General features: G+C 41.5%; 1 protein-coding gene across 1 annotated transcript; it reads left to right on the top strand.

The window, feature by feature from the left end:
* Nucleotides 1-45,684: 45,684 nt before the first annotated feature.
* Nucleotides 45,685-68,697, top strand: LOC114234195 (fibrous sheath-interacting protein 2-like). Its single transcript, XM_054726124.1, has 8 exons — nt 45,685-45,957; nt 46,194-46,307; nt 50,511-50,672; nt 51,775-51,864; nt 54,510-54,649; nt 56,093-56,234; nt 56,861-56,971; nt 68,532-68,697. Exons 1-8 carry the CDS (start codon nt 45,823-45,825, stop codon nt 68,676-68,678), a joined length of 1,041 nt encoding a protein of 346 aa, XP_054582099.1. The 5' UTR covers nt 45,685-45,822; the 3' UTR covers nt 68,679-68,697.
* The last annotated feature ends 3,392 nt before the right edge of the window (nt 68,698-72,089 follow it).

Raw genomic sequence — 72,089 nt, 5'->3', positions numbered from 1 at the left:
TTGACAGGACAAGTCAAAAAGTGAAAAAAAAATTGTGCCAAAAATATAGATATCCATGGATATTCTATCAAACGCAACATGTATGGCCCATCCAGCATGGCTCAGAGATTGAGTGCTGACCTGTGAACCAAAAGTTCAAGGTTGGATTCTCTGTCAGGGCACATTCTTGGCGTGCAGGCTCAATCCCCAGTAGGAGGCAGACAGTAGGTAGCCGACCCATTATTCCCTCTTATCATGGATGTTTCTATCTCTCTCTTCATCTCCCTTCCTCTGAAAACAATAAAAATATATTTTTAAAAACTCAACATGTTTGAAAAAGTACTGGTCTTTCCTCTTGAACTGTTGCTCTTTCCTATTCGCCTGACAAAGTCCTATTCTTCATGTGCAATCTAAATGCCAGTGCACTACCTGGAAACCTATGAGTCACCTCTCCCTGATAACTCCTTACTTGAAATCATCAACACAATCATATGAACTAGACCTCTCTACTCCCTCTGCTTTTATTTTGCTATTGTCAAATGTCCTAGTCAAACATGAGCTCTTAATAGGTGGCTCTCACATGGGGGAGATACCAACATTATTGTTCCTTCTGAAATTATTAAGATTTTGAAAGCAAAACAAATAAAAAAGACCTAGACCTAGAAAAACTCCAACATTTTAAATGGAATAATTGAGCTTCCTGACTCATTTCAGCATGGATGTGTAGACACTTCATAATGGACTGATGCTATTCCAAGGAGACAAGAGTTTGGCGTCTCCCAGTTTCTTTGCATGGTTTCCTTCTACCCATCCTCCACATGAGGGGTCAGCAAAATAGGGCTCACACACCAAATACAAGCTGCCATTGTTTTTGCAAATAAAGTCTCACTGGAACACAGCTGTGCCTATTCATTTGCAGATTCTCTAGGACGGCCATCACTCTACAATGGCAGACTTGAGTACATATGGGAGACCACATGGACTAAAATCAGGCCCTTTACAAGGAAAAGTTTGCTTTCCCTGCTTCATACCACAACCAGAGGGCCCTATAAAATGCAATCTTGTTACTCTTCTGCTCAAAACTCCAATGCATCCCTGGAGTAAGTATTTCTTGCTCCCTACTTCAGTCTTCATTCTTACTGGAGAATGACATCTCTATTTGGACATTTACTATCCTGATCCACAAAGAAGGTGGTATCTCTCCAGTTCCCAAAAGGGAAATGATTATACTAAGCTCATCATAGTACCTAGTTTACCAATAACTGGTTTAGGAATGAGCATGTGATGTAACTCAGGCCTATAAAACTTTAGAGGGAGTCAACTGCAAATCTCTCCTTTTTCTCCCTATTTAAAAGAAACACATAATCCAGTCCAGTGTGGCTCTGTGGATTGAGAGTTGTCCCCTGCACCACGAGGTCATTGGTTCAATTCCTGGTCACGGCACAGTCCCAGGTTGCAGGCTGGATCCCCAACAGGGGCAGCAGAAAGCATCCTATCTACATGATCTTTCTCTCTCATTGATGTTTCTATCTTACTCTCCCTTTCCCTTCCTCTCTCTCTAAAAATAAATAAAAACATATATGTTTTTAAAAATTACAGGAAACACATAGGTCAACATCACTGATCAGGAATATACAAATAAAAGCCATAATGAAATATCAGCTCACTCCTCTCAGAATGGCTGTCACCAAAATATAAATGGAAAACTAGTGTTGGCGAGGATACGGAGAAAAGAGAAAGCCTCGTGCACTGCTCCTGTGATTGTAAATTGGTACAGTCATGGTGGAAATTAGCATGGAGCTATCTCAAAAAAATTGGAAATACAACTGCCATTCTACATCTGGGTGTTCATTGTACTGAAACATAAACATGAATTTGAAAAGTTATCTGCACCCCTAATGATAACTCTAGCATTATTTACTATAGACAGGATATAGGAGTCCTGCCATAGATAAACAGATAAAGAAGATGTGGCATGTATATGTATATGTACAGAAAGAAATATTAATCAGACATAAGTAAGAATGGAGTCTTGCCATTTATGGCAACAATGATAGACCAAGAAGGTGTTATGCTAAGTTAAATCAGATTGAGAAAGTCAAATACCATATTATCTCACTCACATGTGCAATCTAAAACATCAGAAATAGACCCCGTAGCTATGGAGAATAAACTGATGTTTGCCAGAGGGCAGTGAGTTGAGGATTTGGATGAAATGGAAAATATGAATAAGAAATGCAACCTTCCAGTTATAAAATATGTAAGCCACAGGGATCTAGTGCACAGCACAGTGAACATGTCCAAGTTGCAATAACTTAGCACAGTATGACGGTTACTAGGCTTATCATTGTGAACACATCATCAAAAATGTAAAAGTCAAATTACTCTGTCTTATATCTGAATGTAATATAGTGTGTGCCAACTATATTTTAACAAAAAAGGTATAAAAGAAAAAAATCTAGTCCTTTCTGTGGTACTAAAGACTTTCATAAGCCTGCCTTAGCTACATATTCACCTCATTCCCAACCAATCCCATAACCCACATTGGGCCCTATCAAAAGAGTACTACTCATAAATCCCTCAAAGCTCACTTGTACACCTTAGCCCTGGCTCTGCTATTCCTGCTGTCAAACATGCAATCTCTATAAATGTTCCTTCTGTCAAACATCATCTGCCTCTTTACCTGGCAAACTTATTTGTGGTCTGCATTCTTACTTTAAAATACACCCAGCAATGCAGAATGGTACAGCCACTGTGGAGAACAGTATGGAGTTTCCTCAAAAAACTAAAAATGGAACTCCCATTTGATCCAGTGATCCCACTTCTAGGAATATATTCCAAGGAACTAGGAACACCAATTAGAAAGGATATATGCACCCCTATGTTCATAGCAGCACAATTTACCGTAGCTAAGATTTGGAAACAGCCTAAGTGCCCAACAACAGATGAGTGGATTAAAAACCTGTGGTACATCTACACAATGGAATACTACACTGCTGTAAAAAGAAGGAATTCCTACCATTTGCAACAGCATGGGTGGAACTGGAGACCATTATGCTAAGCGAAATAAGCCAGTCAGAGAAAGATAAATATCACATGATCTCACTCATTTATGGAATATAATGAACATAAACTGATGAACAAAAACAGATCCAGAGATAGAGAAACATAGATCAGACCATGAAACCTCAGAGAGAAGGTAGGGGATGGTGGGGGTAAGGGGGAGAGAACAACCAAAGTGCTTATATGTGTGCATATAAACCTAGGCAATGGACACAGACTCCAGGGGGTGAGGGCATGAGTGGGGGGCTGGTGGAGGGTAATGAGGGGATACGGACACATATGTAATACCTTAATAAATAAAGAAAAAACCTACCTTTTCATTTATTTTTTGACAGTTTTCAAAGAATTCATTAGAAACAGGAGGAGAGACAGGCAATATTGGTTCCAAATATTTATGCATTCATTGGGTGATTCTCATATGTGCCCTGACCAGTCATTGAAACCACAAGTTTGGCATATCAGGGACAATGCTTTAAGCAACTGAACCCCCTGGCCCAGGCCTCACCCACATTTTCAAAACTCTAATTGTCTTCATGGACTTAAAGAGGCTGGCACATCCTTCACGCCAGTACAAAGGAATAAACAAGGATAATTATAACCTAGTGTGCTCTGGCACCTAGCAGCACTGAATAAAGTAAGTAAATATTAGAAATGACAATGATACTAATAAGCTCTTAAAGGGGAAGGACTGTGTTGTTAAAATGTTCCCATTCTGCAACATCAGAATAATACTTAGCACCTAAAAGACACCTGGGAGTTAAGTAGCAGACCATGAAGTGGGCAAATGATTGACTTATTTTTGACATTTTCTTTGAAAATTCTGTTAAAAACCCCCCACAGAAACCAACCAGGTACAGCTCTCTCATATTATGCACACCTTCAAGGTCAAAGTGCTATTCCATCCTTGTATTTCCTATAACTTGCAAACCAGCCTGCACAAGTCTTCTGATAAAGGTCAACTAAGTTCAAGTTGTCCTCATACAGTTCCGATTGCACAACGAACTAGGTGCCACATCTGGGTAGCACACTGGCATTTTTGTTATTGTGAAACACCCTTGTACTTTTATTATCATTTCCAAGTCCCAAGTTGGGCTCTTTGAATATTATTATGATTACCTTCAGACCAATGGCAGCAGAGCATCATATTCTAAAGAAATTACAGTGTCCTGACAATTATGAAGTCAACATATTTCATTCTGTTTTTACTTCTGAGCAATGAAGTTGATAATAGTGAGACCTTCTTGATATAATATGTCAAACCTCTTATGCTTCTCAGCAGTCATTGCCTTCCTGACTTCAGTACTATGGGTAGAAATCTTTAAGAGACAATCTCATTGAGATTGTTGCACACTGGCAAAGTGTTGTAGCTCTTATGGTTTGCCATTTGTTTGTGGTACCAGGAAGGTATTGTTGAGTTCCTAGTTTTAGTTACTTTTGTAGTGAGACAAATCACTATGTAATCCCAACTATTCATTTACTAAGTGTAATTCGTTAGACATAACAACTAAAACTAAGATCCATTTTTAGAACAAGTCCAATTTGTTATCTTATGAATATAGTTGAAACATACAACATCCTAAATTAACATATTTTTTTTCTTATTTACATAAGGATATCATATGAGGTACTGGGACTAAATAAATGAACGTCTTTTCAAATAATATTGCCCCAGATTTTAAATTACCTATGATTAACATTTTTAATCATACTGAATGCTATTCTATTAGGAAAGAGATTAAGAAAACATACATGCAACTTACACATTGTAGGTATTTTTTCACTACTCTTGCATTACCAAAACTGTAAAAGAAGTTCATTTACAGTAGGTGCATCAAGAGTAATTCACTATCAGAAGTCTTACCAAGATTGCTATTTTCAGATTTTGGGGATTTCTTTCCTTCTTTATATTTGGAAGTTAGTTGTTGCTTGCTGTGTACAAAAAAAATGATGATAAATAATATGAATATAAAAATATTCTCCAAGTATAGTAAATTCTAAGAATACTTCAGATAATATCAGAGCTAATATTAAAACTTTAATTATACCAAACACTTCAAATTTGTAAGTTCTACAAACTTTATGAAGCATGAAAATGTCTTGAACTCATACATCCTAATTCTATAACCCACAGCCATTAGTTCTCAAACGAGTCATTTTTCTTTGGCTCAAGGTCCTCCGCTACAAAATAAGAATCTTACTACCTTATTGAAGAAGGTTGTTAGGAGGATAGAATGACATAATATAGCAAAATGATATGGTCAGAAAAATAGTGAAGCAAAGAAAAAAAATCTAGTTATGAACTTTATTTGTTGAAACTATTTTCGAATCCCAAATCAACCCCAGTGTGGGCTATTCATGGTTTCTAACATTCAAATGTTGCAGTTTTCAGAAGATGTTATGAATTCTGGTTGTCACATGTCCTCACATGGTGGTCTGTATCTCAGGGCATCTCAGAAGCTATGTAACTGGCAGCTGAGTGTTTGTACAAACACGTCGCCTCCTGCAGTCAGACAGCACCATGCTCTCTGTATTTCTGCAACGAATCACCAGCAGCAGAAAGGAAACTAACAGAAGTCAGGACAACTGTTCCTTCTCTACCTGCTGGCACTGTGAGCCAGCACATCTTTATGAGAATGACACTTGCTCTCCCTCTCCACCCGTACTGGCTTGGAAGATGCAATCCTACTGGTCACTCATGGATACTGATGAGTCATGGTTGGGCCCTTAGCAATTTTAAGGACCAATAACTTACTTTGGATTCAGAGCTTTCTGTAGACTGGCTTCCATGTGAGGCATAATTTAAATTTTGAAACCTGAGGTAAAGTTTCCTTGTTATGGAAAAGAGATCACTTGAGGGGCCAACCTCAATTATGGAACCTCAGGCAAGCTGGTGCTTACTAGTCTGGAAAGGCCTTATGGGACCCTAAACAAAGATGCTCCAAGGGATAGAGTGACCTTGGAGTACAGATCTGGTTACGAAGGAGCAAGGACAATCTGGTCTTCTCCTGCAGCATTATTTGAACCTCTGGCAGCTAAGGATGGTTCCAACTAACACCCACTTCTTCTATCCGAAGCTCTTCCTGTTTCACTGTCCCCAGATTTAATAAATGTACTCTCCAAATAAATTTTAAAAAGAACAAAATATTGTACCTCTGATCGTCTTTTGCACCTCTGCTTACTAATAATTCCACCATTTTCTCATTGTTTGCAAGTTTAGCAAGTGCAAGTGGTGTGAGGTCACTCTGTAAAGCAGCAAAAACAATTTCTAATTTAAGAAATTACATATATCCAAATTGGATATTAAAAATTATGAAAGATACTCTGAACTTACACATATAATATAGAAAATAAATAAAAAGCAGCCCCGCCCTGACCAGTTTTGCTCAATGGATAGAGCGTCGGCCTGCGGACTAAAGGGTCCCAGGTTCGATTCCGGTCAAGGGCATGTACCTTGGTTGCAGGAACATCCCCAGTAGGGGGTGTTCAGGAGGCAGCTGATTGATGTTTCTCTCTCATTGATGTTACTAGCTCTCTATCTCTCTCCCTTCCTCTCTGTAAAAAATCAATTATATATATATATATATATTTTTATTTATTTATTTATTTTTTTAAGTAGCACCTTTTGCCCTGGCTAGTGTTATGCAAAGGCTGGAGTGTCAGTTCTTTGTAGAATAGACATGTAATACATGTGAAGAAATCATGAGACCTCACCAGCTACCTGGCAGGTTTAGAGGAGAACCAGGGAGACAGAGACTGGCAGCTCTGCTACCACCTGAAACCAACAGAACTGACTAAGCTTCAGGTTGTGTAAGACAGAGATGGATTTCACAGAATCGTGATGGAGATGTGAGGCTTAGGGGACATAAAAGGACTACCCTTGGTGTGCATGTGTGTTTCTTACAAAGGCACTAAGTCCAAGAATACTTGACAGTTGTAAACACCTGATTCAAACACACCTGTTTATACTACCTGTCCTGCTGCACCACACAGCAACCATTGGGAGGCTGTCTTTAAAAAAAAACATTTTTTTCAATCCTCACAAGAGGATACTTTTCCCATTGATTTTCAGAGAGAGTGGAAAAGAGAAAGGAGGAGGGGAGAAAGAGAGCAAGAGAATCATCAGTATGAGAGAGAGAAATATCTATTAGTTGCCTCCCGTATGAGTCCTGACTGGGGTAGGTCAAAGCTCTAACCACTGAAAGGCACAGGCCAGGGCCTTGGCCACTCTCTTGATGATCAAGTTTTATCTTCAGCTTGGGCCACAAAAGGACTAGTTACTGTGTAGAGAAGGTAAAAATGTGCTCAGTATTGGCAGAGATTTACATATTCAAGGTTATGTAAAATCACCAGTAACTAACAGCCAGGTATGAAACAGTGCACATGGTGGGCACCCAAGTAACTGCACTGGGCCTGGATATGCTGCCCTTTGCAAATGGGAAAGTAAGAACATTTCTTCAGGAATCCTTTGGTAACTTGTCCACTCCTTCCTGTGACCAAAAATTGGGCTGGAAATTCACATGGGAAAGTAGGCAACGGAAGTATCTGATCTGCAACTGTGACTTGGCCTCTGGCTTTGGCTGGCCAACTAGTCTCTTGACCAGAAAGAACCTAAGAATAAAGGGCATGTTGAAACTGCTGAAACCTGTCCTTCCTAACAGTTATTATCACAGCACTTAAACTGAGCTAGAACCAAAGACCAGTGTTTTACTTTTGAAGGTTTACATAGAAAGGCTTTTAATATATGCTGAAATCAACATTTTCCCAACTAACTGGAAACGAATTGTTTTGGGAGCCATTGTTCTTGCTTTCAAGTATTGGTATGATCTGGATATATCAAATTCAATATTCTGTCAAATCCACAAGGGCATTATAGTCAAGGACTTGTAAGTTGGCAAGGTTTTAGTGAACTTTCTAACCATTTTCCATTAGTTTATTTGCCCCCATAAAGTTTACAGATTAAGAAATGTTTTTAAAGTTTAAATTGTGCAGAGAACTGAACTATGCATAAAATTACATACATTTTGCCCTAGCTAGTTTGGTTTAGTGCAGTGATTCTCAACCTTTCTAATGCTGCAACCCTTCAATATAGTTCCTCATGTTGTGTGACCCCAACCATAAAATTATTTTCGTTGCTATTTTATAACTGTAATTTTGCTACTGTTAATGAATTGTAATGTAAATATCTGTGTTTTCCGATGGTCTTAGGCTCTACAGCAGTGGTTCTCAACCTGTGGGTCCTGACCCACAGGTTGAGAACCACTAGCAGGGTTGCCTAAGACCAATTTTATGGTTGGGGGTCACCACAACATGAGGAACTGTATTAAAGGGTCACGGCATTAGAAAGGTTGAGAACCACTGGTTTAGTGGATAGAATGGCCCAGGGTTCGATTCCAGAGAAGGGCACATACCTTGGTTGTAGGTTCTATCCTAGTCTAGGCATGATAGGGAGAGAGAGAGAGGCAAACAATTGTTGTGTCTCTCTAATATCGATGTTTCTCTCTCTCACTCGCTCTCTCTCCCCCCCTCTCCTTTCCTCCCCCCTTTCCCTCCCTCCCTCTTCCTTCCTACTCTAAAAATCAGTAGTAAAATATCCTTAGGTGAAGATTAACAAAAAAAATTACATATATTTTTCTATTCACATTTGGTATAACAATTCATATTCTTCCTCATTAGTAGGTTTCCATGTGTTATTATTGTAATAGTCTATGTGATACTTTGAAATGTATTTCTCTGGTGGTTATTGGCAAACAATGTACAAGTTCACATGCACAAACAACTATCTATACTAATAAAATTCTAGGTGGTCCTTGTGCCCCTGCACATGATGTCGTCACAAGATGGCCTCCACAACACAAAATGGCTGCCACAACACAAGATGGCCATCTCAAGATGGCCACCACAAGATGGCTGTGTGCACAGCAGCGGTGGGGCCAGTGGCCATTCCAAGCAGTGAGGCCTGGGGGTCCCACAACTCCGCACAGCATGGAGGAGGCCGGTCCTGGCGTCTCTGTCACCTCACACAGAGGAGGTGGGTCCCAGTAGAGGAGGCGGGTCGCAGCAGGGGAGGGCAGTTATGGGTGATTGCGCCAGCAGGGGAGGGCAGTTGGGAGCAATCAGGCCAGCAGAGGAGGGCATCTGAGGGTGATCAGGCCTGCAGGGGAGCAGTTAGGCATCAATCAGGCCAGCAGGGGAGTGGTCAGGGGGTAATTAGACTGGCAGGCAGAAGTGGATAGGGGCAATCAGGCAGGCAGGCAGGCGAGCAGTTAGGAGCCAGCAGTCCCAGATTGAGAGGGGGATGTCTGACTGTGGGATCAGGCCTAAACCGGCAGTCAGACATCCCCCAAAGGGTCTGAGATTGGAGAGGGTGCATGCTGGGCTGAGGTACACACCCCCTCCCATGCACCAATTTTGTGCACCGGGCCTCTAGTCTGTATATATAAAAGGCTAATATGCAAAATGTCCCCTTGGGAGTTTGACCGGGAGAATGGGAGTTTGATTGCTCACTATGATGTGTGCTTATCCACCAGGGGGTCTCGTGGAATGAAGAAAGGTCCTGGTCAGCAGCTGGAAGGCCCTGATCAGCCCTCATCGCAGGCCAGGTCTAAGGACCCTGCCAGTGCAGAATTTCATGTGCTGGGTCTCTAGTCTATATATATAAAAGCCTAAGTGAGTGAACGACTGGTTGACCCATTGCTATGACATGCTCTGACCACCAGGGGGAATATGCACAACACAGGAGCTGCCCCCTGGTGGTTAGTGCACTCGCACAGCAGGAGCACTGCTCAACTGACTGATGGGCAACACCATTTTCCAACCATGTCAATAGCTTGGACAAGTAACCTCTCTAACCATCTAGAGTAAGAAAAGATTTCTTTAGAAGTAGGCACAATATTTTAACAAACACTTTGCAAAAAAATCATGGATAAGCACAGGATAAGATGCTCAGCAAGTAAGTAGATTAACAATGATGGCAAACCTCCTCAATGATATACAACTACACAATTAAAAGTGAACTGCTGATACATACCACAACTTGGGTGAAGCTAAAAATAATTGTCCTCTGTGAAATGAAATAGACATAAAACTGTATATTACATGATTCCACTTATATAGAATTCCAGAATATTGAAACATACAGTGATAAGGGGCAGATCACCGATTGTCTGCAGCCAGGGCCAGATAAAGGGATGGGCTACAAAGGGGCATAAGGAATCCCTATAGGCATGTTGGATGTGGTCTTTTTCTTAATTGTGGTGATAATTCCACAGGTATATTATGGCTCAGGATTCATAGAATCCTATACATTAAGTGGATTATTTGTACAAATTATAACACAAGAATTAAATATAAAAAGGGTTTTGAACATGATTGTGCATTGTGCTACAATTTTAAATAGAAAAAATTAAAACATTCTTAATTTTCAATACTATTTTAAAGTAATCCAGTTGCCTACAATAATTCCACTAAAACCAGAACTTGTTCCTAATGTTCAAAGAAGCATCATCATAACTAAAGTTTATTAGACTGCCAAAATGTCTTGTCCCAAGATATCAGAATGTGTCTCTATGTTTTTAGAATTTGGTTTTGAAAATGTTTAGTATAATTGCATCAATATTCCTTTTTTATTATTAATATTGACCATCTACTGCTCTCCATTCCTTCTATTATAAAGTGCAAATACATGGTTTTTGGTGAATTCATATCTAAGCATTATAATCTGGTGAATAGTAACACAGGGTTGGGAAACATATATACCTGGATGCATAGTCACTCTCTATCACTGACTAGCTATTTTCACCTGGGACAAGTTATTATTCTCACTGTAAAATGCAATACCAAGAATTCTTATTTAAGAGAGATGTTGTGGAGAATTATTGAGACATGTAAATGATGCGCACTAATGGACTTACTACTTTCAATTATTACCAATTACAGCTCTTGTTTACCAATTTCATTTTGTAGATGAGGAAGTTGATATCTAGAAAAGTTAATAGATGGATCCAAGGTAATAGATTATTCAGTTTAAAGCCCATATCACACCTATTTATTCTAAATACAGTTAGTTTACTGTACAACATGTTGACAGACTTTATTGGAATTTACTATTCTGTCAATTTCATTTCTAAAACTAATTAAGATGTATAATCCATGGTTATTTTTCATTCAGATCAAATGTACTCAGCTCCGTTATTTAGAACAATGCCTTAATGTTTTTCTGCAGGCCAGGAATGCACCACTGTTGAGTCTTTTGCAGACTGATATTCTAGACTCTATAAAAACATGAGAAGGTGAAATCTTACCTACCTCCACTGTACACTCAGAAACCCTTTGTGCCCTGTTGTGAACAAGATGTTTCCAGGTAATAATTTGGGAAAATTTACAGGACTCACCCTGTTTGTTTTCTTAAAGTGTCATAGACTTATACTGCATTTGTCCAATATCTGAAAACAATTATTTCATATATTTTTGTTTGCCTTTAGATACTGTTTTTGTGCAAGGAGAGAGGGTTAATCCAGTTCATTATTTTGTTGTGGCTAGAAAGGGAAACTACTGTTTTATTTTTACTCTGATTATTTTTAAATTATTTTACTAGGAAACCATTAGGTACTTTTAGTTGGAAACTTTGTCCCAGGTATGTTAAAATATTTGATAGGGAGAAACCAAGATGTCGGCATAGGTAAACACCTAAACTGCTGCCTCACACAACAATTTCAAAACTACAACTAAAAGACAAAATGGACATCATCCAGAACCACAGGAAGGCTGGCTAAGTGGAAATTCTACAACTAGAAGGAAAGAGAAAAGCACACTGAGGCTCACAGGAGCTGCGGAAGGCAGAGGTATGGAGGCGTGCGTGGAGAGGGCTGGCAACTGAGTACACAACTGGCTTTCTCAATCGGGAGGGAGACAAAAGCTCCCGACTGCTCTGCACTCCAGTTCCATGTGAGACTCTGGGGACCCAGACTCATATTGGGAGAAAATAGACTGTCAGGAAAGAGAAAAGCACACTGAGACTCAGAGGAACTGTGGAAGGCAGAGGTACCTAGGCATGTGCACCAAGAGGGCTGGCAACTGATTATACGACTGGCTTTCTCAATCAGGAGGGAAACAAAAGCTCCTGACTGCTCTGAACTCCAATTCCGGGCAAGACTCTGGGGACCCAGACTCATTCGGGGAGAAACTGGACTGTCTGGCAACAGGCAAAACTCGAGGGAGGCTTTCTCTCAGAGGTGCTTGCAGCGATTACTGTGGGACACTGAGACCCAGGGGTCTCTAAGGGCAGGGCTGACAGGAAGCCATTACTGTCTGCTCCGCCCTGAGACTCTGCCCCATTCAAGCTGAGCACAGAGGCTTTTGCAAGTCTTGCCTCATAAGAAGTTCTCCTAGTGTAGACACAGCTGATCCTCACAGCCAATTGGCCTGGAGGTCAATTCCTCCCAGTGACACCAACAACAATCAAAGCTTAACTACAACAAGACTGTGCACACAGCCCACAAAGGGGTGCACCAAGAGTGTCCACCTCATGTAACTGGGAAGGCTGAGCCACTGGGCCCTATAGGACACCTGGCACACAAAGCCACTCTATCAACTCAGGGGAGCAGCCAAAATGTGGAGCAAAGAAACAGGTCACAAATGAAAGAAATGGAGGAAAGCAAACTACTGGATATAGAGTTCAAAACCATGGTTATAAGGTTTTTCAAGAATTTTCTAGAAAAGGCTGATAAATTTAATGAGACCCTTGAGGTTAGGAAGAGGACCAACTAGAAATTAAGCATATACAGACTGAAATAAAAAATAATATACAGAGATCCAATAGCAGACTAGAGGATTGTAGAATCAAGTCAAAGATATGAAATACAAATAAGCAAAAAAAAACCAACTGGAAAAGCAAGAAGAAAAAAGAATCCAAAAGTATGAAGATAATGTAAGGAGCCTCTGGGACAACTTCAAGCATACCAATATCCGAATTATAGGTGTGCCAGAAGAAGAGAGAGAGCAAGATACTGAAAACCTATTTGAAGAAATAATGACTGAAAACTTCCCCCACCTGGTAAAAGAAATAGACTTACAAGTACAGGAAGCACAGAGAACCCCAAACAAAAGGAATCCAAAGAGGACCACACCAAGACAAATCATAATTAAAATGCCAAGAGCAAAAGACAAAGAGAGAATATTAAAAGCAGCAAGAGAAAAATAGTTAGTTACCTACAAGGGAGCACCCATACGATTGTCAGCTGATTTCTCAACAGAAACTATGCAGGCCAGATAGGAGGGGAAAGAAATATTCTAAGTGATGAACAGCAAGAACCTACAACCAAGATTACTCTACCCAGCAAAGCTATCATTCAGAATTGAAGGTCAGATAAAGAGCTTCACAGATAAGAAAAAGCTAACGGAGTTCATCACCACCAAACCAATATTATATGAAATGCTGAAAGGTATTCTTTAAGAAGAGGAAGAAGAAGAAAAAGGTAAAGATAAAAATTATGAATAACAAATACATATCTATCAACAAGTGAATCTAAAAATCAAGTAAATTAAAAATCTGATGACAGAATAAACTTGTGAATATAATAGAATCAGGGGCATAGAAAGAGAGTGGACTGACAATTTTCGGGGGGAATGGGGTGTGGAGGGTGCGGGAAGAGACTGGACAAAAATCATACACCTATGGATGAGGACAGTGGCGGGGGGGGGGGGGGGGGGGGCGGTAAGGGCAGAGGGTGGGGTGGGAACCGGGTGGAGGGGAGCTATGGTGGGAAAAAAGAGGACCAGATTAATTGTAATAATCTGAACAATAAAGATTTATCTAGAAAATATTTGATGAGAATTTTCCAATACAAGCATTTTATACACTATGGTTTTATCATTCAGTCATGATCAAGAGAATTTTATATATATTCCCTTTGGGCACATTAATTTCAGCTGAGCTTGGACCAACAAGTCTAAATATACTTTACTCCTGAAAACATCTAAGAGTATGAGTTAAATGTTTTTGGCCACTGTAATGCCCAGTGTTCAGAATCCCCAAAAACCCCCCAGGAAGGAGCCAAGACCCGCTGTAACTGCAAGAGAACCTTTATTCGTGCTAGCACGAGCTCTCATCTCCAGCGCTCACCGGGGACAAAGAGAGCTTCTCTCGCCAACACAAAGGCTTTAAGGGGGTCTCAAGCAGTGGGCAGGGAGAGTGTTTATGATTGGTCAGGGGTAGGGTGAGGGGTCCAGTTACACAAAGGCACACTGGGCAGCTTGCTTAAGGTGGACTGAGTCCACCTCTCTACATTCCTATTGGCAGGTTCATGCAATTGTTACATTCTCGCGGTTTTCTAAGAAAAAGGAGTTATATACATAGTTACACAGGGTGGAGGGTACAGTACATTTTGTGCTGTCCTGCTCTGCCCTTTCATTCCCCCCTTGTCTTGGGACACCCGGCTCAATCATGAGGCGGTTTGTATTTTTACTTTATCTTTTACTTCTGGTTAAGGCCTTTAGTACTACAGTCCCCAACAGTACTGTCCACAGTGAATTCCAGTTCTTCTCCTGCAGGTGTCGAGTTTCTTCCTGGCCTGCGTGGAGCCCAGGCTAGGGATCTCACGGGTGAGGCCGCTGGTTGCCAGGATCTAGGCCGTTTCCTGGTGCAGGAGCTGGGAGTGGTGTAGCCAGGTCTGGACGCTGTCTACTTCAACAGCCGTGGGCGTGCTCAGGATAACAGTGTAGCATCCCTTCCAGGTTGGGGTGAGTCCTTGGGCAGTGAACTTCTTTACCTATACCGAGTCCTTGGGCTGGAAGGGTTGTACAGGAACAAGCTTATGGGTGGCTTTCTGGGTATACTGCACAGCCTGTAAGGACTTGAGTAAGGGAATGGTTATGAATTCCAGCTTTCAGTTTCTTCCTGTCCCTGGAAAGGAAGCGGCAGGGGGAGGTCTATCATATATGATCTCTAAAAGGGGGAAACCCCTACCGGTAGGGGGTACACCTGGCCCATAAGAGGGTGAAGGGTAGGAGGTTGGTCCAGTTTTCACCGGTTTCTAGGGTAAATTCAGTTAAATTCTTTTTTTGAGTCTCGCGCATGGCTGTCCTAAGGCTTGAGCTATATTTTGAGATATCTTGGCTACAAAAGGCGGGGCTGTTATCTGATCCTATGACTACTGGCAGCCTGAATCTAGGTATAATCTCCTGGAGTAATCTCTTGACAATTATAGAGGCAGTTTCTGTCCTAGTGGGGTATGCTTCAACCCAACCCGAGAAGGTGTCTATGAGAGCTAGCAGATACTTGTACTCTGATGCTGGTGGCCTAATTTCTGTGAAATTTACCTCCTAATGCTCTCCTGGGGAATTTCTCTGGGGCCTGAATTTTTAGGGGGACCTTCTTACCTTGCTTAGTATTTATCTGTGCACAAACTGTACTTCTAGTGACTATGCTTTTAATTATTTTATCTAAGAGTACCTGCCTTGCAGAACTTCAGAAGTCTTGGTGACGCCAAGTGGGTAGCCTGGTATAACTGGGTAACTAACGTCCAACCTATAGCCTCTGGGACCAACAGTCTGTCATCTGGTAGGGTACACCAACCATCCGGTTCTTTAATGGCTTGCTTCTGTTCTGCCAATTCTTCCTCTTGTTTGGTGTAGGAGGGGGTCTGCATAGGTCCAGGTACGGCAGGGTTACTAAAACTTGTAAAGGCCCCACTGGTTTTTGGGCGGCTTCCTTGGCAGTTTGGTCTGCGGCTCTATTTCCTCTGGCTTCAATTGTCTTCCCTTTCTGATGTCCTTTGCAGTGCACTATTGCAACTGCCCTTGGGAGCCAGATGACCTTTAATGTGGCTAAAATGTTCTCCTTATTTTTAATTTCCTTTTTTTACTGCAGTTGGTAACTCTCTTTTCTGGTGGATGGCACTGTGTTCCTATTGGAGGGCCTGGATTAAGGCCAAAAGCTTGACCTTTTGTGCTATGGTTTCCCTATTTAGGGACTGCGCCCAAATGGTGCGGTTCAGGGTGACTACTGCTGCCCCTGCACATCGGATGCCATCCTGAACATAACTGCTCCCAACCGTGAACAGTACCTTGTCTGGTGATGATGATGGGGCATCTTTCAGGTCTGGACGAGCCATTTGTACTGCGTCTGTTACCTCTGTGCAGTCATGAATGGGTTCCTCTGGCTCATCATCTGGAAGCTCTGGAAGCAGGCTGGCAGGGTTGATGGCCAGTGTCTTATGGAACCGGATGCAGGGCTGGTCCAGGAGAAGAGCTTGGCACTGGGTGATCCTGGTGTTTGACATCTATCTCTCCAGGGTACCTCGAAGGAGGGCCTCCACACCATGGGGTATTATTAGGGCTAGTTCCTGGCCCAGAGTTTGCTTATCTGCCTTCTTTACCAGCGATGCTGTGGTGGCTACTGCTCAGAGGCATGCTGGCCACCCTGCTGCCACGGGGTCTAGTCTCTTAGACAGACAGGCTATAGGTCTCTTCCAGGGACCTAGAGTCTGAGTGAGAACCCCTTTGGCAATGCCTCTTACCTCATTTACGTGGAGGTGGAAGGGCTTCATGACGTCTGGCAAGACTAGGGCAGGTGCTGAGATGAGAGCTTTCTTTAGCTCCTCAAAGGCCCATTGTCTACTTCGGTCTAGTTCAGTGGCTGCGTTCCCCCAGTACTTGAGTCTAGAGGTTTAGCAATCTCTATGAGCCCCGGTATCCATAGGTTGTAGTATCCAACTGCCCCTAATAATTCCCGCTTTATCTCCCTCAAAGGATATGATGGCAGTCCAAATAGTTTCTGTAGGAGGTCACATCTACATAGGGGGTACGGGCATTCTGGCATGACCAGAAATGAATGAGTTACCGTGTTCTTTCCGAGGTCCATAGTCCTTTTTGATGTCTAAGGAAAACAGGCAATTTGTCCGGTGGCTTCCTGGACTGCTGTCTTCTTAGAGGTTACGGGTCCCATCGGCCCTGTCAAGACTGAATAGGCTGTTTCAGTGTCCACCAGGAAACTAACAGGTTTGCCCCCCGCTTGTAAGGTTACCCTGGAGGCTTAATAGAAAGGAACCCCGGTCCTGTCAGTCCTTTTCTTCTAAGTTAAAGACCCTTAGAGTCTGAGTCTCCCCTTTCTGCTTCTCTAGTTAACCTGCCAGGACATTTTCTCTTCCTGTGCCTCTGCTTCTTACAATAGGCATACTAATTCCTTCCTATTTGCTGCTGGCTTTTTCTTCTTTCTGATATTTCTCTGTTCTTCTTCTTACTAATTATAAACTTTTATAAATTTTATAATTTTAAATTAGTCTCTAAACTTTTTTTTATGTCTTTCAAAAATGTATAATCATGCCTCAAATCTTTTATTACTTTAAAATATTTAGAAAAGGCAGAGGGAGAAGGGAGCAGGCTCAGCCGCTTGAATTTCAAACTGTTATATTTTTCCTATAGGTAAGAATCTCAGATTCTGATAAGCCTGGAATGGGGAATTTCTAGCTGCCGCCTTTAAGCCCCCTAACAGAACACGGTGAAAAGTGTCTAAGGAGTTGCCGAGGGTTCTTGGGTCTCATTGGGGCGGAGGGGGTCACAAGGGAATTTCCCTCCTTGTTGCTGCCTCTAGCCACTTAAAACAATCCCTGGAGGGGAGGGACACCGGGTGGGCGGAGGCAGGGAGCGCGGCGCGGGTCCCACCGAGGCGTTTTCATCTGGCAGCCCACTCTCTGTTCCCACTGGGAAAAGTGCTTGCCTCCTGCTAACGAAGGTGGTGTGGGGGAACCGGTGACCCCTACACTGTAATCAGACTCCCTGACCTTTCTGAAAAGCCACTCTGCTTGAGTGTGTTTCTATTAAAAATTACTGATTTCAAAATTATAACTTAAGAGTTGCCACACACACACAAGGACCAAGTGGCCTATAAAATATTTTCCTTTTCTTTTAAAGGTTTTACAATGTACAATAATCATATCAAACTTAATGGCCAATTAAGACAAACACTTCTGAGAACGTTCCTCCACCACTGATTAAGACTGGGTGGTTGCAGGTGTCAGAAATAAGATTCATTTAGGTTTTGAGCTTGCTGGGCAGACTTGGTGACTTTGCCAGCTCCAGCTTCCTTCTTATAGTTAATTTTAGAATGTGGTCCCTGCTTTAAATCTCTTTGGATTTCAATTGTTTTAACTTTATATCTTTAAATTAATAAATATAGACAGAAATGTTGTTAGGCAGGCCGATTCTCCCTCTGACAGAGAGAAAACACCCCTGGGAAAAAAGAATCCCAGTGGCCACTCGGGGGGATTGCTACCTGTCAGAGCACTCAGCCTTAAACAAATTAAATGTGTTGTTGTTTTTTCTTCTATATATGAACAAATAATTATAACCAGGCAGACAACAAAATATCAAACAAACATCTGTCCTTGTATCATTTCAGTAAATAAGTATTCTTATATTCTTGGGATCTAAGCAGATAACAGGAACACTGCCTCTAAGTCCCCTGATGGGGGCCTCCCTTTCTTATCGTCGCTTTTTCTGGCTTCTGCCATAGGCCAGTGGGCGGGACCAGTGTGTTGAAGGAAAAATCATCCTGCAGTCCGGCTCGGGGAGGGACAGGTTACACATGGAGCGTTGTTTCAGGAGAGGCAAAATCTTGATAAAAGTTCCGTAATTCAATCACACAGTCAAAGGTTAAACTAGAAGGGAAGAACCACTCAATGTCCTCTAAGAGGATTTTAACAAACTGACAAAACCTTGACAAATCAAAATTCAATAAATAATATATACATATAGGGCCCAATTATGACAGAAAATATAAGACAAAAAGACAAAACAAACAGTCCTGATACCAACATGACAAAACACAAAACAAACACCTGTTGAGAGGGAGGGCCTCCAGCCCCTTCCGGGGGTCCCTCTCTCCTCTCGCAGGAGGGAGAGCCTCCAGCCCCTTCCGGGGGGTCCCTCTCTCCGCTCGCAGGAGGGAGAGCCTCCAGCCCCTTCCGGGGGGTCCCTCTCTCCTCTCGCAGGAGAAGATTTCTTGTGAGCTTAAAGCCTGGATGGCCTCCTGAAAGAAAAGATTTTTAATCCAGTTACAGATGCTATTAGAATCAGGATGAGAGAGGAAGGGAAAGTCCAGGTTATGTCCTCTCTGAGGATCCTAATAACTGAAAACAGTAAGTTAAACAAACGGTTAACGGGGTCTATAAAGAGTTAATAGTAACTTCAGCCTTAGTTCCACGTTGGACTATGATGTCACAGGCCTGTAAATCTTTCCGCCCTGTGAAGTTGTTAGCTGGGAGTCTCCGAGCACCAAAAGAGATAAGGAAGCTGTAAATAAAAGTTCCTTTGTTCTTTGAAATGTTATAAATGGATACTTTTAAATCAACCTTAGAACTTTAAAATTCAATTTAATACAGTAAATTCACAAATCAGAGCAAACTGAAACCTTCATTTATACAAACAGAGGAATTTTTATCATCTAAGTGGGCTGATTCCCTCTCTGACGGAGAACAAAGGACTCTGAGAAAAAGGTGTCTCAGCAGCTGCTAAAGACCTTTGTATTCCGCCACAGCAGGTCCGCCCTATCTTTAAATAAATTAAACAGCAGAAAGAGATAACAAATATTTTCACATTTATATTTATATACCAAACAGTCCGAGTTTTTGATTCCTACTAGATATTTACCAGAGTTTAAACAGACACCTGATTAATTTGCCTGAGGAAGCTCTATGGCCTTCGGGGGGGGGGGGGGAGATTAAGCTCCCCTTTCCACCCACTTGGAGTGGACTGAGTCTGTCCAGCAGGTTCATGCAATTGTTACATTCTCGAGGTTTTCTAAGAAAAAGGAGTTATATACATAGTTACACAGGGTGGAGGGTACAGTACATTTTGTGCTGTCCTGCTCTGCCCTTTCAGCCACATCAGAAGTGCCATTTAGGTTAGTAATATTTTGATGTTCTAAGCTGGTTCATCATATTCAGGAACAATTATATTTTGTGTTTTCAAATTTCCCTTTGCTAATATGTGCCAGGCTCTGATATAATTAACTTTTTATAATAATTTACATCTGATCATCTTTTGTAGATGATTACACAAAGGATTCCCAATTTCACAAGTTTCACTTTTCTTGAAAGTTCAAAATATGGCTATTTGTTTTAAATTACATATTCCTTTTCTGAATATTATTTCTAATTTGTTGCATCCTACTTCAAACACTAAATAAACTAGTTACTCTCCAGTGTATTTCTCTTATGTTTGTTTTTTTTTTTTTAATTGTAAAATAGGGGGAAAGAAAGTAGCTGCACTTTCCAGCTGTGACAAAGTCAATAAATGAGACAAGCAACATCAGTAATAAGACAATTTACCTTGTTCAAAAATGATTATCTCTACTTAATATAAAATCTGTAGCATGTATAGAGCCTAGCGGCTTGTATGGCTAATGTGAGTACTTACTGGGAAATCAGGTTGTCACTCCATCAGCTACATTATATTGACAAGGACACATTAAGATTCCTGTGGAACATTTAAGAGCTTTCCTTTTGAGTTCACTGCTAGGAAATGATCTCATTTCATTCACTTGGTCACTGATATCAAGGGCTTATAATAGAGAATTAGTGGAGAAAGGTGATTACAAAGGAATTTCCAGATGAACTTGTATGATGTATGATATTACAAGAGACTGAATAAGCTCTCTTCTGTTAAACCAAACACAAGAAATGTTCAAAATGATAAGCAGTGCCACTACTCTCTCTCCCTCTCTCTCTCTCTCTCTCTCTCTCATATATATATATGGTCTTGGATAATATAAAAAGTTATTTTATAGTTCTGGAAAAACACTGAAGTCTCAAGGCCTTCAAGGCCCTCCAGAGTTTCTTACTATATTAATAGTGTGTTGAAAGTAAATTCTAATAAGAAAATTGGCTTTTAACAACATACTACAACAAACCTGCACAGCGTTGCTACCTGCTAGTTCAGTTCATTTTATCCCTCCTAATAACTGATTTATTTAAAAACTCGTACCCAAGTCCAACTGTATAGAGGATTTAATTTTTGTTAGCATTTTGTAAAATGATGGGAGTTACTCCTGGCAGAAATCTATTTCCACATAATGGTTACACTGGGTCTTTTGTGATTGGAAACAATAGTAGCCTTCATTACATGATCTTTATAGATATTTCTGTTTTGTTTGCAATGTAATCTATAGAATTAACTTTTATGCACTTGTGTACTTAGTAGTTCATTATTTAAGTAACCTCATTCATACAAAGCATCGCCCAGGGCTCACACCAGAGGGCGGAGGCCTCGCCCCGCCCCCTCCGCCTAGTCCTAGCCCCGCCCCCTCCACCGTGGCCCCGCCCTCCGCCCTGGCCCGCCCTTCTGAGGCGGGTTGAGTCCGTTACTCTCTGGGCTGGAGGTTGGGGCTGGGACCCGCTTTCAGCACCCAGGGCACCAGTCCATCCTGTGCAGCGGCCTGCTGCTGTCCGTCTCCTGGCCTCCCCGCCCGGGGCTGCAGGGGCCACAGCGAGCCCGCCTCCCGCGGCCCCCGCACCCCAGAGCAGGTAACGGGGCGCCTGGGCTGCAGTGCGATGGGAGCACCCCCCCGCGCGGTGCGAGCGGTGGGATCTGCTCCCCCAGATGCTCGGGCGCCTGAGGGGAGTCACCGGGGCCACCCGCCGGCCTCCTCGAGGCGCCTTCCAGGTGAAGCCCGCGGAGCGGCAGCGGGGTTCCCTGGCGGGGAGGTGGGGCGCGGCCGGGCGGGGCCCTCAGCGGCTGCAGCGGGCACCCCTTGGGGACTTCGCAGGGCCCCTGGCGAGGCGGCTGGGCCCAAGGGAGGCTGGGGGGGGGGGGCGGGGGGGATGCAGGTGGAGGGAAAACCTTGGAGTTGAGTCCAAGTCACTAATAGTGGCTTTAAGCTACTCACGTTTTAAAAACGCCTTTTTTAAATTGAGAAAGGTGTCTCTTCTGGGGAAGTCGTAATCACACATTTTTGGGATACAGGCGCTTTGCAGTGAGATTTACACATTAACATTGCTTCCTTTAAAATTAAAAGCAGCCTGTAACTGAGGTTGATTGAGGGCTTTTTCTCAAATGACAAGTTGATGAAAGCAGGTGACTCGCCTTTGTCTGCCCTGAAGTGGGGGGCAATGGTGGGGGCGTGTTGTGGGAGGTGGGGTGGGTGCTGAAGGAAGGAATGCCTATGCAGGTGTGTGCGGGTTATGGGGTGGGACCTCGTTTCTGTCATTCTCTTGGGCGAGAGTAAAATGACTCTTGTTTCTTTCTCTAATTTTATACACAGCTTTCAAACTTGTTTTAAAGGGGCCTCTTTGGAAACCATCTCTGGGTCTTAGGGATGCACCTGCTGCTCATGCAGTAACCCCTTGCAGACAAGTCCTAGGCAATTAGCTATGATTTGATTCACTTATAAAGAAGCACTTTGAGTAGCTGTTACCTTTTCTCTGACGTGTTTAACGTAACCTTTTTCATTCTCCCTTTGTTCACCAGAGAAATGGGGCAGGTCACCAAGTGTCAGCAGTAAAGGCCCCGTGAGGACTGTGGGGGCGGTGTCCCCTTCCAGGTGCACTCTCTTCTACAAACCAGTATCTCCATTTAGGCCTCTTATTGTTTTGGGTTTTTTTTTTCTGTTGTCTTTTCATCTTTGTTGAAAGTATTACATAGGTCCGCCTTTTCCCCCATTAACCTCTTCCAGCCGGCTCCCATCCCCAGGAGGTTGAACCCCATAACCTTGGCTTATTAGGACGATGCTCCAACCAACTGAGCTTCCTGGCCAGGGCAATGCCTGGTTGATTTTCTTTCTGCCTGAGAGCCCACCTCTTGCTGGCAGTCCACTGAAAAGTTGCACCCCATCCCATTACTCCCTGTCACATTCACTCATTTAATATCTGTAGTAGAATCTATCACTCTTTTATCTTAGCTTTATTTGTTTACCTTTTACTGTTACCTTGGCTAGAATGTAAACTCTACAGGCAAGTATCTGATCTTGGCTACTGTGCTCCCAACACAGAACCTGGTGTAGAGGGACTTAATACATACTGGTTCAATGAAGGAATGTATGAGGTGGGGAACAGCCTCCAGTGCTCCCCCCAAATCAGGTGTGCAGACTTGAGTGGATGCTGTTTGTTAGATAGGACACAGCTCTCAAATGCTATTTTGACTAAAAGCTGTTCTTGCTAAATGTTCAAATGTAGCACAGTATTTTGTAGACCAGCTGTAAACAGGATGAGCTTGACAGGAACTCAACCCATAAATGCAGCCAACTGAAGTGTAATGGACTAAATAGTGCAGAGAAGCAAGGGTCAGCCTCCCTTCTGAGAGACAGAACATTGGATATGAATGCCCTGTCCCCTTTACTTGCTGCAAGAAAAAGAAAACTGCTTTGGGACAGACAGCCACATCTTGTTCTTGAATAGAGCAGCCCAAGCTAGAGCACCCCAACTGGTGAACGCCTTGAGTTTGGTAAAAAGTTCATGGTCCACTATTTGGTGTTTTTTTGTTTTGTTTTTTTTTTTGTGGGGGGAGGATGTTAATCCTCATCTGAGGATATTTTTTCCCATTGATTTTTAGAGAGAGTGAATGGGAGAAAGAGGTGGGGAGCGGGGGAGAGAGAGAGAGAGAGGGAGAAACATCAATGATGAGAGAGAATCATTGATTGGCTGCCTCCTCCCATCCCAGAGTGGGGACTGAGCCTGCAACCTGGATAGTGCCCTGACCTGGAATTGAACCATGACCTTCTAATTCATAGGTGGATGCTCAACCACTGAACCACACTGACAGGGCTAACTAGGTAGCTTTTAAAAATAATTTTCCCCATGTACTCTAGAGGAATCATTCTGGGGAGTAGAGTACAGCAATTGTTTTTTTTTTTTTTATTTAATAAATCTTTATTATTCATATTATTATGATTGTTTCTCCTTCCCCCCCCCCAATAGCTCCCCTCCACCTGGTTCCCACCCCACCCTCTACACTTACCTCCCCCTCACTGTCCTCATCTATAGGTGTACCAATTTTGTCCAGTCTCTTCCCACACCCCCACAACCCTTCCCCCCTGAGAATTATCAATCCATGCCCATTCTATGCCCCTGATTCTATTATATTCACCAGTTTATTCTGTTCATCAGATTTTTAATTCACTTGATTTTTAGATTCACTTATTGATAGATATGTATTTGTTGTTCATAGTTTTTATCTTTATTTTTTCTTCTTCTTCCTCTTCTTAAAGAATACCTTTCAGCATTTCATATAATATTGGTTTGGTGGTGATGAACTCCTTTAGCTTTTTCTGGTCTGTGAAGCTCTTTACCTGCCCTTCAATTCTGAATGATAGCTTTGCTGGGTAAAGTAATCTTGGTTGTAGGTTCTTGCTGTTCATCACTTAGAATATTTCTTGCCACTCCTGTCTGGCCTGCATAGTTTCTGTTGAGAAATCAGCTGACAATCGTATGGGTGCTCCCTTGTAGGTAATTAACTGTTTTTCTCTTGCTGCTTTTAATATTCTCTCTTTGTCTTTTGCTCTTGGCATTTTGATTATGATGAGTCTTGGTGTGGTCCTCCTTAGATTCTTTTTGTTTGGGATTCTGTGCGCTTCCTGGACTTGTAAATCTATTTCTTTCACTAGTTAGGGGAAGTTTTCAGTCATTATTTCTTCAAATAGGTTTTCAATATCTTGCTCTCTCTTTTCTTCTGGCACCCCCATAATTTTTATGTTGGTATGCTTGAAGTTGTCCCAGAGGCTTCTTACACTATCTTCTAATTTTTGGATTCTTTTTTCTTTTTGCTTTCCTGGTTGAATGTATTTTGCTTCTTTGTATTTCAAATCTTTGACTTGATTCTTGCATTCCTCTAGTCTGCTGTTGAGTCTCTGTATAATATTTTTTATTTCAGTCAGTGTATGTTTAATTTCTAGTTGGTCCTTTTTCAAATCCTCAAGGGTCTCATTAAATTTATCATCTTTTTCTAGGAAATTCTTGAAAAATCTTATAACCATGGTTTTGAACTCTATATCCAGTCATTTGTTTTCCTCCATTTTTTTCGTTTGTGATCTGTTTCTTTGTCTTGGCATTTTTGCTGTTAGGGTGGCTTTGTGTGCTAGGTGTTCTATAGGGCCCAGTGGGTTGGTCTCCCAGTTCCCTGAGGTGGACACTCCTGGTGCACCCCTTTGTGGACTGTGTGTACAGCCTTGTTGTAGTTAAGTCTTGATTGTTGTCGGTGTCACTGGGAGGAATTGACCTCCAGGCCAATTGGCTGTGAGGACCAGCTGTGTCTATAATGGAAGAACTGCTGCGCTGGAGACACACTTATGGGCTTCAGTGGGGCTTTGGTGCTCAGTGAGTCTGCCTCTTGAATGTGTCACTTATGGATGTGATTAGTTGAAATCTGGTGTTGTCTCACACTGACCACTAGATACATTAGCTTCTGGATCTCCAATGGGGTACAGGTCAGCTACAGTCTGAGGCCATCCAGCAGGAGCTACAGCGAGAACTACAGTTTTCTCCTTTTTGCTTGGGTTTGGAGGTTTTGGAGCTGTCTGACCAGAGCGGCAGTTTGTTAGGTTAAGCTGAGATAGAGCAGGCCATTTATATGCAAAAGCCGCTGTGTGGAGCTTGGGTGGGTTTGTAGATTGTGCGGGGTAGGGTCTCAGGGAGTCACTAGGCTAGGGCGTGGCAAACAGCAATGGCTGCCAGTCAGCCATCTCTGCGTTTTTGCATTTCCAAGTCCCCGCGTCCCGTGCCCCAGTGCAGTAAACAATGATTTCTGGGTGCACCTCTGCAAAGAAGCCGCCCTCACTTTCCAACCCGATGGCAGACAGTCCAGCTTCTCCCCATAGGAGTTTGGGTCCTCGGCGTCTCCATAGAAACTGGAGTTCAGTGTAATTGGGAACTTGTCTCCCTTTTGGTTGAAAAAAGCAGTGCGCCCAGTCGCCCGCTGCCAGCCCGATTCGCGCACCTCTGTACCTCAGCTTTTCAGCGCTTGTCCACGCCTCAATGCTCTTTTCTCTTTCCTTCTAGTTGTAGAACTTCCACTCAGCCAGCTTTCCCGTGGTTCTGGGTGATAGACTTTTTGTCTTTTAGTTGTAGTTTTGAAATTGTTGTGTGAGGCAGCAATTTAGGTGTTTACCTATGCCGCCATCTTGGTTTCTTCATCCAGCAATTGTATTTTTAAAAACTCCTCTTGTGCCCTAGCTGGTTTTGCTTTGTAGATAGAGTGTTGGCCTGCAGACTGAGGGGCTCTGAGTTCAGTTCTAGTCAAGGTTATGAACCTTGGTTGCAGGCTCGATCGCTGGCCCTGGTTGGTTGCATGGTGATGGCAACCAATAGATTTGTCTTTCTCACATATATGTTTCTCTCTGTGTGTCTCTCCCCTTCCCTTCCATTCTCTCTAAAAATCAGTGGAAAAATATCCTTGGGTGAGGATTAACCAAAAACAACATAATAATAAAAACCTCCTCTACTGATATCCACAGTTGAAATCACGCATCAAAGATATTCACATTTTTCCAATAGAGCCTAAAATTTTTCTCCTTAGTCTTGTGCCTTAGATTAAATTCTAAGTATCTCAGTTTTCATTTCTACTGTGAATGAATTATTTTTGTTATATTTTCCCTCTACCCAGTAGAGAGGAATCCTATTGATATATGTGCCCATACATATAGCTGTAAATTAATCAGCTAATTTTTCTATATTTAATTTTTTGGTCATGTTGAACTCTTACTGTATTTTAATGGCTAATTTTTCTTTTGGATATTTTATGAAGATGATTATTTGATTTTATTTATTTTTTGTAAGAGAACATTTATTGCATAAATTACAGAGTTGAAAAAGTTATTCCCAGGAGAAATCTGTTTAGGAAACAAGTTATGGAGGTAAAGGAAGGGCCCTTGGAGCTTGGGTGGGAGGAAGCTAATGGTAAAGTACCTGGGAGTGGGAAGGGGAAGGGGCAAGGGAGGAGGAGGGGGAAGAGAAAGGCACAGGCAGGGGTGTGCTCCAGGTTGGGAGAGGGCACTGAGTTCTCCATTCTAAGGTTTTAAGGGTGGAGATTTTAGAGGAGGTCCCAGGAGAAGATCTCAATAGAATACTCAGTAGCTTTCCAGTGTGTCCTTTCAGGGTTGTGGTCTCCACTGATTGGCTGGCTGGCACTAGGGCAGGGGGTCCTGACATCAGCTGCAGCTGTTTTTGCTGGGCCTGGAGCTGAAATACAACTGAGGCCTAGATGTCATCTATATGGAGGAAAGGTCAGGGGTCCAAACCTCGTGAGCACCACTATGCTGGGAGGAGGGGGGTGGGATAGTCACCCCTAGGGGCAAGGTCCTACCCTACAATTGAGTGTCCATTGCTAAGCACCTGGGGCTTTCCATCCCTGTGACCTTGTGTACCTGGCCCATTGTCCTTGCTCTACTCATGTCTGTCTAACTGCCTACAACAACACCCCCTCAAGAATCTTGGCTCTGAAATCTTTCAGAGAAAGGGTGTGTGTGGTCTCATCTGTAGCTGCTTTCTACTGAAAGGGGGAAGCATTTTTCTTCAGAGCCATGAGATCCTTGCTTTCTGTCCTAGGGACCATGAGGCCTGGGAACGGAAGGAGGTTGTGCTCTTGTCTAGAGGTGGTATCCTTGAGTACACATAGGGCTGGTAACGTGATGGAGACAAACTGTGTTAAAAATCTTAATATTATTGGGGCAAAAGCGAGGATAACAATAATTATGGTAAATGGTCCGGTGGAAAGAAAAGCATTTTAGTACTCATTGATCCAAACCAAAGGATGGGAGAAAATGAAACATTAGTTGGAGAATTGTAGCTAAATATTTAAGAAAACTAGCCCTAACTGGTTTGGCTTGGTGGCTAGGACGTTGGCCTGCGGATTGAAGGGTCCCAGGTTCGATTCGGGTCAAGGGCATGTACCTTGGTTGTGGGCACATCCCCATTAGGAGTTGCACAGGAGGCAACTGATGAATATTTCCCTCTCATCGATGTTTCTAACTCTCTATCCCTCTCCCTTCCTCTCTGTAAAAAATCAATAAGATATATAAAAAAATATTTAAGAAAACTAGATAAATTCAGTATTTATTTCAATTCCTAGGTAAAAACAACAACTTTGAAACAATTAATTGGAATCTAATACTCACAACTGTGTATTATAGAGTCTATTGAAACATAACTTTCGCCCCTAAAATCACCTTCATTTTTTATTAAAGAGCAAAATTAAGACCAATTTATTTACTGTATTAAATCTAGTTTCAGTTTGGCCTGTTTATTTGCCTTATTCTGTGTAAAATCAAAAGATGGTTGCCCTAACTGGTTTTGCTCAGTGGATAGAGCATTCACCTGCAGACTGAAGGGTCCCAGGTTCAATCCAGGCCAAGGGCACATGGTTGGTTTGTGGGCTCCATCCACAGTGGAAGGCAGCTGATCAATGATTCTTTCTCATCACTGATGTTTCTCTCTCTCTCCCTCTCCCTTCCTCTCTGAAATCAATAAAAAAGATATAGTTTTTAAAAAGGTGGTTAATTCCTCTCTCATAGCTGTTTTTTTCTGAACATAAAATTAATTAACTTAGTTGGCATTTACTGAGCGCCATGTGCCAGTTTGTGTTGTAGGCTCAGGAAATGAAGCTAGAGCAAGATGGACACTCAGCTTTGAAGCCCCTGTTGATCCGCTGCCTCCTGTTGAATGGAGGCAGGTTATTTATTTCTAAAGGGATATAGTAAAGCCAGCTATCGAGCTAGATGCCATTAAATATGTGATGGCCACACCCTTCACTGAAATCACCAGAGAGAGAAAGGGCATTTTTCCTACTGACATTTACTTAATAAACTTACTGAAAACCTAAAAATAACACAAAACAGTGAAAACAAAAAAGAAACCACTGCACCCTTCTTATGACTTGTCTAAAAAAAAAAAAGCCCTGTGGTTTGGGACTGTAATCACAGTGGACCTTTTGGTCTGACACTGACCTGTCCAGTAAGCAGTACTCCCCTGATGGTATGGCAAACTAACACCCTTGCTATTTTTTCAGAGCATCATATCAAACCAATTAACTGTCTCATCTCAATTGACTCCCTTGGCAGAAAGAAACCTAATGCTGTGAGAATTGAGGTGACTGGAGAATTCAGAAGATGTGGAAAGAGACAGATGGGTGAGACACTGGACAGTTGACTAAAATGTGAATATCAACACCATCGAATGCTCACTTCCTAAAAAATCCAGATTATAATGCCCTGAAGTTAGAAATGGGAGCTGTTCCACATCAAATCAGGTATAGTAATTCTTAGCATTTTTGTTTACATATGCCTTTGAGAATATGATGATAATGATAAACTCAGCCCAGGACAAGTGTACCTATAACTTACACACAAAATCCTGTTCTTTAAGAACCACTAGTTATAATACTCAAGCTGGAACCCTATGAGCCACAATGCACATACACTGTGTAATCCTGATCACTTGACTGCCAGAGTGCTTCTTCTATTTGATCTAGTTTCGTTCTATAGCTTAAGCCTCTGTCCAGTGTTTCTGTCCTGTTTGCTTTAGAAAAGACTAATACAGACCTGCTTGTATAAATTTTTCATATACGCTTGCAAAGGGCTATAATATTTAGTCATGATTATTCCTGATGTTGAAACTTTTCTACTCTTTCCCTACAGGTTGTGGCACAGAGTGCTAGTTACTGTCCAATAGCCAGTTCTCCCTTCTGTGTTAGTTACTCAGCAATAAGATTACATTTTTTTAGCCTCTCTTATAGCTACATATGGCCATGTGACTAGTCTTTAAGCAAGTAATGTGTAAGCACTGTGCTATGAGGGTATTCTCTTAAAAATCTTCCTTATTTTGGCCTGCTGTGTGGAATGAGGTCAAAAGAGCTGGAAATCAATAGCCTTCCTGAGCCATGAGTTTGAAATGTGATGGGCAATACTGTGTGTTGACCTACTACTAAGAAATAAATTTTGTGAGAATAGACACCTTGTCTACCTTGGCCAAAGCAACATCACCAGCACCTAAAAACCTGTGTGGCATATTGGAAGGGCTCAGGTATTACATGGGTATTGAATGAATGAGTTTTCACCAGACCATGTTAAACACTGATCACAAAGTCCTCCCAGTGAATATTAGCTTTCCTTTGCTCTCCCAAACTTGCTACTGTTATAGAAGGAGAAATTTTGATTAACGGTTTCATAAATGTTCACACTTTTTGCAATAACTGTACATGTCATTTTCATTTTTTTTTCTCTACTCTTCTCTAACAGTTGTTGCTATTTCTTTTAGTTATCTGGGAGAAATAATTACCTCCTCTTCTATTTTTGTGACCTACCCATTTATTGTAGAGCTCCTTGGTTTTTGTTAAATTTCTTTCCAATTTACCCAATTTATCAATTGAATAAATATCCTACCTAATAAAAGGGTAATATGCAAATTGACCACACCTTCCCTACGCCTAAGCCATGCCCACCAGCCAATCAGGGCAAGTATGCAAATTAAACCAACCAAGATGGTGGCTAATTTGCATACATTGAGGGAGGGAGGAGTGAAGACTGAAGACACCATAGAAGAAGAGGGAGGGAAAGTAGAAAGCAAGGCGACTGCTGGAGGGAAAGCATGGGCGGTATGTGCGGCCACAGAGGCGGGCAGCGGTGAGTCGGGGAAGCGGGGGGGCAGGGCGCGGAGGTGGCGGCAGTGGTGGCCGCGGGGGCGGGGCATGCAGCAGAAGTGGCAGGGTGGGCGGGGCGCGCCCCGCCCCGCCCACTGCAGCGGGAAAGGTGGGGGGGTGGGAGAGGTGCCGGTGGTGGTAGGGAAGCCCGCAGGAAGTCTTGCAGGAATCTTCCTGCAAAACGGGCCCCTAGTATATGTGTATATATATATATATTTTTTTTTTTTAAATATATTATTATTGATTTCATAGAGGAAGAGAGAGATAGAAACATCAATAATGAGAGATGATCATTGATTGGCTGCCTCCTGCACACCTCCCCACAGTGATGGAGCCCACAATCCTGGCATGTGCCCCAACTGGGAATCCAACTGTGGCCTCCTGGTTCATAGGTCAAAGCTCAAACACTGAGCCTTACTAGCCAGGCTGTAGTTTAGTCTTGATTGCAAATGGCACTTCAATGGGAAGGATTTAACAGGGCTTATTAGCTGCAAGGATTGGCTGCGACCACTGACCTCCAACCATTTTGGAGGATCAGCTGTGCAGAGACCCACTGCATAGAGCAGGACCTACTTCAGCAGGGCTCAGGTACCTGATGAGTCTGCCTTAGAATGTATTATTTATGGATGTGGTTGGGTGGTGGTGCTTCAATGTCAGGTCTAGCCTGATGGGTTGAACCGGGCTGAGGTAGGTAGGGAGGTGGGAATTGAGAAAAGAAAGTAAGACCGGAACGTGGGAGTCGGAAGGACTACAGGTCCATCGAGGACCTGCAGCAAGTTTATTAACTACACGATGCCTTTTATACACAAAACACTGAATAGGAAGTCTGTGAAAAGGAATGTACTCTTTGTTCCTCTTAATCTCTAAGGGAGAGATAGAGTAGAAGGACAAATTCTTGGTACAGTAAATCAGGCAGATTCTCAGTAAATAGTTACAGACTTCTTGGCAAGCCGTGAATGCTTGCTCTTACTCTACTGATAACCGCCATCCAAACAAGTCTGGGAAAGCTGTGTAGGTAAGGGTCCCAGCCTTGCTAGCCCCTTCAGGTGCAAGGACTGTGTCAGCTTACACCTAGTCTCCAACAGATCCCCCTTTTCTGTTTTTTATGCTACTAATAATAAAAGTAAAATTTAAATATTAATAATAAAGCTCTAATATTAAAACAATTGTAAACAATGCCAATACAAAATTAAATTATATACATGTTATCATTTTCAAAACTTGAATGTCTAGAGAAAAACTATGGCTATAATAATAACAAAACAATAAGAGAGAAATCAAAACTATGGATATATTAACATTTTTAGCTACTAAATGAAAGAAAGTCTCTTGTGCTGCTGGTGTCTTTGGACTTGGCTGCGTAAGACTTTGCAGATACTGGCAGCTAATAGATGCTAGCATGAGCAGGAACATGGTTGATGAAGTAGCTTCAACTTCTTGCTTTTCCATAATCTGCTGCACTTGAGTTGTTAACTTCTTTAGATGACTCTATGTTGGTACTTTAGTCCCTTGGATAGCTTTTAGTTTTCTTCTTCCTCTGCTTTGCTGTGATTAGGATAGTACTTAGTCCTTTTGAGTGAAAGGACACAGGAGCTTGTCTGAGTCTATTGTGGTGAAACATGTAATGCTCTGGCACCCGAATTGGCTGTATTGCTCCTTCTGGAAAGATATAAAACACAACCTCTTCCCCATATCATTACTGAATCTGATAAAACTCTTTTCTGGTTTATGTTTCCTTCCACCTAGCTGACTTGGTGGAGGCTATTGTACAGGAGGCCTGATGCCTTTCACCTGCTGTACGATCCTCTGTATCATATTTAAAAAATTTTTAAAGTCTAAAAAGCATGACTGAGCTTCTCTTGAGGTGACATATAACATCTGTCTCCCCCTTTTTTGTTTTTTAGTAAATGATTTTAAGAGTATGAATGGTTCTTTCTACAATTGAGTGACATTCTTCTGCTAGATGTGATGAGGTTTAAGTCCTTGGGGCTTTACCCCTAAAGTTGGTATAGGAAGGTGGATAATATACTGAGAATATTGCTTTTAATAAAATATAGAAATTGTCATTCTTAAATAATATTTTAAAGACTGAAAATTAAATGAAAAGTTTCTTTGAATTAGTGTGTTTTATAGTGGCTGTTTTAATAATTTCTGGTATACTTACTATATAAGTACTATTACTATAGGTTGATGGGCTCCATATTAAAATCTGTTAAGGTATAAATAAGAGCTTGTATTTCTACTGAAATATAAGGGGTTTGAAGGAATTTTGTTTTCTGCTGTAGTAGATCTAGCCTTTCTAGAATTGGATTTATTTGTAAAAATGGTTATTGCTTGAGGTAATGATTCTTTTAATGTGGTAGCTAATACTATTATTCCCTATGTTAGAAATAAAGTAAGCCCGTAAGCCAGGGTTCCTGGTAGAATATAAAATATTAAATATTTTGACTTTTATGTAGAAGGGTGTGTACACATGATCTGGAAGTACATATCCTGACCTTTCTTGTCCTAGGTCCTGGGCAACCTGTAGCAATGTACAGGTGCTGACTGCTAGTATGGCAAGGTATCTTCACTATTTTTATTTCTGGACTATTTTACCTTTGTTCTTGTGGGCTACTGCCCACTCTATGGCTGGAACAGTTCTATCAGGTCTTCTCTGGGATCCGTTGTTGCAGGAATCTATATGGGCTTCTCTGGAAATATATAAACATATTCTCGACTAAAGGTTAATAAAGAAATCTTTTCTGTAAATTAGACTTAGGATCCTTTTTTATTTTTGTCTAAATGATTTTCCTTTGGCTTATATGGATACTATAAGATTTTATGGGTGTTGTGTTATTAGTATTATAAATGAAAAATTAATTTTTGAGTAAAAATTTTAAAGCAATTAAGGCTTGATATAATTTACTTATAGGATATTTCTTTTAAGATATTATTCTATTAATCTCCTTTTTGTATTATTATGAAGTTTTTGTAATTTTTTTTAATGTAAAGTCTTGAATAATCTTTTATTTTTAATTTTTGTACAAAAATATGATTGCTTTGGATTTATTGTATGTTAAGTAATTTTACTATGAGATGAACTATCAATAAAGTTTTTTTAATACTTTAAGAACAGTGTTTTGTTTAGTATAATTAAGTTTTTATGAATACTTACTTATTTTAATTAGCTAATTTAAATTAATCTGAAATAAAGCTTAATTTATTTATTAACTTTACTTATCCTAGATAATGGACAATAAATGACATTAAGTTTCTGCTATTAATCTTTAATTTTATAAAAAACTTAGAGAGGAAAAATATAAATTATTTACCTTAGTTTAAAAGGCTAAATATATAGGCTTTTAATTATAATTCCTATAATATGTGAAGGAAACCTCTTTATTTTTATTTAAGAATCTTTGTCTTTCTTTTTATAATATGTAACCTGTAGGGCTGTAGTTTGAAGATTAAGCCTATAGGCGACTAGCTAACTATATTATAAGTACTTTTACAGTAAGGCTGACTACTAATTTACTTTTAAATTTAACATTTTAATAACAATCTTAGTTTACCCTGTAAATATTAATGGAAAGGATTATTTGTATCCCTGAGAAAGCTATGAGCATTCCTGGTGTTAGGCTGGATTTAGATATAGGGCAGCTGCTGTTAGCCATGTCTCTGTTGCCTGGGTCCGGATCTGAGCTGGGAGCTGGGCCAAGTCTCTGTCTGTTACCTGGTTACCTGGGTCCCAATCCGGGCTGGGCGTGGGAAGCACGAAGCAGCCATTGGGCAGGAGACCTCCCTTAGAAGGGGCTAGAGTTCAGGCCCCTGTAATGGTGGGGGGGTGAGGTTCTGTGCCCCACCTCTGTTGACCCCCAAGTTCTCTCCTGATGGCCCCTCTGCGACTGTGCCTGTCTTAGGTTGTTCCTCCCTTGAGGAATCTTACCCGTCTTTGACTAACCAGCCATCCTCCGGGGCCAAGCAGGGTGATTCGAGGTTTAGTTCTGTCTCCTTGGTAGCCTATGCCCCTATGGCCTCCACGCCCAGTACCTGCCTTGGGATCCCCTCGCCTGCTGGCGGGGCCCCAGCATTTGATCACATATCTTGGGGAACCCAGGTTTCTTCTCTAGAGAGGGCCCAGCTGACGCTATTGGGCGAGAGACAGATCTATGGTAACAGCTACTAAGAGGCTTCGACCTCAGTATGAACAGAGAGCTCAGGTAACAGCTGCGGGCAATTGCATTGTGAGAAGAGGGTCCCTCTTGGTAAAAAGGGCAAGAGAGGCCAATATAGAAAGCTCAAGTGCCCTCTCAGGGGGCCTTCTACATAATGGAAGGGATTAAATCCTTTTATGTCCTTTTAAATTGCCGCCAAACATTTAAAAAATTAGTTTGTAAGTTTGTTTGGGATAAATGTATAATATGCTGTTGTAAAATATCAAAAATTATAATGACATTGTAGAACAATATTATGTAAGGATATACTTTGTTCTAGGTATAGTAATTTAATTTTAAACCGGCTGTTAATTTCTTTTTGTATAGACAAGGTCTTAGTAACTTTCCTAGAATACTTAATTAAATTGCTTACAAAGACATTGGCTTTTCTTTAAGCTAAAAACCTTGATTATAATTTAATAAGCTAATTTATTTAAGTAATTAAAGTAGGTATCTTTATTTAAAATAAAGTAAATTTATATCTGATTTTATAAACCGTAAATGTTACCCCACCTCTAGCTTAATGTGGGAGGCTACATAAAGTTAGGTAGTAAATTGTGGCTTCTAATCTGTTCCTAGATTTTACTTGTATTTAATTATTTAAACATTGGTTTCTTATGTAACTTAATTTATATGAGATCTTGATTATATTTTAAAAGGCTAATTTATAAAGTAACTTAAGTAGGTATCTTTAATTAAAAAGTAAAAAAACTTATTTAGTAAAACTTATAGGTTTGATACTTTATTGGTCTGATCTAAAAGTATGGCTATATTTATGAAATATATTGTTTTTGCCCTTCTTGTAGGCAGAAACCTGTATAACATTGAATAGATATGTATAAGTAAAATATATTAATTTTTGTTTGATAAAGCTTTCTATGTGATTTTAAGTATCAATTGGTTTAATTAAAAAAATATTTCTTTTAAGAGAGAACAGACTTTGAACATTTCGGGGCCAAATGAAATGTTTAAAAATTACTCTCAGTCTTGAAATAACTTGGAAAGATTAAATATATATATATATATATATATATATATATTTATATATATGCTTTAAAAATTATATACCTAAATTATCTTAAAGAATATTAATGATATTTAAACTGGATTATAGAATTAATCCTCTATAAAATCAGACCAATAACTAATATATTTTGAATTCCTAATTATTAGAGAAAATATAGCATTTTATTTTCTCAAAAACATATTTTTATATTTTAGGTATTTCATTACCATAATTATATAATTTTTCTTAATTTAATATGTACTTTAAACTTTTAGAGCTTGTAAGTTAAATATTTTTAGTAGTTCTTAGATTGGTAACACTTTATATTTCTAAGAAAAATACAAGACATAATCAATTAATAGCTTTAATTCTGTCCTTTAGATTTTTCTCTTGAAGCAAATTTAAACTTTATTTTTTATTTGCCAGTAGCTCTGCTGGGGGAAAGGCATCTACCCCTTCCTCTATTAACAAAGGGTATAGCCAGTTACCTGGGCTACTTAGATCTTTATAATCAATACATTATTTATCTATATTTTAACAATTTCTTTGAGATTCTAGAGTTAATTATAATTATTTTTTAGAGTATTTACTTTGGATAAATTCTATGACAGAGACAAATTTACTTATATTCTTGAAGGCTTTAAAAGTTAACTTTGACTGAGGTTCATTAGTATCTTAGAAACTATTCTTTATTATGGAAATTCGAATCCTGCTGCTGGAATTAGCTTGAATTTCTTTCAAGAAGACTTTTTCTCCGTTTTTCTTAGGAAAAAGAACCAGCTCTGGGTTTTTCATTTCTGTAGCCCTTATAAAGAGTTAAGTCTAGTCTAAGACCTATCTAATATCCGAAATAGGACTGTTTGCGCATTTTGCCTTATACCAGCTTTCTCTTTACATGTGTACAGATATCCCAGACGTATTTCTAAATTTTTAAAACTTTTTCATGGCGAGAAAGGAAACTTTAAATTAGTATACTAGGAGAGTGGGCTTCTATATTGGATTGCCATGTGTCTCTCCCTTCCCCCATATCCTGCTTACTTCAGGGGATGTTTTCGTAACAGATCTGGCTGAATTTCTTTTTATGCTTAAAAGAAAGACAGATTTCAAATTTTTTCTTTCTTTTATGCTTTCTGAAGTAATAACTCATACCTAATTTAGCCAAGATTTGCATTTCCCTGCAAGTTCTTTTATAATTCTTAAATGTAACTTTAAGTAATCTTATTGTAAGTAATCTTATTGAGGGAGAGCAGATAGCCCTGCCCTCTCCTGCCACTCCTGGTGTAATCCTTTTATAGTTAAACTGCTTCTACCTAGTAAAAGGCCAAACATCCCTTCAGGAGTAGGTCTATATACCCCTGTAGGGATGGCTTGTAGTCCCAATTCTGGAGTTAATACATATCGCCCTATGGATCCAAGGTCCAACCTGGCACTTCTAGGGGTTGCTTGGAATAACTCTTATAAAATAGTGCAAATAATGCCTTCCTAGGTCTGTAGTTTCTTCTTTAATTTCATAGTTGTAGGTCTTCCATTCAGCTCAAATTTCAGGTGGTTCTGAATGATGGTTGTTCTGTAGTGTAGTTGTAATTTTTATGTCTAACCTGGGTCATTTTAATACTCTCTTGTAGTTTAGCTGTCCAGTGGGGAAGATTGGTCTTAAAAAGAAGCAGAAAGTGAATTGCTGAGAAGAGCACATAAAGGACAGAATAGGAGACTAGGACCTTTTCAGGGATGGTTGTCAGCAGGCTTATGTGGAAATGACAGCTGGGTCGAAACTGGAAGGATGAGAAGAAGCTGGCCATGGGACAGAAGAGTGGGTATGGAGTGCATGTGTAGGTGGAGGAGACAGCAAATGCAAAGTTTTCAATGTGGGAAAGAATATGCGTGTTCAACACACTGAGCAACGTGGCCAGAGCTTACTGAGTTAGATTAGGTTGTAGACAGGCAGGAACCAGATCCTGTTACCCTTTGAATGTCATGGTGATGAATTACATTTTCTATTAGCTGTATTGGGGAGATGTTGAAAGATTAGACAGAGAAGAAAGATAATCAAACTTGGATTTTAAGATCATTTAATATTATTTTACATATTATTGTCAAACTGTGATTAAAAATAAAATAATTAAGTGCATATTATTTTATGCATAACAATTTCTAAAATGTAACTGGTAAAGACAGAGGTGCTAGATGTTAGAAATTTGGGGAAAATATTCTAGAATTTAAACTGAATAAATACTGATCACTGAGGACCTGTTATCTATCAAGCAATGAAGTATGTTCTTTACACATATTTTAACAGAAAGTTTCTTGAATGGAAGGCATTATTTGCACTATTTTATAGGGGAGACAATTTTAGATAGAGAAAAATGACCTAAAAATGTGGAGTTAGGATACAAAAACATGTCTGCTTGACTTCATTTCACTAAGGTTTTTTCCTCTATGGCTATTTTTAGTGGGAGGGGAAATAGCAGGGAAGGCTGAAAATTGAGGAAAAGGAAAGCAATCTTATATGTTTATTGAATAAGTGATTGCAGGTATTTCCCACTTGCTGTGAATTAGAAAAATCAAATTGAATTTACCTCTTAGGACATTATCCTGGAAAATAATTTCAAATCTAGCTTTAATTTAGAAGTTAACACCATTGATTTTATGGTACACAAGTATCATAAAAAATTGAAAGCATGTGTATATATCAGACAATTAAACTCACCATTATAATATTAACAACTAAGCAATTGATCTTATTTGAGATCCCCAGGAAAGGATTGTGCATCCTTGGTAGATCAGCCTTTGGAGGGAGTAGCAGTGCTGGGCAGAGAGGGCCTGAGCTCTGGAGCTGAAAACAGTAATTGTTATGGGGCAAAGCGGGGCAGAAATATTCCTTAACTCTTGCCCGAACCCCCATTTGTATTATTTATCTTTTTATTAAAAAAAAAAAAGATAAATATAATATATATATATGTAATTCTTTATTGTTCAAAGTATTACATATGTAATACATAGAATTACATATGTCTCCTTTTTCCCCCTTTGACTCTCCCTGGCCACCCCCACTCCCCAGCACATGCTCTTACCTCCCTTGTGACTGTCCATTGGTAATGCTTATATGCATGCATACAAGTCTTTTGGTTGATCTCTTACCAACTGCCCCCCGCTCCTTCCCTCTAAATTTTGATGGTCTATTCCAAGCTTCTCTGTCTCTGGATCTATTTATGTTCATCAGTTTATGTTGTACATTATATTCCACAAATGAGTGAGATCATGTGATATTTATCTTTCTCTGACTGGCTTATTTCGCTTAGCATAATTCTCTCCAGTTTCATCCATGATGTTGCGAATGGTAAGAGTTCTTTCCTTTTTACAGCAGCTTAGTATTCCATTGTGTAGATGTACCACAGTTTTTTAATCCACTCATCTGCTGATGGTCACTTAGGCTGTTTCCAAATCTTAGCTATTGTAAATTGTACTGCTATGAACATAAGTCCTTTCTGATTGATGTTTCTGATTTCTTGGAATATATTCCTAGAAGTGGGATTACTGGGTCAAATGGGAATTCCATTTTTAGTTTTTTGAGGAAACTCCATATTGTTTTCCACAGTGGCTGCACCAGTCTGCATTCCCACCAGCAATGCAAGAGGGTTCCTTTTTCTCCACATCCTGGCCAGCACTTGTCATTTATCAATTTGTTGATGATAGTGATTCTGACAGGTGTGAGATGGTGTCTCATTGTTGTTTTGATTTGCATCCATCAGATGATTAGTGATTTTGAATATGTTTCCATATGTCCCTGGGCCTTCTGTGTCTCCTCTTTCGAAAAGTGTCTATTTTAGTCCTTTGTCCATTTTTTTATTGGATTATTTTCTCTTTGTTAAGATGTATGAGTTCCCTATAAATTTTGGAGATTAGGCCCTTATCAGATATAACATTGGCAAATGTTTTCCCATGCAGTGGGCTTTCTTGTTATTTTGTTGATGGTTTCTTTTGCTGTGCTGAAGCTTTTTATTTTGATGTAATCCTATTTGTTTATTGTCTCCTTAGTTTCCATTGTTCTAGGAGTGGTATCTGTAAAGATATTGCTGCGACATATGGCTGATATTTTGCTGCCTATGGATTCTTCTAATTTGTATGGTTTCCCATCTTATGTTTAAGTATTTTATACATTTTGAGTTTATTTTTGTGTATTGTATAAGTTGGTGGTCTAGTTTCATTGTTTTTGCATGTATCTATCCAATTTTCCCAACACCATTTATTGAAGAGACTGTCTTGACTTCAATGTATGCTCTTGCCTCCTTTGTCAAATAGTAATTGAGCATAATGGCTTGGGTCGAATTCTGGGTTATCTGTTCTGTTCCATTGATCTATATGTCTGTTCTTGTGCCAGTAACAGACAGTTTTGAAAACAGTGGCTTTGTATTGTATCTGGTATTGTGATCCCTCCAACTTTGTTCTTTCTCAAGATTGCTGCAGCTATTCGGGGTCTTTTTTTAATTCCATATGAATTTTTGGAGAGTTTATTCTAGATCTGTGAAATGTGCTATTGGTAATTTAATGGGGATTGCATTGAATCTGTAGATTGCTTTGGGTAGTATGGACATTTTAATGATGTTGATTCTACCAGTCCATGAACACGGTATATTCTTCCATTTGTTTATGTGTTCCTCTATCTATTTTTTCAATGTCATGTAGTTTTCGAGTACAAGCCTTTTATCTCCTTAGTTAAGTTTATTTCTAGCTATTTTAATTTATATGGTGCAATGATAAATGGGATTTTTTTAAAAATTTCTTTCTGTGAGTTCATTATTGGTGTATAAAGAAGCCATAGATTTCTGGGTGTTAATTTTGTATCCTGCTACATTGCCAAATTCATTTATTACATCTAGTATTTCTTGGATGGAGTCTTTAAGGTTTTCTCTATATAATATCATATCATCTGTGAATAGGGACAGTTTTATGTCTTCTTTTCCAATTTGGATGCCTTTTATTCTTTCTTCTTGTCTGATCGCAATGGCTAATACTTCTAGTACTATGTTGAACAGTAGTGGTGAGAGTAGGCATCCCTGTCTTGTTCCTGTTCTTAGGGGAAATGATTTTAGTTATTGCCCATTGAGAATGATGTTGCCTATAGCTTTGTCATATGAGGCTTTTATTTTGTTGAGGTATGATCGCGCTATTCCCAGTTTGTTGAGAGTTTTTAATCAAGAAAGGGTGTTGGATTTTGTCAAATGCTTTTTCTGCATTAATTGATAGGATTATGTGATTTTTGTCTCTCAATTTGTTTATATGACATTTATTGATTTGTGGATATTGTACCATCCTTGCATCCCTGGAATAAATCCCACTTGGTGATAGTGTATGATCTTTCTAATGTAATGCTGGATCCAATTTACTAGTATTTTAAGAATTTTAGCATCCATGTTCATCAGAGATATTGGCCTGTAATTCTCTTTCTTTATAGTGTCCTTATCTGGTTTTGGGATTAGAGTAGTGCTGGCATGATAGACAGAGCTTGGAAGTGTTCCTTCCATTTGAATTTTTTGGAATAGTGTGAGGAGGATAGGTTTTAGTTTTTCCTTGAATGTTTGGTTAAACTCCCCTATAAAGCCTTCTGGCCCTGGGCTTTTGTTTGCTGGAAGTTTTTTGATGACTGCTTCAATTTCCTCTATAGTTATTAGCCTATTCAGATTTTTTTATTCTTCCTGATTAAGTTTTAGAAGGTCTTATTTTTATAGGAATATGTCCATTTCTTCAAGGTTGACCTGGAAGAAATGGACAATTTCAAATTTTGTAATAGAGTTGTTCATAGTATTTGTAATAGAGTTGTTTATAGGTTTTTGTAATAGAGTTGTTCATAGTATTTTTTTTTTTATAATCCTTTATATTTTTGTGGGGTCTGTTGTTCTTTTGCCTCTTTCATTTCTGATTTTGTTTATTTGGGTCCTCTCTATATGCTTCTTGGTAAACCTGGCTAGAGGTCCATCAATCTTGTTTGTCCTTTCGAAGAACCAGCTCTTGGTTTCATTGATCTTTTTTTTTGTTTTTTTTATCTCTATGTCATTTATTTCCCCTCTGATCTTTATTATTTCCTTCCTACTGCTCACTCAGGGCTTTTCTTGTTGCTGTCTTTTAATTCTTTAAGTTGTATAGTTAGATAATTTATTACCAGTTTTTCTTTTATTACCAGTTTGTTGTTGTTGTTGTTTTGTTGTTGTTGTTGTTGTTTAGGTAGGCCTGTATGCTATGAACTTCCTTCTCAAGACTGCTTTCACTGTGTCCCATACAGATTGTTGTGTTTTCATTGTCATTTTTTCCCCAGGACTTTTTTTAATTTCTTCTTTGACCTCCCTGGTAACCCAATCATTATTTAATAACATGCCATTTAGCATCCAAGTGTTTGAATTTTTGAATTGTTTTAATTGTAGTTGATTTTGAATCTTATGCCATTGTGGTCTGAGAAGATGCTTGATATGATTTCAATCTTCTTGAATTTGGAGAGACTTTGCCTGTATCTCAATATGTGGTCTATCTTTGCAAATGTCCCATGTGCACTTGAGAAGAATGTATATTCTGTACCTTTGGAATAAAAGGTTCTGAAGATGTCAATTAAGTCCATCTGATCTAGTGAGTCATTTAGGATTGCTTTTTCCTTGCTGACATTTTGTCTAGACTAGAGGATTTATCCAGTGATGTCAATGGGGTATTAAAGTCCCCTACTATGATTGTATTATTGTTGATCTCTCCCGTGATGTCTTCCAGAAGTTTTTTTTTATGTATTTGGGTTCTCCTGCATTGGGTGCATATATGTTTACCAGAGTTATATCCTCTTGTTGTATTGATCCCTTTAGTATTATGAAGTGGCCACCCTTATCATTTGTTATGGCCTTCACTTTGAGGTTTATTTTGTCTGATATAAGTATTGCTACCCCAGTTTTTTTTTTTTTTTTTCATTTCCATTAGCCTGAAAAATATTTTTCCATCCCTTTCAGTTTGTTCTTAGGTGGGTCTCTTGTAAACAGCATATGTTTCAGTCATGTTTTCTTATCCATTTTGCCACGTTATGTATTTTGATTGAAGTATTTAGTCCTTTTATGTTTAAGGTTATTATTGATAGTTACTTGTTTGTAGCCATTTTTATTCTTTATGCCTGTATTCCTTCTTCCCTTTCTATTTCTTCTTGTCCTAACAGTCCATTTAGCATTTCTTGCATTGCTGGTTTGGTAGTGATAAACTCACTGAGCCTTTTTTTTTTTTTTTTTTTTTGTCTGCAAAGCTCCTGCTTTCCCCTTCAAATTTGAATGATAGCCTTGCTGAATAGTGTATTCTTGGATTCAGTCCCTTTCTTTGCATCACTTTGTATACTTAATTCCACTCCTTTCTGGCCTGATGCATTTCTGTTGAGAATTCATTTGATAATCTAATGGGAGAAGCTTTGTAGGTAACTCTCTCTCTCTCTTGCAGCCTTTAAAATTCTTTTTGTTGTTGTTGTTAACATTTGCCATTGTAATTATGACATGTCTTGGTGTGGGTCTTTTTGGGTTCATCTTGTTTGGGACTCTGTGCTTGTGTGACTTTTTTCTTCCCCAAATCAGGGAAGTTTTCTGTCATTATTTCTTCAAATAGGTTTTCTAATCCTTTTTCCTCTTCTTGTCCTTCTGGCACCCCTATTTATATGAAGTATATGCTACTTCATTTCATGTTGCTGCAAAGCTCCCTTAGGCTCTCCTGCTTTCTGATTTTTTTCTCCAATTGCTGTTCAGATTGGGTGTGTTTTTCTGCCCTATCTTCCAACTCACTAATTTGGTTCTCTGCTTCTTCTAGTCTACTGTTGAATCCTTCCATTTTGTTTTTTATTGTACCTATATCATTCTTGATTTCCTTGTATTCTTACATAGGTTGTTGATTTTCTTATCCTTACTCTGAATTATTTTTCTGACATTTTCATGCCTCTGTTTCATTTAATTCTTTTTCTGGCAATTCCTCCTTTCTTTCCTTGGGGAGTTGTTTGTCCCCCATTTTTGCTGTCCCTTTCTGGCACTAGGGATCTTTCTTGGGGTTTGAGAGTTTGAAGACCCTATCAGGGCAATGGTCTGTAAATCATTGTCCCAGAGATTAGTCTGCCTTAAGTTGCATGCCGTTATTGTCTCTGCTCTGAGTTGTATCCCCCTCTCCTACAGATATGGTCCCTCATTTGTCTGCTTCAAATGCTCGGGGTGGTGGGAGTACATGCACAGTTCCTCTGGTGTGCGACTCTCTGTGAGGACCCAGAGCTCTCTGACATGCATTTCGTTGTGTGGCCCCAGCACCTGTGGCAGGGTGGCACCCTAGATTCCTCTGGCAGCGAACTTGCAGCACAGTCCTGTGGTCCCTGGATGGGCACACCAGTTTGCTCTGGGTCATCCTGGAAGTGTTCTTCTATGTCCTGAGGCTGGGGAAAAGCAGGTGCAGGTTGCTCTGAGTTTCACAGTCAGAGTTCCTCTGTGGCCTGAGTGGGCTCTGGGTGGAGTGGGAATTGGTTGCTCTGGGTAACACAGTCCTTGTTTTCTTGTTGCCTGGAGTGAGACATGCTCTGGTTACTCAGTTCACCCCTCCTTAGTGTGGAACAGGAGTGGATTGCCCTAGGTTACTCAGTGCACACGCTCCTGTCACCTAGAGTGAGGTGCACACTGGATTGCTCTGGGTCACCCCTCCCAGGCTGGGGTGAAGCAGGCATGGATTGATCCAGGTCACTCCAGCAGGGCTGTCCAAGGGGCTGGGGTGGAACAGGCATTAGTTGCTCTGGGTTGCAGTCAATGCTCCCCTGTGGCCTGGAGTGGGGCATGCTCTGGGTTTCTCTGAGTCACCCCTGTAGCAGGTCCCACAGGTCCCAGGGCTTGGGATGTAGCAGGCACCAGGTGGCTCTGGGTCAGGCTAGCAGCATGGTTCTGGGGTTCGTCGCAGGGGTGGAGCACAGGGTTCCCCCTGGCTTGCACTCACTTTGGGGTCTTGGAGCTAGATACTAGGATACTGGTTTCCAGTGGGCTGGTGAGGAGGTCTGGTGTGGGAGCTCACTCTGGCAGTGAGTGCGCCCTGCAGACATCTGGGAGCCAGCCAGGAGGTACTGCGCCACTCACTGCCAGGCACAGTGGGGTTCTCCACATGGGTTATAGCTGGCAAGTGGCATTTTGTCCTCTGCCCTTCCTTATTGAATTGTCTCCTCAGCTATCTCTAATTTGTTAATTCAGAGTGGATATTCTCCAATTTAGTTGTTTTTCTGGTCTGCCCTAGGAGGAGGTACACAACACTGCTGCCTATTCAGCAGCCATTTTCTCCTCCCTTCCATTCATTAACTCTTAAGTGTTGGCTGTTCTTATTTGATAACATGAATGAAATATATTGTTGTGCCCTTTGAATGTTACATTACTTTAATTTTTAATTTTAAAACTTTTGGGTTATAAGTTGAGAGCATAAAGCAAGAGAGGTGACAGTGGACACCAAAGGATCAGGAAGGATAAAAGGTAGCAGTCAGATGAACTGGATGAGAAGCAAGGGTCAAAAGAAAGGTCATTGAGACCTTGAGTGGGAAGTGGTTACAGGAGCCTGGGACAGGGTGTGGTCATAGTGTCTACGAGGGGACAGGTGGAAAGCCAGGCCTCGGGCCTTGAATGGTTGGTACAGTCACTCCTGGAGTTTTCTTTTTCTGCAACCATATTTCCTTGGAGGCCAGAAGACATTAGCCAGCTATTCGCCAACAACGCATTATATGTTGTGATTTGAGATTTGGTTTGACTGTTGGTTTTGTGTTGGTTTCAAAGAGAAATGATTTTTTTTTTCTAGGCCCCGTGGACTGATTTCCCCAGCTCTGGATGCTCAAGCCTCAAGTGAGAGGAGCTCTGCCCTTTGGGGCCCCGACATTCCAACCTGGAACTCTGAGACAGTGGGACCTTGGAAACCAGGGGGTACTAGGCATTCCAGGTGTGGTCTGGACAAGGGATGAGGAGGGCGGGGGCCCAGGCCTTCTATGGAGAGTTACCTCAGCACCCACTGCAAGGCTGCCAGCATTGTTCCCACCAAGAAGGCCACCAGCAGCCTTCTCAAAGACAGGAAGACAGCCAGCAGTACAGAGATGTGAGTGGCAGGAGGCCTGGTGTCCTTGTATTCCATTGGGTAGGCCAGATAGAGCCACAGACAGGTCCCATGGGTATAACTGTTGTTCGGGAGGTCTTCAGGGCTATCTGGCAGGCAGCACTCTTCAACCCTGACTGTATGACTCTTTGCTTCCTTTAGTTAAAGTAGGGGTAGATAGGCCTGAACTAAGGAAATAAAGCCTAAAAGGAAAGAAATTTCTCTATTGTTCCTGACAGGGTGTGTTCCCTGGGGTCAGAGCTGCTGCACTACTGGATCTACCTCTTGAGGTCAAGCTGCCCGTGATCCCTGGGAGCAATAATTTATACTATACGACGAAGTTAAATAAAAAGGTAATTTTTGCTTTGACATTGGTTGTCTTTGCCCATTTCTACTTGCTCTTAAAGTCAGGTGCTACATTATACAAAGTCCATTGAGGGAATTCACATCAACATTCACAGAAAAAAACAAAAATCAAACCCACATCTAATCCAAGGTATTGTTGAGGATTCATTCCAAGCAACTTCATCTAGTATGTCTCGCACAGAATCATGGGATGGAAAGTTTTTATTCTTCTCTCTTAAGTTTTGGAAGCATATTAATTTTTCTTTGAAACAACACAATACGTACTTACTTAGTGAAATTTATTTACGTAGAAGTAAATATGTTTGCTTAAAGGATGGAAAATTAATGGTGCTGGCTGGCATTTAATTATTTTATGATTTTAACCAATAACATATACAAAACTGTCATTATAGAAACATCTCTAGATTTTGTTTGGAGAGAAATTTTATTTCATATACAATAGTTAACATAAAATGGAACTGAAATGATTTAACATGTTTAGGTACTTTAACTTCACTTTAATAGACAAAGGCTCTGCCCTAGCCAGTTTGGTTCAGTGGATAGAGCATTGGCCTTCAGACTGAAAGGTCCTGGGTTTGATTCCGGTCAAGGGTTCATGCCCAGGTTGTGGGCTTGATCCCCAGTAGGGGTAGTGCAGGAGATGTTTCTATCTCTTCTCTCCCTCTCCCTTCCTCTTTGAAATCAATAAAAAATATATTTATTTTTTTAAATAGAAGAAGGTTCTGCATCCCCAAAGAGAGTCCTTGATTTCCCCTACCTTCCTGTCCAGTCTTCACTCCCACCCAGAAACACAGCTTCCTCCAGTTGTGGTCTTTTATACCTACTCACACATACCATGTTAATACTTCTGTGCCTTTATTCACCTTCCCCCAAACCTGGCATACCCTTCTCCTCAGTCTATGAATTACAAATATCTTTCAATATTTTTTTCTGAAGTCTCATAGCCTCCAGTAAGCTTATCTTTGGAATTTGCATTGCCCTTGGTTTGTTTAATTTTACTCAACACTGCAATTCTATAATTACAGTTTTATAACTTAAATCATACTGGGTTATAGTGTGTACTTCCCTCAAATCCTTTCTTACTTTTAGTCCTCAATGCTATACCCACCCTCAAACTTCCTCAGCCCTTTACTTAATCACTAACACTGAAGCAGGTTTAGTACATTCTTTTTTAAAATAACATATATTTTTATTGATTTCAGACAGGAAGGGAGAGGGAAAGAAAGATAGAAGCACGAATGATGAGAATCATTGATTGGCTGCCTCCTGCATGCCCCACACTGAGGATCGTGCCTACAACTTGGGCATGTGCCCTGACCAGGAATGGAACCATGATCTTCTGGTTCATAGGTTGACACTCAACCACTGAAACACCCTGGCCAAAACAGTATATTCTCTGAGTGTTTCTTTGGTTAATATCGCCAAAAATTCTACAAGGAAGAATTCCTCCTACTCTCTGTGATGTCAGAAATGAGTAGGATGCCTTGGTATTTGATACTTGCCAAGTAACATTATTTTTTAAAGTAAGTTTTGCTTCTGGGAAATATTTGGTTCTAAAATCAAATCTGTTCTAAGATAGATCAAGCTGACTAAAACCATGCCTACCTTGTACAATTTAACTGGGTCACATTCACAAAAACTAGCTTTCCTACAGCATGCTTGCCACCCATACTTCTCTTCTTTTGTATCTAAACTTAGCCCTGTCTTTCTTTTGCCTGCTTCCTCAAGTATATTGTTTGTTATATTACCATTTTCTGTCACAAATTAATCGCTTATCAACTACTTTTTAAAAAAGTATTCTTACTACATTCATTTCCCCCAAATTGTCTTCATTTAATTATATTAGGCACCAAGCTATTACCTTGAAGACTGTGAGAGCTTTCCTTTTCTTTTCCTAAAAGCTCCTCAATAAAGTAATGCTTTATATTTACACTTTTAGTGTATTTTTTTTCCAAAGGAAAACAAACCAATTATTTTAATTGAAAACAAAAGGGTCAACCTGGTCCAATGAATGAATTTTTGTTGTTGTTGTTGTTAATCATCACCCGAGGATATTTTTCCATTGATTTTTAGAGAGTACAAGGGAGGGGGAGAGACAGAGAGAAACATTGATGTGAGAGAGACACATTGATTGGTTGCCTCTCACACATGCCCTGACCAAGGCCAGGGATCTAGCCTGCAACCAAGATACTTGCCCATGACCAGAATCGAACCTTGGACCCTTCAATTTGTGTGCCCAAGCTCTATCCACTGAGCCAAACCAGCTAGGGCATGAATGGATTTGTTTAAAAGGTGTGCTTCATTTATAGGTCAGTAGCCCAGGTTTGATCTTGAGAAACATCACAACTAAAAGTCACTATCTAAATGTCAATCTCTAAAAGAAATAGTCAGACCAATCCTGGACTCATGACTGTTGGTTGCTTCATATCTGGCTTCACTGAATTCAAAACATTGCCCCAAAGAATTCCTTTCTCTTCCTTCTCAGGGAAGCACTGGTTTGTCTTCCAGACGGAAAGTATAGTGTCAGTCACCGGTGACTGGGTGCTTAACGTGTTAAGGAATGATTATACTTTATGATTTAGGCCCCTTGGAAGGGCTTAAAGCCTATGTTAAGCCTGAGAACAGAAACTTTCCAAGGAAGCTTTAAATGGAAAGGAAAGCTAGCATCCTGATCAGTTCCCACCAATCTGCCCCTTTGCCCACATGTGAAGCATCCTCCCACCTACATTAAGGGAGTTCCTTGAGGATCCCACCCAGCCAGGCTGCTTAGTGTTCAGAACATGAGTGACGTGGCTGCTGCCAGGCAGAACAACACAGGTCCCTGCAGACAGGTCAGGACTGTGGAGTCTTGTACCTTGAATCAGGGCCTGCAAACAGGGCAGGTCCTCTCAGATTTGCCACATCCCCACACTTTCAGTCACCTTTCACTTGGGCCAGTTCCTGCTTCTATGTTACTTTAGACTAAACCTTCTGTTTTCCTGAAAAGAAAAAGGTAAATGAAAACAAAAATAATGTAAAGACATTAGGACAAAGTCCACACCTACTTGTGTCCTCCACTCTTTCCCTTTCACAGGTTCTCATTAAGGCATTAACACCATCCTGTTTTTGAAAGTGGACTAAGAACTCACACCAAACAAACAAAAAACAAAGCAAACAAAAAAAAAAAAAAACACCTCCCACTTTGGTAATGTTTTAATTTACAAATGAGATTAAGTAACAGCTGTTTCCTCTAAAACAGGAGTGGGGAACATCTAGCGTGTGGGCCCTATAAGGCCTAAAAATCATTTGGTCTGGCCCTGCCTAGGCATTAGGGGTGAGTTAATTAAATGTTTGACCAAATATTGCAGGCTAATTTTTAAGTTGATGATTTTGTTTGGCCTGAAAATGATGCTATAAATATCCAAATGGCCCTTGGCAGAAAAAAGGTTCCCTACTCCTGCAAAATAATACATATAGAAACATGACTATTAGCTGATATTTTTCTTCTTTTAAATGCTAATGGCTATAGCACAAGGTTGTACTTGGCTTTTCACATATGGAAAACTTTCTGATGATATCGTTTATAACTGATTCTTCAATATATGAACTTTATAAGTCAGATCTTCAATTTTTTCCTGACTATAGTACTCAGAGATTGTTGGTTTTTTGTATTAGATAAGACTCCAAGACACAATAACTCTTTAATCCATCATCTTTAACATCTGAGTTTTACTTCTATCTTTTAGACAAACTTGTTTCCATGCATCTTGGAAAAAGATTCTCCACTTCATTTTTAGATTATTGTGATATAATAGTCATAATTAACATTATACTTTGAATGCAATGCCTTGACCTGGAAGAGGGAGGAAGAAAATGGAGAACTTAGCATTAGCTTTGTCCATTAAGACATATTTTATCCTAGTCTCTTTCATTTCCTCTCTTCCTTTCTTCTCTGGCTCAGGGGCAGAGACTGGTGGAGATCAGTGGAGGAATTGAGTGAGGGTGGGTTTTTAGAATAATTCAGGTCAGGTGTGTTGTGTGTGTGTTTGGGGAGGGGGGTGGTAGGAATAAGCAATTAGCATTACATAACCCAAATCTTTTTGTTGCTGGTTTTCCCCATGTCAAATTCTTCTTGCATGCTTTATTTTGCATGAACATTCTAGTCATTTTCAAAATTTACATTTGTCATCTTTTTAAATCTGTGTTTGCAGCTTTTTCAACCTTCTTATGGTTTTAATCTGACTGATCCTTATTGTCGACTTTTGGACAACCAATATAATAGTCTCCATGATCCACATTTAAGAGCATACCATTCACGTGAAGATATCCGGAGGAGATTAAGGAAAGGAGGCTACATCACCCGAAATAATGAAGTGGGTTGAAGATTACTTCCTTTTAATCATTGAAGACGTCCAAGACTTGATATAAGTTGGCTTCTATACCTCACTGGGATGGGAGTGGGGTTCACCTTTAACTTGGTCATGAGAGATACCTAATTAGAAATTCTATAAATTACTTAGTATTTTGGGTCAAGGGAAATCAGACAATTGTGTTTCTAAATGATATCACTTCTTCTACCTTTTTTGTTTATAATATCAAAAGATGATTACCAAGTAATTTGAGAATATAAAAATAATTTTCCTATTGCATCATAGTTCTTTGTCTCCAATAATTTTGTATGCTTGTCAAGGATTATGTCTTATGAAATTTTTAAAAACTAAAGACAAACTAGGAACACAGCAATATTAGCCTGATACAATCTTGATAGAATAAGAACAATCTTATATTCTAATTTGTGTTGAACATTATTATTACACTAGCGTTCCCGTTGCAGGAAAAATCCTGCAATAGGATTTCCTGCTGCACTATACCCCGCCTCCGCTCCTCCCTTGTCGCCCGCCCCGCCTTCTCCTCCAGCCGGCCAGCTTTTCCCTTCTCCCCCGGCCCCGCCTCCGCTCCACCCTTGTCGCCTGCCCCGCCTTCTCCACCAGCCCGCCTGCTTTTCCCTTCGCCCCCAGCCCTGACTTCGCTCCTCCCTTCTCCCCCCCGGCTTGCTTGCTTCTTTGAAGCTTTACTCCCTTCTGCAGCTCTTGGCTTCTTTCGACGCTGTCTTAATATGCAAATTAGCCGCTATCTTTGTTGGGATAATTTGCATACTCGTCCTGATTGGTTGGAGGGCGTGGCTTAGGTGTAGTGAAGGTGTGGTCAATTTGCATATTTGTCTATTCTTGGTATTTTATTCTAATAACTCCAATTGTGTGTACTAAATTCATAAATAGTATTTTTTAAAAGTAATAAGACTTGGATAGAAATGCCCTGTTGTTTAAAGATTGTAGAGATATACTACTTACAAAATGGTTAGCAATTTATTACTCTTGTTAACAAAATTTTATCAAATTTTATATTATTACTATTTTTCCTCCATAAAGTGATTGCTATGATTTTTAAATGTTTACAGCTGTTTTGTTTTTTTAGGTTGTATGTAACTTGAAGGAGTTTAACCAGTACAGGCAATATCTTACAAGTCTGAAATTAGACTTCGAAAAGCACTACTTAAAAGAACAAGTATGTTAAATACTTAAATTTGTTTTCTTACATAAGGTTAGGAAGAAAGATTTACTTGTATGAAAAGTATTTTTTCCAAATATAAATTTAGAGCAGGAATAAAGAATAATTTGAGGTGACTTCATTAAGCCAAGAAAGGGACCAGGTCATTCTATTAATGTCAGTGGTAGTTTGCATAATTTAGTAGCTAAATTGCTACTCCAATGTGTTCCTTCTGTCTGAGTTGGAGCCAATAAGAAGAGTCTATTGTGGCAGCAAGATTCAGAAGCTGTAACCAAAAACAGCTTGAGTAACAGGAGAGGAGCCATGTGAATATTTATAATGTCCTACGGGTGACTCAAGAACATGTATACTGTGTGTTTGTACCCATGAATGTGCAGCTGTGTTCATCCAGTACAAAATCCTATCTAATAAAATAGTAATATGCAAATTGACTGTCACTCCAACACAATATGTCTGCCCCCATGTGGACAAAAGATGGCCGCCACAAGATGGCCGGCAGGGGAGGGCAGTTGTGGGTGATCAGGCCAGCAGGGGAGGGCAGTTAGGGGTGACCGAGCTGGCAGGGGTGGGAAGTTGGGGGGACCCAGGCCTGCAGGTGAGGGCAGTTGGGGGGGACCATGCCTGTAGGGGAGGGCGGTTGGGGGTGATCAGGCCTTCAGGGGAGGGCAGTTAGGGATGACCAGGCCGGCAGAGGAGGGCAGTTGGGAGGGACCAGGCCTGCAGGGAAGGGCAGTTTGGGGGGACCAGGCTTGCAGAGGAGGACAGTTGGGGGGGACCAGGCCTGCAGGGGAGGGCAGTTGGAGGTGACCAGGCTGGCAAGGGAGGGCAGTTAGGGGTTACTGGGCCAGCAGAGGAGGGCAGTATGGGCGACCAGGCCTGCAGGGGAGGGCAGTTAGGGGCAATCGTGCTGGCAGCAGAGCAGTTAGGTGTCTATTAGGCTGGCAGGGGAGTAGTTAGGGGGTGATCAGGCTGGCAGGCAGAAGCGGTTAGGGGCAATCAGGCAGGCAGGCAAGTGAGTTGTTGGGAGCCAGCCATCCTGGATTGTGAGAGGGACATCCCTCAAGGTGGTCCCAGATTGGAGAGGGCGCAGGCTGGGCTGAGGGACACCTCCCTCCCCCCATGCATGAATTTTGTGCACTGGGCCTCTAGTTTTCTTATAAAGGTAAAGTGGAATAATTAGGTACAGGGAGAGAAGGTATAAATAGTGACTTCCTTTCAAGTTTTAAATTTTTATTTTTTTAAAAAAAAGAGTTTTATTGATTTTTGAGAGGGAGAGAGAAGAGAGAAACATTTATGTGAGAGCTCACCATGGATTGGCTGTCTCCTGTGTGTCCCCTCTTGGGATTGAGTGCATAACCCGGGCATATGCCCTGATTGGAAATGCTTTGACTGGAATCCAACCAGCAACCTCTTGGTGCATGGGACAATGCCCAAGCAACTGAGCCAGGCTCCTTTCAATTTTTGACTCAAAGTTAGTGTGTGTGTGTGTCATGCACACATCATGTCCATGAGTGAATTTGGGTTTTAGGTTCAAGAAAGGTATGTGTATGTGTACTTTTACACATTTATGTTCTACTAGAGGCCCAGTGCACGAAACTCGTACATGGGTGGGGGGTCTCCTCAGCCTAGCTTGCACCCTCTCCAATCCGGGAGCCCTTGGGGGATGTCCGACTGCCGGTTTAGGCCCAATCCCTGGTATCAGGCCTAAAGCGGCAGTCGGACATCCCTCTTACAATCCGGGACTGCTGACTCCTAACTACTCACCTCCCTGCCTGTCTGATCGCCCCTAATTGCCCCCCCTCTCAGTCTGATCACTCTTAACAGCCTCTTCCTGCCAGCCTGGTTGCCCCCAATTGCCCCACTCTGCCAGCCTGGTCACCCCTAACTGTCCTCCCCCCCGCCAGCCTAGTCACCCCCAACTGCCATCCTCTGCTGGCCTGGTCACCCCCAACTGTCCCCCTGCTGGCCTGGTCATGCCACACAGCCTGCTGTTCAATCATTTGGTTGTCCCTCACTAACCCCCCTGCTGGCCTGGTCACCCCACACAGCCTGCTGTTCAGTCGTTTGGTCATCGCTCACTAACCCCCTGCCGGCCTGGTCATCCCATACAGCCTGCCAGCCTGCTGTTCAGTCATTACTGTTACTGTGATGGCATCTCAGGCAATTTGCATATTCCTCTATTGTTCGTATAGATGGTTGAAAGAGTGGTATAGAAATGAGAATAAGTTACCTTTACCTTTAAGTATTCTATATTTTCCCCCCCATTTCTCCATCTGTGTCTAGAGCTTCTCCTACCCTTCTTCTATGTTTTTATTTAATTTTTTTTCAGAATGGATGGAAATATATGGTGAGATATTTAGTTTTCATTTTCCAACAGAAATTTTTAATTTGGTTCAGTTAACCAGGTCTGTAATTGATTCAAAATAGATTTAAATGAAGTTAAACAGACTGAGTTATTTAGAAAGTACAGGAAGTTTACTAAACAATAAATAAATAAGGCATATCAAAGGACAGTTTTATTTCTGTGAATTTTTAAAACATTATATATACATACATATATATATATATATATATATATATATATTCATTCATGTACATATACTGTATGTGCAATATATGATACACACTTTTTTAAAAAATAGGAAATGCTTGCAAAACAAATAAATAAATTTCAAGTCAACAATCAACTACCTAGACTTGCTGGTGGTGCACAGTCACAAAACTGGTTTTTATGGGAGGACGTCCAATCTTTTAAGGACCAGGAGCCATTAATAAGGCCCAGGTAAGATGGAAGTGACTGCATATTTCATGTATAGATTATAGGCTCAAATAAGTTGGGAAAGTACTAGAAAGATTTGAAGTTAGGAATTATTTAACATACTAGACACTATTTAACTTCACTCCTGCCCCCAGTATGGAGAGGAAGGGAGACCAAGAGGTACAGAAATTGGGAACTTGGATGCCAAGGGAAGGAAGAGCAACTTCCATCAGAGATGACAAGGTTTATGGGAGTCGAAGAGGTAATCCAAACTGATAACTAAAGGGCAAATTAGATCCAAATTCCTTCCTGTAGTTGGAAAGGGAGGGAAGGAATCTTTTAGCACAGGCCTCTAGGAGTAGCTTTTGATTCATTTTAAAGGGCTGACAGCATTAAATTTGAGGAAGTTCATACAAAGTCAAAAATGGAGGTTGATTAAACTATATCTACTGCCAATATAGTGATGCATTGTCCCTAAAAGAAAAAATGTAAGCTCTTCAGATATTACCTGCTCATGTTCAGCGATTACCATTCCGTGGTCCAGCCCATATCTTAGGAAATGAAGGGATATAGTTTTTTCTCCTTCTCTTTCCTCCTTCATCAAGGTGAGTGATTGGGCTGCACAGCCTGACTTTTATTTTCTGTGGGTCCATTTGTGGTAGTTCCACAAGCATATTGACATACCAGAGACTGGGACTATAGATGGAAGATTTGTTGAAGGCTCTGTAGGTCACAGGGAGCCAGGATACATCTTTTTGTTAGGAAATTCAAATCTGGTGGTGGTTCTAGATTTGAAATCAATTTTCACTTATTCCAGCCTTCTTTGCAACTTTATATCCCTAAACCCACTGAGTTATGAGTGTTTTTTTTGTTTGTTTATGTTTTGTTTTGTTAATGCAAAACGGGTTTTTTTTGTTTGTTTATGCAAAGCGGGTTTTGTTTGTTTGTTTATGTTTTGTTAATCCTCAACCAGGGATATTTTCTCCATTGATTTTCAGAGAGTGGAAGGAAACTGGAGAGACAGAGAGAGAAAGATCAATGTGAGAGAGACATTGATTAGTTGCCTCCCACACTTGCCCCAACCAGAACTGGGGACTGAACCTGCAGTGAAGGTATGAACCCTCGACTGGAACCAAATTCATGTCTCTTCAGTCCTCAGGCCGACGCTCTATCCACTGAGACAAACTGGCTAGGGCTGTGCAAAATGTTTTGAAAGAACCTGCTCCACATTTTACCACAGTCTTGGCCATAAGAACTGACACTGACAGAGTAGGGATATCTGTATGACCAAGCATGGTGAGAGCTGGCTTACAAATAATTGAATGGAGCTGAGAGAAAAACTGTAAAATTCCTGTAGTTCAAGAAGTAAAAATTGAGCAAGGAGGTGGTCTGGGCATTTCAAAGCACCTGATGCCACTAGAAGGACAAGATGCAATTCACCTTGACTTGCATTTGCACTTTATTTAGATATTTGGATATGATAAGTAGGAAATTAGACCACCGTGAGCACACAGCAGAAGAGCAGCGCCTCCTCTGGATGGAAAGAGAAGAAAAACGACAGTGGGAACAAACAAGAAGAAAACTTAACCTTCTTAGAAAATTTGAAGAGGTGAGAGATATATTTAAAATGTGAAGAGAAAAATTGTGTGCAATGTTTTATTCATAAATAATTTTAACATAATTAGTTGTTTAGAAAGTACAGGTATTTTACTAAACACTAAATATAAAAAGGCATATCAAAGGATAGTTTTATTTCTGTAAATTTAAAAAACATTCTTTATATGTATATATACACAGACACATACAGATATATACATATATGATACATACTTTTTTTCATACTTCTTGGAAGTCATTTCAGATCTAAATAATTTACCCATGTTAATCTTTCTTCAGAACTATGATATACAAGCTGACACCAATCTATTTATATGAGTCAATACTGCTCTTAAAGAGATGATCGTGGAAGTTACTAGACACCATTTAAATCCCTGATCACCCTCAGTGTAAGGGGGATACCTTTTTAATTTTAGCTTCAGTAAAAGATAACCATGCCATAAATAACCATGCCTGCATTCCTAATAGGTGTGCAGGAAGGAAAGCCAATGTTTGACTTTCCCTACACTTGACCTGACTTCTGTTAGGCTCTTCACTTGTAATAATTTGCTTGTTGGTGGTGGACAAAATACAAGGGGTTACTGTAAACACTAATCACAATAACACTGTGCTCTCCAGGAATGGAAGACAAAAGAGACGTTGCTTCTGACAGAGACTGTAAAAGGTGTTAACAGAGAAGCTGGGCTAGAGGAACAACTGCACAAAAACAAAAGAGAGAGTGACAAACAGGTAGAGTTAACTTTCACCTCTAATCTGGGCTGTTAGAGGAGAAGCTTTGCTAGTTTGGATTTTCAAAAGTACACTAGACAAGATGACAATGGGTCAGTAACCCCCAATGATATGCATTATTCAAACCTGAAAGGAAATGTTTACTATATTTTGGCCATCTTTATATTCTGACTGTGATATAAAAAGTGATGCCCTATTCTTTAATATAACTACTTTTGACTTTATCTCACACCATAAACTATACTTGTAATTCTTATAGAAAAAAACTAGAGGCCCAGTGCATGAATTTCGTGCAACTGGGAGGATGGGGTCTTTCAGTCCGGCCTGCGCCCTCTCGCAATCTGGGACCCCTTGGGGAATGACCGACTGCCGGTTTAGGCCTGATCCCTACAGTCGGACATCTGGCAGTTGGACATCCCTCTCGCAATCTGGAAACGCTTGCTCCTAACCATTAGCCTGCCTGCTTGCTCTTAACCACTCACCTGCCTGGTCACTCCTAACTGCTTGCCTGTCTGCCTGCTCAGTGTGTGTCACAGCGACCAGTCGTTGCAGTTGTTCCACCCTAAAGATCGCTTAGGATTTTTTATATATAGATGATATAACTGATTTTTTTCTTAGAATTAGAATTTATTGGAAAACATTCTCAATTTTTACCCACCAGTTTAGAGTAAGTGCTTTTAAGTTTAAATAGTATGTATAATATTTTATGATTTAGAGCCTAAATCTGTTTAAAGAGAAAGAGAAACCATTTGTAATCCCAGCACCACCCTATTAACTTACTAGTATACATACACACACACATACACACTTAATCCTAGTATATAAAAACCCTGGGTCATAACGACCAGTAACCACTGAGGCTCGACCAACCAGAAGTCAGTCCTGCAGTCTGACTGCTTCCACTGCAGGCACGGTGCCCCAGCACTGACTGCTGAGGGTCAGAGAGAGGCCAGAATCAGGGCCAGAGAGAAGCCTGAAGAGAGTAGCAGGGACTGATCCCTTGCCTCTGTGGCAGCTTTTGATCAGCACTTGCCTCTCTCTTTCTCTCCCAGTCTGGCCAGCAGCTGCACCTCCATTTATCTCCAGGCCTCTACCAGGGCTGCTGATCAGCCCCACCTTTCTGATCAGGCCCCATTGACAGGCCCAGAGGTGCTGACTGGCATAGAAACCGACCAATCAGAACCAAATCTGGGTGAAGCGTGAGGAACCAATGGCTGCCTAGGAGGCAGAGCTTTTGATGCTGAATGGCATAGAAGCTGACCAATCAGAACCAAATCTGGGTCAACTGTGAGGAACCAATGGCTGCCTAGGAGGTGGAGCTTTTGACGCTAACTGGCATAGAAACCGACCAATCAGAACCAAATTGGCCAGCAGAGGAGGGAAGTTGGGGGCAAGATCAGGCCAGTGGAGGAGGGCAGTTGGGGGCAACCAGGACTGCAGGGGAGGGCAGTTGGGGGTGAGATCAGGTTGACAGGGGAGAGCAGTTGGGGGCAAGATCAGGCCGGCAGGGGAGGCAGTGAGGGGCAATCAGGCAGGCAGGCAGAGGGTTTAGGGGCAATCAGGCAGGCAGGCAGAGCCAGTTAGTGACAATCAGGCAGGCAGGCAGGTGAGCGCTTAGGAGCCAGCGGTCCCAGACTGCGAGGGGGATGTCCCCCCAAGGGGTCCCTAACTGGAGAGGGTTCAGGCTGGGCCATGCAAGAATTTTGTGCACTGGGCCACTAGTATTTCTATAAATATTTATGTATTCCAATAAATAAATAAATTCATGTTATTATACCTCATAGACTGTTTTATAGATTGCTTTTTAAAATTTTTTAATTTTTATTCTTTATTGGTTGCCTCCCGCATGGGAAATAAGCCTGTAACTGAGGTTCATGTCTTTGTCCACAATTGAACATGGGACCCTTTAGTGCACAGGCCGACATTCTATCCACTGGGCCAACCTAGCTAGGACATGTAGACTGCTTTTTAAAATAACACTGACAACATGCTGTATCAATACCAGTAAATGTTGGTCTAAAATTATAAATAATAATTTTAGGTAACTTATTTTTTGCAAATCTAGATTAAGTGTAAGATTTACATAATTTGGCTATATTAATATATTCTGCTATATCACAACTTTTTAATATTGGAAATTCAAATGTGTATAATCTTTTAATTATACTTTTGTCACATGTACCTTTTAGTATTATCAGGAACTCACTGCTCAGATGGAAAGCTCAGTTCATTTCAATTTATTGTAATTATTAGAGGCCTGGTGCTTGAAAATTCATGCACTGGAGGGGTAGTCCCTCAGCCCAGCCTTCCCCCTCTCACAGTGTGGGAGCCCTCAGGGGCGGGAGGCAACCCAGCAATCAGGGGAAGGCAATGCCCCATCACACCTCTGCTGCTGCTATTGCCAGCAGCACAAGCCTCAGCCAGCCTGGTTACCTGAGCCTCAGAAAGCCCTGGGCGGCTGGGCAGCCACCATCCAAGGTTTGCCTGCACCTTGGGCTGGCCCTGGGAAACTGGGGGGCTGAGGGGACTGGGGGACTCCGGAGGCAGGCACGGCAAGCCCCAGCGGGCTGAGGGGACTGGGTACCACCATCTTGTGGCTGTGGGCGCCTCCATCTTTGAGGGTGGGGCAGTCAATCAGCATATTCCCTCCTTATTGGCTGTGGGTGCTGCCATATTTGTGATGGTGTGAGGGTCAATTAGCATATTCCCTCTTTATTAGATATGATTATTTTCATTTTTTTAAATTTCTTTATTAAGGTGTTACATATGTGTCCTTATTCCCCCATTACTCTCCATCCCCCCCACTCATGCCCTCAACCCCCTGTTGTCTGTGTCCATTGGTTAGGCTTATATGCACACATACAAGTCCTTTGGTTGATCTCTGCCACTTACCCCACCCTCCCCTATCTTCCCTCTGAGATTTCATGGTCTGATTGATGTTTCTCTGTCTCTGGATCTATTTTTGTTCATCAGTTTATGTTGTTCATTATATTCCACTAGAGGCCCGGTGCACGAAATTTGTGCATGGGAGTGGGGTGTCCCTCAGCCTAGCCTGCACCCTCTCCAATCTGGGATCCCTCTCACAATCCAGGACTGCTGGCTCCCAACTGCTCACCTGCCTGCCTTCCTGATTGCCCCTAACCGCTTCTGCCTGCCAGCCTGATCACCCCCTAACCATTCCCATGCCAGCTTGATTGATGTCTGCTCCCCTGCCAGCCTGTTTGCCCCTAAATTCCCTCCTCTGCCAGCCTGGTCACCCCTAACTGCCCTCCCCTGCAGGGTTGATTGCCCCCAACTGCCCTCCCTTGCAGGCCTGGTCCCTCCCAACTGTCCTCCCCTGCTGGCCATCTTGTGGTGGCCATCTTGTGTCCACATGGGGGCAGGATCTTTGAACACATGGGGGCAGCCATCTTGTGTGTTGGAGTGATGGTCAATCTGCATATTACTCTTCTATTAGGTAGGATAGAGGCCTGGTGCATGGGTGGGGGCCAGCTGGTTTGCCCTGAAGGGTGTCCCAGATCAGGGTGGTGGTTCCCTTGGGGCGTGGGGTGGCCTGGGCAAGGGGCCTGTGGTGGTTTTCAGACTGGCCACACCCCCGGCGACCCAAGTGGAGGCCCTGGTATCTGGAATTTATTTATCTTCTACAATTGAAACTTTGTAGCCTGGAGCAGAGTCAAGCCTCCTGCTCGCTCCGTGGCTGGCAGCCATTTCTGTTAGAATTTATGTATCTTCTATAATTGAAATTTTGTAGCCTGGAGTGAAGGCCTGAGCGGGCCAGGGCTGCAGAAGCTTGGCTTCCTCCATCACCCGGGGCAACCCTAGCTTCCTGCTCTTCCGGCTCAGTGGCTGCCGCCATTTCTGTTGGAATTTATTTACCTTCTATAATTGAAACTTTGTACCCTTGAATGGAGGCCGGGGCCCGCCAGGGTGTGTGGAAAGCTTGGCTTCCTCCATTGCCAGGGAAATCCAAGCCTCCCTCCTGCTCTCTGTGGCTGCAGCCATCTTGGTTGGGGTTAATTTGCATATTCGCTCTGATTGGCTGTGGGTGTGGCTGGTGGGCATGGCTTGTTGGTGTAGTGGAGTGATGGTTAATTTGCATATTACTCTTTTATTAGATAGGATAAATGAGTGCGATCATATGATATTTATCTTTCTCTAACTAGCTTATTTTACTTAGCATAATGCTCTCCAGTTCCATCCATGCTGTTGCAAATGGTAAGAACCCTTTCTTTTTTACCGCAGTGTAGATGTACCACAGTTTTTAATCCACTCATCTGCTGATAGGCACTAAGGCTGTTTCCAAATCTTAGCTATGGTGAACTGTGCTGCTATGAACATAGGGGTGCATATATCCTTTCTAATTGGTGTTTCTAGTTTCTTAGGATATATTCCTAGAAGTGGAATCACTGGGTCAAATGGGAGTTCCATTTTTAGTTTTTTGAGGAAACTCCATGCTGTTCTCCACAGTAGCTGCACCAGTCTGCATTCCCACCAGCAGTTTTTCATCATTTGTTTTTACTGGGAGTTCTCTCTCTCCAAGTTCGCCTTTCCCTTTCCCTTTCCCTTTCCCTTTCCCTTTCCCTTTCCCTTTCCCTTTCCCATTCCCTTTCCCCTCCTTTCCTTTCCCCTTCTTTCCTTTCCTTTCCTTTCCTTTCCTTTCCTTTCCTTTCCTTTCCTTTCCTTTCCTTTCCTTTCCTTTCCTTTCCTTTCTTTCCTTTCCTTTCCTTTCCTTTCCTTTCCTTTCCTTTCCTTTCCTTTCCTTTCCTTTCCTTTCCTTTCCTTTCCTTTCCTTTCCCCTTTCCTTTCCCCTTTCCTTTCCTTTCCTTTCCTTTCCTTTCCTTTCCTTTCCTTTCCTTTCCTTTCCTTTCCTTTCCTTCCCTTCCCTTCTCTTCCCTTCCCTTCCCTTCCCTTCCCTTCCATTTTCTTTCCTTTTTCATTTCCAGACATCTTTGAAAGTATCTTTGTTTTCAGAGAGCAACAGAATGCCCCAGGTTTCCCCTTCATTTTTACTTGATGCCAATTTCTCTTCCATGAGTCCTAGCCAATGTTAGTGGCAACCAGGACAATGGATAAACTCTAGCACCAGGAGTTCCCATTAGACATGACCACTGATGGGAGGCATGAAACACCACAGGGGGCTTAAGGTGTGTTAATGGCAGAGCTATTTCAAGTACTGATATTTCCAATGAAGGTATTCTAAATTGTCTTTTTTACATCATGTTTTACTATAAGAACATTTCAGTTCATCAATATTTTATATCTTTTCTTTCAGATCTGACATTATAATGTGTATTTTTTTATTCCAAATTATAGGTTTAGGGTTACAAAAATATTTAGAAGATTTTTGCCTTTGTACAAAATAAGTTGTACTGGTTTACCTCTGAACTATTTTTTGCTCTTTGACTTATTTGTCAAATTACTACTGTCTTTAATATCCTATCTAATTAAAGCCTAATATGCAAATTGACCATCACTCCAACACACAAGATGGCTGCCCCCACGTGGACACAAGATGGCCACCACAAGATGGCCAGCAGGGGAGGGCAGTTGTGGGTGATCAGGCCAGCAGGGGAGGGCACTTGGGAGAGATAAGGCCAGCAGGGGAGGACAATTGTGTGGGACCAGGCCAGCAGGGGAGGGCAGTTGGGGGGACCAGGCCTGCAGGAGAGGGTAGTTGGGGGGGACCAGGCTAGCAGGGGGGGGCAGTTGGAGGGGACCAGGCCTACAGGGAAGGGAAGATGGGGGGGACCAGGCCTGCAGGGGAGGGCAGTTGGGGGTGACCAAGACTGCAGGGGAAGGCAGTTGGGGGGAACCATGCCTATAGGGGAGGACAGTTTGGGGGGACCAGGCCTACAGGGAGGGCAGTTGGGGGGAACCATGTCTTCAGGGGAGGGCATTTAGGAGTGACCAGGCTGGCAAGGGAGGGCAGTTAGAGATGCCCAGCCAGCAGGTGAGGGCAGTTGGTGGTTACCAGGCCTACAGGGCAGGATCATTTGGGGAGATCAGGCCAGCAGGGGAGAGCAGTTAGGGGCAATTGGGCCAGCAGGGGAGCAATTAGGCATCAATCAGGCTGGCAGGGAAGAGGTTAGGGAGTGATCAGGCTGCCAGGCAGAAACAGTAGGGCAATCAGCCAAGCAGGCAGGTGAGCGGTTGGGAGCCAGCAGTCCTGGATTGTGAGAGGGATGTCTGACTGCCTGTTTAGGCCCGATTCCAGTAGGTCTAAAAGGGCAGTCAAACATCCCTTGAAGGGTCCCAGATTGGAGAGGGTGCAGGCTGGGCTGAGGGAAACCCTGCCCCTCATGCACAAATTTTGTGCACCGGGCCTCTAGTATTTTTAATAATTCTTTAAATAAGTAGAACTAGCCTTTCAAATTTTTTCTTCACTTTTAAAGGTGTTTTGGCTACTCTAAGCCCTTTAACGTATCCACATAAATTTTAGAATCAGCTTGTTTATTTCTACCAGGAAATTTTACTGAGATTTTGTCGGAATTGTGTTGACTCAACAGATCAGTTTGGATCAATTGATCTCTTTATAATGGTTAGTTTTCCAGCTCATGAACCAAATATATCTCTTCATTTATTTAGATATCTTTAACTTTTCTTATCAATGTTATGAGTTTGCAGTATACAACACTTTTTTATTTTTATTAATCTTTACTAGGGGCCCAGGGCACAAAATTCATACACTAGAGGGGGTCTTTCAGCTCAGCCTGCCCCCTCTCACAGACTGGGAGCCCTCAGGGGATGTCCTACTGACGGCTTAGGCCCGCTCCCCACAGGAAGCTGATCAGGGGAAGGCGCCAGCCCCATCACCCCACTACTGCAGCCACTGCCAGACACTGCAGCCCCCAAGGTGTTTTCATCAACAGACTCCAGTCCCTTCACCATGAAAAAATGACAACTTTCTTTAGGCATTTTCAAGAAGTGTCTTTCATAGGATCTGACATTTCTTTCTTTCTTTTTTTTTTTATCCTCACCTGAAGATATATTTCCATTGATTTTTAGAGAGTGTGGGAGAGGGAAAGACAGAGAGAAACATCAATGTGAGAGGGACACTTTGATTGGTTGCCTCCTGCATGAGCCCTGACCTGTGCCCCTGCCAGGGAGGAGCCTGCAACCTAGGTACATGCCCTTGATCAGAATCGAACCCGGACCCTGCGGTCGGCAGGCCAAGCCATTATCCACTGAGCCAAACTGGCTAGGGCAGGATATGACATTTCTTAGCCCTCCAGCAGTGGACCTTTGCTTTTTCCTCCAGGAGTGGTGGAAAAACCCTAGATCACCTTTTTGGATTCTTATTACCCAAGTTACCAATAATATTACCAGTGGCATACAGGGAGCTTAGCCAATGAGTGGTCAGAAAAGGTGTTTTCTTTGCAGCTCATGCACAGAGGCAGGGCTGCTGGCAAGCCGAGGCTAGCACCCTCACACCGCCCCCTGCTCAAGCCTCTGCTGCAGCTTGGGCAGGCCCCTCCCCCCAGCTCTGCTCAAGCCTCTGCCATGGCTTGGGCAGGCCCCCTCGCTCTGCTCCTGCCCTGCTCAAGCCTCCACTGTGGCTTGGGCAGGACCCCCTGGCTCCGATTAAGCCTCTGCCTTGTGTTGGGCAGGGACCCCTGGCTCCGATCAAGCCTGTGCCACAGCTTGGGCAGGGCCCCCTTCTTCCCCCTGGCTCCACTTAGGCCCTGCTCCTGCCTCTGCTGCCCAGCCCCCAGCCGATCTGTGCCAAAGCTGGTGGGCTAGGAGTGGCCTAGGGCATGCTGGGAGCCCCACAGCTCAGATCCTACATGCGGGCCTACAGGCTTGGAGCAGCCTGGGTCCTGAGGATGTTCCCAGGACCCAGGCCGCTGGATGCCTGTGTATGCAAATTAACCTACCATCATTGGGGTTAATTTGCATACTCCTGATTGGCTGGTGGGCATAGCAGATATATGGTCAATTTGCATCTTTCTCTTTTATTAGTGTAGATTGTTAAAAGTATTACAGATGTCCCCTTTGTTTCATGTTTTTCCCCATTGATCCCCTGTACTTCACAATCACCCCTCCCAGACCTTCACCAGACTATTGCTTTTGTCCATGGGCCATGCATATATGCATATAAGTGCCCCATTAATCATTCCTCCCCCTATCTCCGCCTTCCTTCTGAAATCCATAAATTTCTTCCATGCTTTTATGTCTCTGTATCTATTTTGTTCATCACTTTTTTATTTTTATTAATCTTCATATGAGTGAGATCATATATACTTATCTTTATCTGACTGGCTTATTTAACTTAGCATAATACTCTCCAGGTCCATCCATGCTGTCTCAAAGGATAAGAGTTCTTTCTTTTGTATAGCTGCATAGTATTCCATGGTGTGAATGTACCATAACACTTTTATCCACACATCTGCAGATGGGTACTTGGGCTATTTCCAAATCTTAGCCATTGTAAATTGCACTGCTATGTATATAAGGGTGCATATATTCTTTATGATTAATGATTCTGGTTTCTTAGGATATACTCTTAGAAGTGGGATCACTGAGTCAAATGGCAATTCCATTTTTAATTTTCTGATGAAAATCCTTACTGTTTTCCACAGTAGCTGCACCAGTCTGCATTCCCATCAGCAGTGTACTAGGGTTCCCTTTTCTCCACATCCTCGCCAGAACTTGTCATTTGTTGATTTGTTGATTATGGCATTCTGACAGGCATGAGGTGATAACTCATTGTCATTTTAATTTGCATCTTTAATTTGCACTAATTTGATTAGTGACTTTGAATGTTTTTTCATATGTCTCTTGGCTTTCTGTATGTCCCCTTTGGTGAAGTGTCTATTTAGGTCCTTTGCCTATTTTTTAATTGGATTGTTTGTCTCCCTTTTGTTAAGTTGTATGAGTTCCTTATATATTTTGGAAATTAACCCCTTACCAGGTGTATCATTGGCAAATATATTCTGCCATGCAGTGGGCTCTCTTTTCATTTTATTGATGGTTTGTTTTGCTGTGCAGAAGCTTTTATTTGGATGTCATCTCATTTGTTAATTTCTCCTTAGTTTCCTTTGCCCTATGAGATATAGCCATAAACATATTAAGAGAAATGGCTGAGATTTTGCTGCCTATGATTTCTTCTAAGATTTTTATAGTTTTAAGACTTGCATTTAAGTCTTTTATCTCTTTTGAGTTTATTCCTGTGTAAGGTATAAATTGGTGGTCTAGTTTTATGTTTTGCATATATCTGTCCAATTTTCCCAACACCATTTATTAAAGAAACTATCTTTACTCCATTATATGCTCTTGCTTCCTTTGTCAAATATTAATTGAGCTTAATGGCTTAGGTAGATTTCTGGGTCCTTTGTTCTGTTCCATTGATCTATATGCCTGTTCTTATTCCAGTACCATGCTGTTTTGAGTAGTGATTTTATAGTATAAATTAATATTCGGTATTGTGATTCCTCCAACTTCTTTTTCAAGCTTGTTGTGGTTATTTGGGGTCTTTTTTTGGTTTCATATAAATTTTTGAAGTGCTTCTTTTAGATATGTGAAATATGCCATTTGTATTTTAATAGGGATTGCATTGAATCTATAGATTACTTTGGGTAGTATGGACATTTTAATGATATCAATTCTACCAATTCATGAACACTTTATATTCTTCCACTTGTGTATATTTTCCTCTCTTTTTTCAACATTCTGTAGTTTTCTGAGTATAGGTCTTTTTACCTCCTTTTTTAAGTTCATTCCTCGTATCTTAATTTTTTTGTTGCAATGATAAATGAGATTGTTTTTCTAGTATCTCCGAGAATTCATTATATATGTATAAAAATGCCATCAATTTCTGGGTGTTAATTTTGTATCCTATTATGTTACCAAATTCATTTATTAAATCTAGTAGTTTTATTGAATGAATAGGGTTTTTCTATGTATAATATCATGTCATCTGCAAATAATGACAGTTATACTTCCTCCTTTACAATGTGGATGGCTATATTTTTTTTTTCTTGTTTTTATTATTTCCTTTTGCTTGTTCTGGGCTTTTCTTGTTGTTCTCTTTCCAATTCTTTAAGTTGTACGGTTAAATAATTTATTATTAATTTTTTTGGTTTTTGAGGTAGGCCTGTGATGCTATCAACTTCCCTCTCAGGATTGCTTTTGCTGTGTCCCAGAGATTTGGGGTTGTTGTGTGTTCATTTTCATTTGTTTCCAGGATTTTAAAAAAAAAATTCTTCCTTTGTCTCTTAGGTAAACCATTTATTGTCTAACTAGAGGCCCAGTGCACAAAATTTGTGCACTCAGGGGGGCATCCCTCAGCCCAGCCTAAGCCCTCTTGCAGTTGGGGAGTCCTTGGGGGATGTCTGACTGATGGCTCCCCATGGGGAACAGGCCTAAGCCGTCAGTCAGACATCCTTAGTGCTGCCATGGAGGCGGGAGAGGCTCCCACCACAACACTGCACTCACCAGCTGTGAACCTAGCTTCTGGCTGAGTGATGTTCCCCCTTCTTTTGAATTGTCTACTATGCTGTTAATGTATCCATTCTATTACTGTTTCACATATTTAAAATTTTTATTTTGTTCATTTCTATATATTTCCTGTCTCTTCTTTGCCTTGTGAATATATGGAATGCAATTGTTATCTATGTTAAATTATTTTTTAAATTCTAAACTTCATGTCATTTCTGAGTCAATTTTGATTGATTTAGTCATTTTATGGGTTATATTTCCCTGCTACTTTATATGCTTAGTTTTTAATTGGATGGCAGATATCATGAATTTTAATTTTTGGGTGCTTATAAATATTTTTAACTTTTTCCTTGGATGTAGATAATTTATTTAGAAACAGTTTTATTGTTATAGGTCTTGCTTTTAAAAATTTGTTAGATGGAGCTGGAACCATGTTTAATCTGGGACTATTTGTTCCCCACTACTGAGGCAAGATCCATGTTAATACTCTACTGAATACACTGTGAATAACATGTTTCCAGAAGGGCTGTTGAGGATACACATGATATGTGGCTGAGGAGCGCTATTCTCTAATCCTTTAGGATGGGCCTTTCTGTGGCCTTGGGTAGTTTTTCACATGCATGTACTGATGCATTCTCTTGCTGAATATGCTAGGGAACCCTCTGAGGAGATCTGGGGTTCTTGCTATGTGCAATCATATTCTTTCTGGATCAATATTAGTACCGAGATTCACAAAGGGCAGTCACATTTCATGTATATGTCATGTTTACCTACTGTCAGCCTGAGTGACTGTGTTTAAGTCACTCAGACATCCTCCAACTGAAGATTATTTAGAAATTCCCTCAACTTCCCAGGACAGCTATGGATTAAGAGACATTTTCTGATTTGAAACTTGACTAGTTCCCTGAGTACATGTAATAAAGTAAATTGCATTTATGTATTAAATATGTATATTCATCATGTTTGACCACAAATGGAAATTTACCCTTTACTTACTTACCAAGTAACTTTACAAGTCATGAATGACCATTCATTTCCAATATACTATCATATTGTACTATTGGCTTTGCATTTTTTAAATAGCAAGTTGATGTTAACCAATATATTTTCTTTAATGTTTTAGAAAAAAGTCTTTTTAGAGAACAAAATGGCTTATAATTTACCAAAAAAGCAAGGAAATGGATTCATAAGAAAAGACATGGGAAAAAATACACGTGACTACAGAGGACATGATGGAACACAGTGTGAGTGCAAGAGCTTTAAAAGTTGAGGTGGTTCTGTAGAAAGCACTCTTCTATGTATTTGCATTAAAATTATTTTGTAAATCTTTGCTTACACTTGCTCTACTTGCTTTGTAGCAGACACAGTTCTAGGCATTTCCCTATTATAGTTCAAGGTGCAAAGTAGACATATGTGTAAAAAACAAACCAAAATAATCTTACCAAGTGGTTCCATGGACAAGCTTGTGTATACTGCAGTTCTAACCAATTTCCCTATACTTGAACTAATGTATTGTTTGCTACTGAAACTTGAAAAAGTTGTGTGTAAGATAATGGTTATTATATACCAATACTAGTGGCCCGCTTCATGAAATTCATGTACATTAAAAGGGGATTAATTAGAGGAAATATGTTAATATTGCTATTTGCCCTTTCTCTATAAATAGAAGTGTCAGAGATGAAGGAAAATTAGTAAAATATATATGAAAATCTTCCCTTGTCAGAGTCTGGGGCACACCATGAGACCCAGAGTCAAGTTCCCACCCACCCATGTGTGCCTCGAAATTGCACAAGACCCAGACCCAGCCAGCCACACCCCATTGGGATAGATCCAGACCCGGTCGGTCCCACCCTTGTCAAGCCCTGCTGGGAGGGAGGTGCAGCCTCAGGTCCCCTGGCCTGGTGCCATGTGGGGGGCGCAGCCTCAGGTCCCCTGACCCAGAGCTGGCAGGGGGCATGGCCTGAGGTCCCCTGTCAAACCCCACAGGGTGGGGGGCACGCAGCCTCAGGTTCCTACTGATTGCTCGTTAAGGCTCCTTACAGGAACTCGGCCTCCACTGTGGGAGCAGCCATCTTGTGTTATGGAAACCCCACCTCTGCTGTGGGCGCCATCATATTTGTGATGGAGTGACGGTCAATTTGAATATTCCATCTTTATTATATAGGCTAGTTTTCTGCTGCTTTGCCAGCCATAAAGAATAATTGACAATACCAGAGAAAAACAAAGGGAAGAAGAAAGGGGGGTGTTAGAGAAGAAAGGAAAGTAAGGAAGAATTGAAGGGGAAAAGGAAGGAGATGAAGAAAGTTTAAAGGAGGAACATCAGGTCCCAACTTTGTTATGCCTGACCTCTACCAGCTGCCTTTTATTTATAACATTATAAAACTATAGAGGACTTTATCAAATCAATTTAATTAATAGTATTAATTAAAATTCCATGGCCAGAATGCAAAAACTGTAGACTTGTTTTAATTATCATGACTGTAATATCAGGAAAACATGATCATTTTCCATGCAGTTATCTTCAAAGCATCCATTCATCCTATCTATCCCACTAGTCCTGTTTCTAGGTGAGAGCCTACCTATGTCACTCCAGGAAATTACTAACTAATCTCCACTATCTCTTGATTTCACTTACTTCAAATCCATTTTTTGAACTGCTACCTAATGATACTTCTTTTAAAACTCTCTTCTGATTGTTTATTTTCCTGGCCCCAAAACTTAAAGATCCCCATTACCTCTCATGAAGCTCAGACTTCTTAGGAAACCAGCCATTCATCACATTCATCACCATCTAGAGTCCACACCACATCTAACTATTTTACTTTATTTCACATATCTCCTTGAAGAAAGCAGCTATGATCTAAGTGTTACATATATAGACTCTGGAGCCAATCCACCAAGTCCTGCTTAACCGTTTTCCAACCATGTGCAGGGCTCGGACAAATAACCGCTCTAAGCCACAGTTCCATCCTTCTAAAACAAAGATAATCCTATATAATAAAAGCCTAAATGCTAAGTGTCCAGTCGTCCAGTCAGTCATTCGACCAATCAAAGCATAATATGCTAACGATATGCTAAGGCCGCTCAACTGCTCACTGTGACATGCACTGACCACCAGGGGCAGATGCTCCGACTGGTAGGTTAGTTTGCTGCTGGGATCCGGCCAATTAGGACTGAGAAAGATGGGCCATACATGCACTGGAGCCCTCCCGCAGCCCCTCCTCAGCTGGCCAACTTCCTGCATCCCTCCCCAGCTCCAATCATGCACTAGTGGGGTCCCTTGGCCTGGCCTGAACCCTCTCCCAATTCGGGCTGAGAGACCCCCCCTCACACCGAGTACACAAATTTTGTGCACCAGGCCTCTAGTCTACATACTGTATGTAAAAGCCCATTGACCGAACAGCAGAACAACAGAACAACCAGAATGACTGGTGGCTATGACGTGCACTGTGGCAGCCAACAGCTTGATCCAGGCCCTGATTGCCTCCCTTCCCTGTTGTCCTGTCCCCCAATTGGCCCCGCCAGCCTGGCCCTGAATGGACCCCATCAGAGTGAGCCGGTTGGACCCCAGCCATGCACCAAACCTCTATCCCAGTAGTTGGCAAATTGCGGCACGTGAGCCACATGTGGCTCTTTGGCCCCTTGAGTGTGGCTCTTCCACAAAATACCACATGCGGGCATGCATGTACAGTGTGATTGAAACTTCGTGGCCCATGTGCAGAAGTCGGTTTTTGGCTCTCAAAAGAAATTTCATTCATTGTACTGTTGATATTTGGCTCTGTTGACTAATGAGTTTGCTGACCACTGCTCTATCCTATCTAATAAAAGGATAAAATGCAAATTAACCATCACTCCGTCACAAAGATGGTGGTGCCCATAGCCACAAGATGGCGGCACCCAGTCCTCTCAGCCCTGCCAGAGTCCCCCAGTCACGGGGGGAGGGGGGGGGCAAGACTGCTGAGAGTGGGCAGCATGAGCAGCCTGGCAGAACACTTGCTTTGTCACCACGGCAACAAGGCAAGCGTTTCATGTCTGGCCGCAGATGGGCCTCTGGCCAGGCCGGGGCACAGAACGCTTGCATAATAAGAGAAGGACCCGGTGAGCTGAGCAGAGTCGAGTGGACCCCAACTCCCGGGCAAGGTCAAGTCCGGGTGGCCAGAGGGTGGATGGGTGGAGGATAGTGTGATAGGAGGGGCTGGTGGCAGAGACACAGGGGTGAAAGCCAGCTGAGAAAGAGGAAGGAAGCCCTTTATCGGAGTTCCTGAGAACAGGGAGGGAAGTCGTTTGCATTTCCCAGCCTCGGATGGGCCTCTGGCTAGGCTGGGGTGCAGAATGCTAGCAGGGGCGTTAGTGAGGAATGACTGAACATTAAGAGTAGCAACCACACAGCAGCTGCATGGGGTGTCCAGGTAGGCAGGGAAGTTAGTGAGGGACAATCAAAGGACTGACCAGCAGGCTGTGTGGGGCGACCATGTTGGCAAGGGGGGCAGTTAGGGGCAACCAGGCAAGCAGGGGGCAGTTGGGGGCAACCAGGCAAGCAGGGGAGGGCAGTTGGAGGCAATCAGGTAGGCAGGCAGGTGAGCAGTTAGGAGCCAGCTGTCCCGGATTGTGAGAGGGATGTCCAACTGCCGCTTTAGGCCTGATCCCCGGGATCGCACCTAAACCAGCAGTCAGACATCCC

Source organism: Eptesicus fuscus, chromosome 2 (genome assembly GCF_027574615.1).
Source record: "Eptesicus fuscus isolate TK198812 chromosome 2, DD_ASM_mEF_20220401, whole genome shotgun sequence".
NCBI classification, from domain to species: domain Eukaryota; kingdom Metazoa; phylum Chordata; class Mammalia; order Chiroptera; family Vespertilionidae; genus Eptesicus; species Eptesicus fuscus.
This window is presented reverse-complemented; position numbering and strand designations above follow the sequence as displayed.

Bases quoted from the DNA above. Each gene is read 5' to 3' on its own strand.
- LOC114234195 (XM_054726124.1), top strand. From the start codon at position 45,823: ATGAGGAGGGCGGGGGCCCAGGCCTTCTATGGAGAGTTACCTCAGCAC. The intron at 51,865-54,509 runs GTATGTTAAATA...TTTAAAAAATAG, and splicing joins AGCACTACTTAAAAGAACAA to GAAATGCTTGCAAAACAAAT. The intron at 56,235-56,860 runs GTGAGAGATATA...TGTGCTCTCCAG, and splicing joins TTCTTAGAAAATTTGAAGAG to GAATGGAAGACAAAAGAGAC.